Below are 72,089 nucleotides of genomic sequence, written 5' to 3' on the forward strand. Positions count from 1 at the left end.
TGTCGATCAACGGAGAGGTTGGGAACTTCTTCCGCAACAAAAGAGGTCTCAGGCAAGGGGATCCCTCCTCGCCCCTGATTTTCAACTTTGTTGTGGACGCCTTATCAGCCATGATCCATAAGGCTAAGGACGACGGTCACATACGCGGAGTGGTCTCTCACCTCATTCCGGGTGGTCTCACCCACCTCCAATATGCGGAAGACACCTTGCTGCTCTTTGAGCCTGACGATCATAGCGTAGCTTCGGTCAAACTTATTCTCCTCGCTTTCGAAATCATCTCTGGTCTTAAGATCAATTTCCTTAAGAGCGAGGTAATAGCCATTGGGATGGATCCTCAACTCGCTTCTCATGTAGCCAATTTACTTAATTGTAAGCTAGGGAGCTTTCCAATTAAGTATTTGGGCCTGCCTATCTCAGATAAACACATCTCCATTCTGGACTGGGAACCCTTGTATGGCAAGGTGGCAAATAGAGTTAGCCCCTGGCGTGGTCGTTTCCTCTCCTCGGCGCCCAGATTAATTCTAACTAACTCTAGCCTGTCTTCCCTTCCTCTATTCACGATGGGCATGTTTTTGCTGGCTGATGGGATTCATGCCAGGCTTGATACGCCCCGACCCATGTTCTTTTGGGAAGGAACGGGGATCAAAAAGAAGTACCACCTAATCAAATGGGCCGCGCTCTGTCGCCCTAAGAAATTTGGAGGTCTTGGGATTCTTAATTCGAAGCTAATGAATGTCGCTCTCTTAACCAAGTGGATTTGGAAACTCTGCCAAAACGAGCAAGGGCTCTGGGTGGATATTCTTCGCGCCAAATACTTCCCAGATGGGAATTTCCTTACCTCCAAAGCTAAGGGATCAACTTTTTGGAATGGGATCCAGAAAGTTATGCCGGCATTCACCTTAGGAGCCAAGTTTTGTGTCAACAATGGGTCCTCAACACGGTTTTGGTTGGACCACTGGTTTGGCTCGGAACCCTTGTGGAAAAGCCATTCCTTAGCATATCGGCTTGCTACTAACGTGGATATCCTAGTGGCAGATGCGCTGCGTACCAATCCGCATGCGGTCTCTTTCAAAAGACCCCTGCTTGATAACGAACGAGCCTGTTGGGACGGGCTTGTAGCTGATTTGGTGGGAGTGAACCTTTGTCCTGAGGCCGACTCGGTCTCCTGGGCTCTCTCGCGCTCGGGGAAGTTTTCTGTCCAATCCTTGTACAACAAACTGACCGAGGGACCGACCCTGGACATAGTTAGGGGGCTATGGAAAGCTGCCATTCCCTTAAAAATCAAAATCTTCGTGTGGCAGATGTTTCGCGATCGCCTCCCCTCCTCCAATATTATCGCTCGTAGGAATGGGCCCTCTGACGGCTCTTGCGTGCTATGTGGCCAACATGAAGATGCCAACCACATATTTTTTAACTGTCACCTTGCTCGCTTTGCTTGGAGTGCGGTTAGGGAGGCGTTCGGGCAGACCTGGGATCCCCGCTCTACCTCGGACCTGCATGCTTTTCTAGCTGCTTTTAGGGGTGGTTTTAGCCGGGTCTTATGGCGCTGCGTGGGAGCCTTGCTGTGGTCCATTTGGACCACCCGCAATAAGATGACTATCGAGCACAAATTTCCTTCTCACCCGGCTGACATTATTTTCAAATGCCACTTATTTCTTCAGACATGGACGCCGTTGGGGAAACGGTGTGATGCGGATCGGATGTCGGAGGCGATGGAGCGGATTCGGACGATCCAGATTGATGCCCGCCACTAGCCTGCCGTAGGCTCTGATCTTTTGGACCGGCACATTGCTCTATGTTGCTTATCTCCTCTTGCAGGCTTCGGCCGGTAGCATGTATCGTACCTTGGCTACGGCCGTTTTATCTTTGTTGTTATGTGTTGAACCTGTTGAATGTTGCCTTATGTGGGCTTTATTAATTTAAAGCCGGACGCCTCCGGCGTCTTCGTTCTAAAAAAAAAAACCTTGTCTCACACTCCGAAAAAGATCGAGGCAGCATTATTACTACGCCACTCGGCAACGCAGCTTCCTCTTAATCTTTTCTGGCATGAAAAATGGCGCCATTCCCACGACGATCATTCGCTGACATTTCTTTGCACAAAAATTAAACGTGGCACCATGAAAAAGAATCTAGCAAGGCTTATTTCATGCGTGCATGTTAATTACCCCAACCCAACAAGGTATCGATAAACTCAGCCGCATATTAGCACATGACGGCTAGAGCTAAACTCAGCCACGCGATATTAGTTAATTGATTATCAGCTATCCTGGCTTCTTGTTTACTTTCGTCACGCGTCTCTTTCACATGGTTAGTTAGCAACATTCCACCTGTGGATCTAAGGGAAGGAGAAAAATAGCATTGTGTCGTGTGGAAGGAACAGGTTTAGTGCGTCAGAGAACGAGGGTCGAAGGTTCTAGACTTCTACTGGTTCTGTGTCCCATGCAGTCATCCATGATTGGTCACCTTTGCTTCAAACAAAAGACTAGAGTAGTTATTTGTACGAACTGGCCTGCTGTTCAAATCACGCCACATCCCAAGTGCATAGGCAGGCCACAGTAGCAAAATGCTTGCCACATGGATTAATCTAGTCTCAACATATATATAGGTTATATGTGTGATCCCGCTTGATTCACAAAACTTGGAAAAGTTACATGTTTCGGATTTCGAAAAGAACTGAGAAAGAATTCATGAATATGGAGACGTGTATATAAATTCTGGTACGAGAAAATAACTATTGGTGAGCGGTGAAAAAAACTTAGGGCGCTCCAACGCCGTTTGGATCGCCGTGTCCCGATGATTTTTGCCATCCAACGCGGTGCCTAATACCCGGACGAGTCCGTGCATCCAAATTCCTGCAACCGGATGCAAAGTTGTAAGAGGTTTGTGGGAGTCCGGACATCCGCCACGTGGGACTCCGACACCCTGACCCATCCAAAACCCATCCGGAGTCCGCATCTTCTCACTCCGTCCATCCCCTTGCTTTGTATATGCTCCCTCACAGGCCGACCACACCGCTGTCCCACCCGGCTGCCCGCCCAAGCCTTGTCGGACCTCCGCCGCTCCACCCGGGCATCAATCCCGATTTTCCTACACCGTTGTTTCCCCCTCGTTCAGCCGTCACCCAGGTACCCTCCGCACCTGTAGCTGTCGTTCATGGCGGACACCATGATTAGCAAGTGTTTGTCCATATGTCATAGCCAAATTGTTGATGAATTTTTCCTTACTTTGTAGCAAACAAGATGGATTCAGACTACAAGTACTTCTACAACAACATCATGGATTTGTCCTCTTAAGATGAGGAGCATGAATATTTTGGATGAAATGACAATGGTCCAGACGTTCCTAGCAGATATGGAGAATGCGGATAAGAATATCCTGAATTTTAAGGGATCAATCAAGGGACATCGAGTGTGAAATAGAAAGAGAGTATGGATTGGGCATTTGTCGAGTGCGAATGAGCATGTCCTGAAAGGCAGTAGGACACCCGACACCTCTAGCCCCTGCTCTTCCGGGGTGGCGCTAGGTGTTCATGCCCGCATCATCGAGCATGCGGCCGCGGCTGCCTGAGTGGAGGCGCGGGCCGCTTGCCGCGCAAGGCAGAGGGCGGTGCAAGCCGCCTCTAGCTGGTTCGGTTGTGGGTCATCCAGATCCGCGCTGGAGTCGCTTCCGCTCATCATTGCCGACGAGTTCCTCCATGACGTCATCCACCGGTCCTTCACCTTAGTGGAATCAAACGATCGTCGCTGTCGTTGCAAAAATGCTACGACGCTCCAAATCGGCATCAAGGAGTCTGAGCGCCTCGCAAAGCAGAAGGCAAACACCATAAAGAAAGATGAACGGCTCGTGAGGGGACAGGCCTACGTCAGCCCATGTCTTGCCAAGATCCACTCCTCCTGCTCAGATAGCGGAACAACCACTGACGACGGCGATGACGCCCATCCGGCCGCCAACGCCTACACCAAAAACTACAATTGTCGCTTCGGAGACACCAAGGGGAAGCGGACGGCAAGGAAGTAGGAAGTCCGGCGGCCTCCTCCTCGACAATCTATCTATCTTGTTTATATATATATTAGGCTTATCATATCTTGGTGATGATGAATATTTTGTGTCCAGTCATATCTATGTGATGATGAAACTTGCTACCCCTACATATGTTTGCTATTGCTATGTTCAAACTATGTCTACGTAAATATTGACCACGTTGCACGGGCAGGACGAATTTGAGAGGGACGACCGTGGATGCGGAGAAATGAGAGGTGATCGGTCGATGTCCGCGCATCTGCGGAGACACAGGGGGCACATTTGCAAGCTGCGGTTCTAGATGCTCTTAGACGGCTCATTTCCCGCATCTCTCAATTGTTAAGCCGTACATACAACATACGCACGTACAATACGTGCGCTGGGATGAAAGCAGAATTAGCCCCAAGAGAAGACCAAGTTTGCACAATTATAATTAAGCTGCCGGAGCCGTATGCGTGACGACGATACATTCTGAAGTGTCAAATATGCTTTGCCGCGTACATCTCTTTCACAAGACTAGGTACGAAACATTCCAAAGGTCCATACGTTTACCTATGCCTACACACGTACTCGTCCTAGAGTTCCAACGGGCGTTTTTCATGCATACATTCGATCCACGATTTTTTTTTTGGTTCGAATGGAAAATCGACTGTACTTATTATTAATTAGCAAATATGTTTGTGCGTTGGAACGGAAGAAAACCTATTAAATTATGCAAGCGTGATAGATATAAAAGAAGTCTGAATCAAATGTCAGGATGGGATAAGGACTTTTAAAATTTCATTTCAGAAAGCACGTCTGAGTGATGTCATGACGAGATAAGGGACTTTTAAAAAGTCATTTCAAAAACAAAAAATTGATGGTCTCATTACGACTTGATTTCCTAAAGCATCACAACGAAAAAAATGACGCTGAGCAGACTGCATTGATGGACCCTGCCTGAGCTAGACTGATGAATGAGTGTCTCGCCTTGACCTAGCGTAGATGGGTTTATCATAATCAGTAATGTGGCACCAAAATAAATGTAGCTGTGTATAGAGGCAAAGTAGAAATTTAATTATTTTTATATAGCTTACAAAAACCCCATAAAAAGTTGCGTCAATTTTGGGGGGCTCAGCGTTGTAGACATGGAAACCTTTTTTTAACCCAAAGTGAGGGACTAAATAAAATCATAAAACAACCTCTACAGATCCCCTAATAAAACATATACGTAAGCAACGGTTCGTTGTGTTGATTCTTTACGGATCTGTTTTAATTTTTGTGAACATATTCTAAAATTTCTTGGACATTGTTTAAGATTTCCAAATATCTTTTGAATACTAAATCTTTTTTAAAAAATCATGAACATTTATTTGAAACCGTGATATTTTTTTATAATATGTGAACAATTTTTTGAAATCATGATCATTTTCTGATTTTCTGAATGTTTTTTGAATTGTCAAACAATTTATGATTTCCCAATACTTAAAAAAAGCTCACAACTTTTTAAAATTTGGTTCTTCTGAAAATCACGAATTAATTTAAATAAAAAAACTAAAATAGAAATGATAACATAAAAGGCAAAAAGGGAAATAGAAAACAGAAGCGCTGTACCATGCAAATGGGCCGGCCAATTAAGGTGTGCGGGAGGAGTAGGCGCGCTTGCGAGAGAAAAAAGAAGAGAGAAAGGATATCGTTATGCTCACTATTTATGGAACTGTTTTAATTATTGTGAACATATTCTAAACTTTCATGTAATTTTTATAATTCCTGAATATGTTTTCAATACTGGATATTTTTTTTAAAAAAATCACGAACATTTATTTGAAACCGTGTTTTTAGAATATGTGAACCTATTTTTGAAATCATGATCATTTTATGATTGTTCGGTTTTTTTAATTCAAAATCAGTATATGATTTTTCAATATTTTAAAAAATCACAACTTTTAAAATTTTATTATTTTGGAAATCACAAATTAATTTAAAGAAGAAAAAACTAAAACATAAATGAGAAAGTAAAAAGAAAAAAGAAAATTTGAAATAGAAAACAGGGCGCTACGACCTACAAATGGGCTGGGCCATTACCACGTGCGTGAGGAGCAGGTGCGCTTGCGAGATCAAAAATGGAGAGAAAAGGGCAGGGAACCGCGGATCAAACCCTAGTCTCCCACAATGAGGGCGGAGGTTATAGCCACTGCGCTTTGCTCACATCTTTAAGTGCAACAGTTATATAAGAACTATGGAGCCCGGGCATGATTTCAAGAAAAAAATGAATTTATGAGTGGCATAGTGAGTAATTTATGACAACTTTGAGGGCAATTATGGCGACGTACGACCAGAAGCGATAGCCTCTTTGTTATTAGGAAAAGATTTATTTGTTTTATCTAAGAAAGATAAAGTTATACACATGTAGGTAAACGAAGGGCTATGCGGTACAATCTTCCACGTGGTAGTGCCGATGGCCATTGAAACGTGGCAGTTAGCTAGAGAGGCATAATGTGTTTATTTGTTTGTTCGAATGCCTTAGATGTGGAAGTATAAAGTATTTGAGAATATTAAAAATCTAATGTCAGGTTTTTAAGCATGACAAATCAAATATTTTATTAGGCAAATTATGTTGTCGCAGTATGGCAGTGAGCTTGACAAATTCTAGCAGAAAACTGAACATGGCAAGGATTTATCTCCTTCCATAGCATTGCTAAACCACTCCTCTTTCCATCACAAACTTCGAGCCCCATGTTACTCATGCCCAGTATCCATTTTAATTTTTCCATCTTTCTTTCATTCATTTTTGTTTAGTTGAGGCATAGTCTTGCAGCCCTATGTACTTGTAGAGATGTCTAATTCACATTCTTGACCTGTATGGGTTAGGCGCCATAATATGCCACCCTAACATCGCTCGTCTTGTTAGCATGTGAGAAAATGCAGTTTGAATTCTCTCAAGTTGAGACGAAAATGCAATGTGGGTTAAATATTACTGACTTCTATTTGCACTGTCGTGTTTTTTACAGTATTCGTATATGTAAACAAACTATTTTTCCTGTGTTTTTAGTGGAGTAAATTCTAGTTGCCTGGTTTGTGGAGCACACCAGTACATCTGGTAATACTTCAACGCACTTCAAAACGCTTTTGTGGGTGATCCTCTCAAGTTCATCAGTTCACTTTATACACAAGGCCTGTATTTATTAAACAAACAATATGATATTTGTAAAACATATGTTTTCACTATTAGTGCACCGGTCAAGGAAGATGAGAAGATCCCAAGAACGCAAACAGCAAGTGCAACATTTTCATTTTACTCTTTCTGCAGCAAACAAGTCGGCCTACAATGGATGTTTACATTTGTTTGCAACATAATAAAATGATAAATTGAAAGCTCTCGTGTTGGAATTGCGCTATCCTCCGTATCTTCACACGTTGGCCCCCTATTGGATTTGAGGGCTTCATTCAAGCTTGTTTTGGTTGCGGCACAGTTGACAATCTAAGCCTTAAACAGATTGAAAACACCAGCATATTGTGAATATCCATCAGACAAGTGGAGACACGACCATGCAAAATAATGTTCCCGCAGTTCATAAATACTCCCTCCTTTCCCTAATATAAGACATTTTAGTTTCTTCTTGATTCATATGTTTCTAGATACATTTTGGTATGTATGTTCACTCATTTTAGTATGTAGGTAGTCAATATAGAAATAGCTAAAAGGTCTTGTATTAGTGAACGGAGGGAGTACATGATACCCTTTGGACATGGCAAAGTCTCCAACATAAAACAAGTTATGGACTAGAGTAAAGTTTCTAACATATTACTTTGACCATTATTACTTTTCAATGAATATGTTAGCAATACATTTAAAAATCATAAGATGGAAACAGTTTTCATGACAAATCATAATACATCATATGTTCGTAAAGTCAAAGCTAGAGAAGTTTGACTGCACGCTTTCTAGGACGTCATCTATTTCTAAATAATATAGGCAGTAGTAGGTAGTACACGAGTACCTGAGGGGCTTTCTTTGGACAGCACGAGTAGCGCCAACTGACGGGCCAACAAGCTCAAGTGGCTTTTTTAAAAGAAAAACAAAATCAAAATACAAATACAAATACAAACAAATAATAGTGGAAGAAGCTAAATAACAACATGCATTTAGAGATAAGAGCTAATGAATACAGACAAGGCCGCAAAGGACAAGAGGAGGCATCACATAGTTCTACCGTATTAATGATGTTGAGCAAATTATTACAACTAAATGCAGTGTAACCCAGTCCATCATATAGTGCTAGTTAGCATTTGTTTTAATATAATGAGGTGATGCAAACCAATCTGCTATTATCAGTAGCATGATGAGTTCTGTTAAGGAATAAATAGATAAATAGCACATGGAACATCCTAGGATACAGTAGCAGATTGTGCTAAAATAGACAAAACATTGGGAGTTTCCTCTATTACTTCTCTTACAGTGTTCTTTATCATACCAATTGAATCCCAATTCATATCAACTTTGAAAGATCGTGGATGTCGCCTAGAGGGGGGTGAATAGGCGTTTTAAAATAATTATGGTTTAGGCTTGAACAAATGCGGAATAAACCTAGCGGTTAATTTGCCAAGCACAAAACCTAAAACAAGTAGGCTCACCTATGTGCACCAACAACTTATGCTAAGAAAGATAAGCAACTATGTGATAGCAAGATATATGACAAGAAACAATATGGCTATCACAAAGTAAAGTGCATAAGTAAAGGACTCGGGTAAGAGATAACCGAGGCACGAGGAGACGACGATGTATCCCGAAGTTCACACCCTTGCGGATGCTAATCTCCGTTTTGAGCGGTGTGGAGGCACAATGCTCCCCAAGAAGCCACTAGGGCCACCGTAATCTCCTCACGCTCTCGCACAATGCAAGATGCCGTGATTCCACTAAGGGACCCTTGAGGGCGGTCACCGAACCCGTACAAATGGCAACCCTTGGGGGCGGTCACCGAACCCGTACACTTTGGCAACCCTTGGGGGCGGTCACCGGTACCCGTCAAATTGCTCGGGGCAATCTCCACAACCTAATTGGAGACCCCGACGCTTGCCCGGAGCTTTGCACCATAATGATTGAGATCCGAACACCAACAACCATCTAGGGCGCCAAGGCACCCAAGAGGAACAAGCTCTAGGGTGCCCAAACACCCAAGAGTAATAAGCTTCTCAAACTTCACTTCCACGTAGCACCGTGGAGAACTCAAATCGATGCACCAAATGCAATGGCAAGGGCACACGGAGTGCCCAAGTCATTCTCTCTCAAATCCCATCGAAGCAACTAATGCTAGGGAGGAAATTGAGAGGAAGAACAAGAAGGAGAACACCAAGAACTCCAAGATCTAGATCCACGGGGTTCCCCTCACATAGAGGAGAAAGTGACTGGAGGAAATATGGATCTAGATCTCCTCTCTCTTTTCCCTCAAAAACTAGCAAGAATCCATGGAGGGATTGAGAGTTAGCAAGCTCGAAGAAGGTCAACAATGGGGGAAGAACACGAGCTCGAAGGATAAGGTTCAAAGGGGAAGAAGACCCCCTTTTATAGGAGGGGGAAAATCCAACCGTTAAGTGCTCAGCCTGCACACGAGCGGTACTACCGCTCCACGAGAGGTACTACCACTCAGGTGGAAGAAACAGGGAAAAGGAGCAACAAAACATGAACCTTGGGGTGGTAGTACCGCAGGAGACAGCGGTACTACCGCTCACTTCGGCGGTACTGCCGCGCAGAACGAAGGGTAAAGGGGAAGAGGGAACCGGGCGGTACTACCGCGGAGGAAGGGCGGCACTGCCGCTAAGGAGCGGTACTGCCGCACTACTGCCGCGGCGAGGTACCGCATAATCCAACACAGAAAAAGACCCTCGAATCGACGCGGTAGGGACCTAGTAAGCCAATGGTAGTACTGCTGCGGAGTCACCGCCGATACTACCGCTGCGGAGCGGTACTGCCGCTTGTGACTCCTCAGCGGTACTACCGCTGGGTATCACGGTACTACCGCTGGGACCCTGACAAAACCACACTCAAGAAAACCAGAACTGCCATAACTTCTGCATATGAGCTCCGAATTGAGCAAACTCAAACTTGTTGGAAACAAGACGACGAGTAGCATCAAAACAGTGACTGGTTATAGTAAGAAGAGGTAGGGGAGGTATGCCTAACAAAAAGAGGAGTGAAACCTCCAACTGAGAAGAACCGGCAAAACCTCCAACATCGGAAACATCATAGAAGATGCAAGCGAACTCCGTTTTCGATGAACTCAAGCTTGTCAACAAGATGACCGTACGCTCTAAGACTCACAAAGAGAACCAAACAAGAACCAAGAAAGATGATGCAAGGATGAAATGGTTTGAGCTCTCAACGAACGATATGATCAAGCTACTCATCGAGAGCCCCCCTTGATAGTACGGCAATCGATCCTATAACCCAGTCTCCCAACTACCATCATGAGACCGGTAAAATAGAAAACCTATCAAGGGCAAACCTTTGCCTTGTACATGGTCCACTTGAGCTAGATGATGACGATCTTGACTTCCTCAAGTTGGACCACCTTTCTTGATTGTGTTGGCTCGATGAAGACTAGTTGATTGCTCCCCCATACTCCACTATGGGTGAGCCTTTCTTCCGCACATCTTCACAAGTCCATTGTCACCACAATGGACGGCAAGCTTCAAGCATTTGATCTCTTCGTGATGCTCCACTTGAACTTGCACACCGCAACCTTTCTTGATTGTGTTGAGTCGATGAAGACTAGTTGATTGCTCCCCCATACTCTACTATGGGTGAGCTACTCTTCTGCACATCTTCACAGGTCCATTGTCACCACAAAGGACAGCAAGCTTCAAGCATTTGATCTCTTCATGGTGCTCCACTTGAACTTGCACACCGCAACGTAACCCCACAAAGAACCCTCACGAAGACCATGGGTTAGTACACAAAGCGTAATTGACAATGCTTACCATACCATGGGATCACTTGATCCCTTTCGGTACATCTTCTACGCTTTGTGGGTTGATCAACTTGATTCACTCTTTAACTTAGTCTTGATCAACCTCTCACAAGACCAATCTTTAGGTAATTCCTTGAATAGCACCTTGGTCGACACAAACTCTCCTTGAAACCAACACATGTACTCCAAGAAAAGCATATGGACAAAACCTTCAAATATAACTCAAGGCAATCGTTAGTCCATAGAGATTGTCATCAATTACCAAAACCAAACATGGGGGCACCGCATGTTCTTTCAAACTTGTCAAAACACTTGAACATATGCATCTGGCTCTTGTGAACAATTTGGCAGAATGTGTAAGGATATTGTAAAGCCATCCATTACTACATAAAAAAGAACTAGATAACTGCAGCAGCAAAAGTGTGTTGTGGTTGTAAACTAGCAAGGGGTTCTTTATGAATACCAGAATATGTATTTATGCATGAAAAGGGACCATAAGTTTATCTGTTGTCCAAATTTAAGAGGAAAAATGAATAGTATCCAATGCAAGGGTACAACTCGCAAGGAAGGACCAAAAAAGAGTACCAGTACTCAAGGCCAAACAGAGTACTAAAATACCTATGAAAATTTTAGAAGAAAACATACCTCCAGCTCTTCCTCAGCCTTGCGCTTCAGATGATTATTACCATGGGAACTTAAATTGCCTGTTTGGCCCGGGGTCCTTCCAGAACATCCTTCCAAAGATGATACATGAACAGGAATCACATGCTTATTGTCGGTCTTAGCTTGATACGATACCAACTCATCAACCACAGCTGGATATAAATTCACGGGGTTATTTGCAGGAATTCCCTCTGTTGGGGATATGACTATCAGGTATGACCCGCCCAGGAGGGGACGGGTCAACCACAATGGTGGTTCATCAATGAAGCCCAAGAGTATACCAGATGGCAGTTCATAGATAGGCCGGTAAGAGGCCCAAGCCCGGAGACGGCTTAAAGCCCGTAAGTGTAAACCGCCATGTATGAGTAGACTTGTAATATAAGGCATGCAAGATACGTCACCGAGCCGGACACGTTGTATGAGCCGGTCGGGACTCTGTAGGCCGTAGGGCGTCAACCCGTGTATATAGGGGGACGACCCGACAGCATCTTAGGGCAAGAAACATCAAATCGAGGGCCAGGCAAAGCGTGTTTGCTCCCTGGTAATAGAAACCCTAGCAATCCACCTCAACTAGAGTAGGCCTTTACCTTCGCCGCAAGGGGCCGAACCAGTATAAACTCTTCGTGTCCTTTGTCCCGTTTAACCCCTTTAAGCTAACCTCGTCACAATGTCTCCACAACTAAGTCCTTCCATGAGGACGTCTGCCGTGACAGTTCCACGACAGTTGGCCCCACCGTGGGGCCAGCGCATGATACGTCTCCAACGTATCTATCTATAATTTTTTATTGTTTCATGCTATTATATTATCAACCTTGGATGTTTTATATGCATTTATATTCTATCTTATATGATTTTTGGGACTGACCTATTAACCTAGAGCCCAGTGCCAGTTTCTTTTTTTTCCTTGTTTTAGAGTATCGCAGAAAAGGAAAATCAAACGGAGTCCAATTGACCTGAAACTTCATGGAACTTATTTTTGGACCAGAAGAAGCCCACGGAGTATCGGAGATGCACCAAGAGAGTCTCGGGCTACCCACGAGCGTGGGGGGCGCTCCCACCCCCCTGGGCGCGCCCCCCTGCCTCGTGGACAGCCCGGAGATCCACCGGCGTACTTCTTCCTCCTATATATGCCCATATACCCTAAAAACTTCAGGGAGCATAATAGATCAGGAGTTCTGCCGCCAAAAGCCTCCGTAGCCACCAAAAACCAATCTAGACCCGTTCCGGCACCCTGCCGGAGGGGGGAATCCCTCTCCGGTGGCCATCTTCATCATCCCGGCGCTCTCCATGACAAGGAGGGAGTAGTTCTCCCTCGGGGCTGAGGGTATGTACCAGTAGCTATGTGTTTGATCTCTCTCTCTCATGTTCTTGAGGTGATACGATCTTGATGTATCGCGAGCTTTGCTATTATAGTTGGATCTTATGATGTTTCTCCCCCTCTACTCTCTTGTGACGAATTGAGTTTTCCCTTTGAAGTTATCTTATCGGATTGAGTCTTTAAGGATTTGAGAACACTTGATGTATGTCTTGCGTCGGATACCCATTGTGACAATGGGGTATTCTATTGATCCACTTGATGTATGTTTTGGTGATCAACTTGCGGGTTCCGCCCATCAACCTATGCATAGGGGTTGGCACACGTTTTCGTCTTGACTCTCCGTTAGAATCTTTGGGGCACTCTTTGAAGTACTTTGTGTTGGTTTGAATAGATGAATCTGAGATTGTGTGATGCATATCGTATAATCATACCCACGGATACTTGAGGTGACATTGGAGTGTCTAGGTGACATTAGGGTTTTGGTTGATTTGTGTCTTAAGGTGTTATTCTAGTACGCACTCTATGATAGATTGAACGGAAAGAATAGCTTCATGTTATTTTAGAACGGACTCTTGAATAGATCGATCAGAAAGGATAACTTTGAGGTGGTTCGTACCCTACCATAATCTCTTCGTTTGTTCTCCGCTATTAGTAACTTTGGAGTGACTCTTTGTTGCATTTTGAGGGATAGTTATATGATACAATTATGTTATTATTGTTGAGAGAACTTGCACTAGTGAAAGTATGAACCCTAGGCCTTGTTTCAACGCGTTGCAATACCATTTACGCTCACTTTTATCATTAGTTACCTTGCTGTTTTTATATTTTCAGATTACAAAAACCATTATCTACTATCCATATTGCACTTGTATCACCATCTCTTCGCCGAACTAGTGCACCTATACAATTTACTATTGTGTTGGGTGTGTTGGGGACACAAAAGACTCTTTGTTATTTGGTTGCAGGGTTGCTTGAGCGAGACCATCTTCATCCTACGCCTCCCACGAATTAATAAACCTTAGGTCATCCACTTGAGGGAAATTTGCTACTATCCTACAAACCTCTGCACTTGGAGGCCCAACAACGTCTACAAGAAGAAAGTTGTGTAGTAGACATCAAGCTCTTTTCTGGCGCCATTGCTGGGGAGGTTAGCGCTTGAAGGTATATCTTTAGATCTTGCAATCGAATCTTTTTGTTTCTTGTTTTAGCACTAGTATAGTTTATAAAAGAAAACTACAAAAAAAATATGGAATTGAGTTTGCCTCATACGCTTCATCTTTTTAATATATTTCGTGAGTATGATGGAAAGGAAAATTGTGTCAAAGTGTTAGAAGAAGAATGCATTAAAATGTTTGGCATTAAATCCTTGAATGATGAGCATGATTGCAATGTTATTAGTATGAGCTCTTTGAATATCCATAGTACTAATGATGATTGCACTAGTCATGATGAGAATGTCTCTTATAAGCATGTCGATTTCTGTGGAGTGCATAGAGTTTGCAAGTACACACAAATTAGGGAAGATAGATTTTGTAAGAGGCATAAGTACTTAGAAACTAAATGGTTGCAAGAAAGGCTAGATGTTTGTGCTGAAAATTTAAATTTTCTTAGCCATACTTGTGAACTTTGCAATGAACGTTGTCATTTAACCATCCGATGCAAATTGTTTCATGATCTAATCATTTCCAAAAATTGTGATGACTTGATTTCCCTTGCACATCATAATGAACTTAGTTTGCTTATGGGTTATGAAGAAATGAAACGTATAACTAACTGTCTTCCAGTATTTGCCCGTGATAAACTTCTTGATGTTGATCTAGGGGAATTTTATATGTATTGTGTGGTGAATTGTATTGAAAATCCTTATATTGCCAATTACATAAAGAAAACAAAACAAATAGAAGATGAAGAGAATACTAATGAAAGGGAAGAGACTTCCCAATATCCTCCTATTATTTCTTATGATGAATCAGGTAACGAGGAGGAGCCTTCTATTCAACCAATCTCATTAATAACGAGCTCCAAAAAGAGGGTTGAACCCACACATGATGTGAAGAAGAAAAAGAAAATATGGAGAAGCAAAGGTAAAAAGGTATCCCTCCCAAATGATGTTGCTCCTATTACTCATTGTGATGATGATAATTGCTATACTATCAGTGCTATCCACACTATTAATGATGAGAGTGATTATGCTTATGATATGAAAATGCCCAAGCTTGGGGATGCTATGTTTGATGAGAATGACATGTTTGAGAATATATTTGCTGCAATTAATGTTTGTCCCAAGCTTGGGGATGCTATGTTTAATGAAGATGATATTTTTAGTCTCCCAAGTTTTGATATGCAAATTTATAATGATGATAGCATGCCTCCTAGTTATGATGATTATATTGATGAAAGTGGGTTTGGAAGAGTGTCAACTTTAGGAAGTAATGATCCCACTGTTTTGGAGGATGTTGAATCTTATTATGATAATTATGAAAGTGGATTTGGAGAGGTCATGACTTTATCTAGTGATGATTCCACTATCTTGGAAGAGGTTTCAATCGATTGCGATGAGAACAAAGTTGCTACTTATGATAATTATTGTGATGATACACATGCTATAAAAAATAGTGATGATTATATTTATAAAACTTGTCATGATTATGATTGCCCTTTTTCTAACATTACTCTTTTAATGTGGAAACAATTTATAGTATTCGAGTCTCTTATGATACTCCCACTATTCCGATTGAGAAGAATTTTGCTTATGTGGAGAGTAGTAAATTTTCTATGCTTGTAGATCATGAAAATAATGTGTTATGTGATGGTTATGTTGTTGAATTCATTCATGATGCTACTGAAAATTATTATGACGGAGGACCATGTGCTTGTAGGAATTGCAATAATATCAAGTTTCCTCTCTATGTGCTTAAAGTTTTGAAGTTATGCTTGTTTTGCCTTCCTATGCTAGTTGATTATTGTTCCCATAAATTGTTTGCTCACAAAATCCATAGGAAGAGGGTTAGACTTAAATGTTCTAGTAATATTCTTCATGATGCTCTCTTTATGTTACAATTCTTATCTTTTATGTGAGCATCATTGAAATCTTCATGCCTAGCTAGGGGCGTTAAACGTTAGCGCTTGTTGGGAGGCAGCCCAATTTTATTTTTGTTATTTTATTTTTGTTCCTGTTTAGTAATAAATAAATTATCTATCCTATGTTTTGTTTGTGTTTTTTGTGTTTAATTAGTGTTTGTGCCAAGTAGAACCGTTGGGAAGACTTGGGGAAAGTCTTTTAGATCTTGCTGTAAAAAACAGAAACTATAGCGCTCACGAGAATTGCTGCCATTTTTATTTGGAAAGTGCTATTTAGTTAATTATTTTTGCAGATGATTAATAGATAAATTCCTCACGCCAGAAATTTATTTTCGAATTTTTGGGGTTCCAGAAGTTTGCGTTAGTCACAGATTACTACAGACTGTTCTGTTTTTGACAGATTCTGTTTTTCGTGTGTTGTTTGCTTATTTTGATGAATGTATGGCTAGTAAAATAGTTTATAAACCATAGATAAGTTGGAATACAGTAGGTTTAACACCAATATAAATAAATAATGAGTTAATCACAGTACCTTGAAGTGGTGTTTTGTTTCCTTTCGCTAACGGAGCTCACGAGATTTTCTATTTTGAGTTTTGTGTTGTGAAGTTTTCAAGTTTTGGATTAAGTTTTGATGGATTATGGAACAAGGAGTGGCAAGAGCCTAAGCTTGGGGATGCCCATGGCACCCCAAGGTAAAATTCAAGGACACCCAAAAGCCTAAGCTTGGGTATGCCCCGGAAGGCATCCCCTCTTTCGTCTTCGTCTATCGGTAACTTTACTTGGAGCTATATTTTTATTCACCACATGATATGTGTTTTGCTTGGAGCGTCATTTTATTTTCTTTTGTTTTGCTTGACGTTTGAATAAAATACCAAGATCTGAGATTCTTAAATGTTAGAGAGTCTTCTTATAGTTGCATAATTATTCGACTACTCATTGATCTTCACTTATATCTTTCGGAGTAGTTTGTTGTTGCTCTAGTGCTTCACTTATATCCTTTTAGAGCACGGTGGTGGTTTTATTTTATAGAAATAATTGATCTCTCATGCTTCACTTATATTATTTCGAGAGTCCTTTAGAACAGCATGGTAATTTGCTTTTGATATAATAATAAAAAAACTTTCATGTAAGTGCATTGAATACTAAGAGAAGTTTGATACTTGATGATTGTTTTGAGATATGGAGATAGTGATATCAAAGTTGTGCTAGTTGAGTAGTTCTGAATTTGAGAAATACTTGTGTTGAAGTTTGCAAGTCCCGTAGCATGCACGTATGGTAAACGTTGTGTAACAAATTTTAAACATGAGGTGTTATTTGATTGTCTTCCTTATGAGTGGCGGTCGGGGACGAGCGTGGTCTTTTCCTACCAATCTATCTCCCTAGGAGCATGCGTGTAATGCTTGGTTTTTGATGACTTGTAGATTTTTACAATAAGTATGTGAGTTCTTTATGACTAATGTTGAGTCCATGGATTATACGCACTCTCACCCTTCCATCATTGCTAGCCTCTTCGGTACCGTGCATTGACCCTTTCTCACCTTGCGAGTTGGTGCAAACTTCGCCGGTGCATCCAAACCCCGTGATATGATACGCTCTATCACACATAAACCTCCTTATATCTTCCTCAAGACAGCCACCATACCTACCTATTATGGCATTTCCATAGCCATTCTGAGATATATTGCCATGCAACTTTCCACCGTTTCGTTTATCATGACATGTTCATCATTGTCATATTGCTTTGCATAATCATGTAGTTTACATTGTATTTGTGGCAAAGCCACCGTTCATGATTTTTCACACATGTCACTCTTGATTCATTGCTATCCCGGTATACCGCCGGAGGCATTCATATAGAGTCATACTTTGTTCTAGTATCGAGTTGTAATCTTTGAGTTGTAAATAAATAGAAGTGTGATGATCATCATTAATAGAGCATTGTCCCAAAAAAAGACCAAAAAAGAGAGAGAAAGGCCAAAAAAAGAAAGAAAGACCAAATAAAACAATAAAAAAATAAAAGGGACAATGCTACTATCCTTTTTTCCACACTTGTGCTTCAAAGTAGCACCATGATCTTCATGATAGAGAGTCTCTTGTTTTGTCACTTTCATATACTAGTGGGAAATTTTCATTATAGAACTTGGCTTGTATATTCCAACAATGGGCTTCCTCAAATGCCCTAGGTCTTCGTGAGCAAGCAAGTTGGATGCACACCCACATAGTTTCTTTTGTTGAGCTTTCATACATTTATAGCTGTAGTGCATCCGTTGCATGGCAATCCCTACTCCTTACATTAACATCAATCGATGGGCATCTCCATAGCCCATTGATTAGCCGCGTTGATGTGAGACTTTCTCCTTTTTTTCTCTTCTCCACATAACCCCCATCATTATATTTTATTCCATCCATAGTGCTATATCCATGGCTCACGCTCATGTATTGCGTGAAGGTTGAAAAAGTTTGAGATTACTAAAGTATGAAACAATTGCTTGGCTTGTCATCGGGTTGTGCATGATGAGAGCATTCTTGTGTGACGAAAATGGAGCGTGACCAAACTATATGATTTTGTAGGGATGAACATTCTTTTGCCATGTTATTTTGAGAAGACATAATTGCTTAGTTAGTATGCTTGAAGTATTATTTTTATGTCAATATTAAACTTTTGTCTTGAATCTTATGGATCTGAATATTCTTGCCACAATAAATAAAATTACATTGATAAATATGTTAGGTAGCATTCCACATCAAAAAATCTGTTTTTATCATTTACCTACTCGAGGATGAGCAGGAATTAAGCTTGGGGATGCTGATACGTCTCCAACGTATCTATAATTTTTGATTGTTTCATGCTATTATATTATCAATCTTGGATGTTTTATATGCATTTATATGCTATTTTATATGATTTTTGGGACTAACCTATTAACCTAGAGCCCAATGCCAGTTTTTGTTTTTTCCTTGTTTTAGAGTATCGCACAAAAGGAAAATCAAACGGAGTCCAATTGCCCTGAAACTTCACAGAACTTATTTTTGGACCAGAAAAAGCCCACGGAGTATCGGAGATGGACCAGGAGAGTCCCGAGCTGCCCACGAGGGTGGGGGGCACGCCCACCCCCCTGGGCGCGCCCCCTGCCTTGTGGACAGCCCGGAGATCCACCGACGTACTTCTTCCTCCTATATATACCCATATACCCTAAAAACTTCGGGGAGTATAATAGATCGGGAGTTCCGCCGCCAGAAGCCTCCGTAGCCACCGAAAAGCAATCTAGACCCATTCTGGCACCCTGCTGGAGAGGGGAATCCCTCTCTGGTGGCCATCTTCATCATCCCGGCGCTCTCCATGACGAGGAGGGAGTAGTTCTCCCTCGGGGCTAAGGGTATGTACCAGTAGCAATGTGTTTGATCTCTCTCTCTCTCTCTTGTGTTCTTGAGGTGATACGATCTTGATGTATCGCGAGCTTTGCTATTATAGTTGGATCTTATGATGTTTCTCGCCCTCTACTCTCTTGTGACAAATTGAGTTTTCCCTTTGAAGTTATCTTATCGGATTGAGTGTTTAAGGATTTGAGAACACTTGATGTATGTCTTGCGTGGGATACCCATGGTGATAATGGGGTATTCTGTTGATCCACTTGATGTATGTTTTGGTGATCAACTTGCGGGTTCCACCCATCAACCTATGCATAGGGGTTGGCACACATTTTCATCTTGACTCTTGATACGTCTCCAACGTATCTATAATTTTTGATTGCTCCATGCTATATTATCTACTGTTTTGTATGTTTATGGGCATTATTATACACTTTTATATCATTTTTGGGACTAACCTATTAACCCAGATCCTAGTGCCAGTTTCTGTTTTTACCTTGTTTTAGGGTTTCGAAGAAAAGGAAAATCAAACGGAGTCCAATTGACCTGAAACTTCACGAAACTCGTTTTTGGAAGGAAAGAAGCCCAGAAGACTTGGAGTGCACGTCGGGGGATCTGCGAGGAGGTCACGAGGCAGGGGGCGCGCCCACCCCCTGGGTGCGCCCTCCACCCTCGTGCGCCCCTCGTGGCCCCCCTGACGTACTTCTTCCGCCTATATATCTCCATATACCCTAAAAACATCCGTGAGCACAATAGATCGGGAGTTCCGCCATCAGAAGCCTCCGTAGCCACCGAAAACTAATCTAGACCCGCTCCGGCACCCTGCCGGAGGGGCAATCCTTCTCCGGTGGCCATCTTCATCATCCCGGTGCTCTCCATGATGAGGAGGGAGTAGTTTTCCCTCGGGGCTGAGGGTATGTACCAGTAGCTATGTGTTTGATCTCTCTCTCTCTCTCTCTCTCTCTCTCTCTCTCGTGTTCTTGAGGTGATACGATCTTGATGTATCGCGAGTTTTGCTATTATATTTGGATCCTATGATGTTTCTTCCCCCCTCTACTATCTTGTAATGGATTGAGTTTCCCCTTTGAAGTTATATTAACGGATTGAGTCTTTAAAGATTTGAGAACACTTGATGTATGTATTGCCATGGATATCTGTGGTGACAATGGGATGTCACGTGATTCACTTGATGTATGTTTTGGTGACCAACTTGCGGGTTCCACCCATGAACCTATGCCTAGGGGTTGGCACACGTTTTCGTCGTGATCCTCCAGTAGAACTTTGGGGCACTCTTTGAGGTCCTTTGTGTTGGTTGAATAGATGAATCTGAGATTGTGTGACGCCTATCGTATAATCATACCCATGGATACTTGAGGTGACATTGGAGTATCTAGGTGACATTAGGGTTTTGGTTGATTTCTGTCTTAAGGTGTTATTCTAGTACGAACTCTAGGGCTGTTTGTGACACTTATAGGAATAGCCCAACAGATTGATTGGAAAGAATAACTTTGAGGTGGTTTCGTACCCTACCATAATCTCTTCGTTCGTTCTCCACTATTAGTGACTTTGGAGTGACTCTTTGTTGCATGTTGAGGGATAGTTATGTGATCCAATTATGATATCATTGTTGAGGGAACTTACACTAGAGAAAGTATGAACCCTAGGCCTTGTTTACTATCATTGCAATACCGTTTACGCTCACTTTTATCCTTAGTTACCTTGCTGTTTTTATATTTTCAGGTTACAAAAACTATTATCTACTCTCCATATACCACTTGTATCACCATCTCTTCGCCGAACTAGTGCACCTATACAATTTAACATTGTATTGGGTGTGTTGGGGACACAAGAGACTCTTTGTTATTTGGTTGCAGGGTTGCTTGAGAGAGACCATCTTCATCCTACACCTCCTACGGATTGATAAACCTTAGTTCATCCACTTGAGGGAAATTTGCTACTGTCCTACAAACCTCTGCACTTGGAGGCCCAACAACGTCTACAAGAAGAAGGTTGTGTAGTAGACATCAAGCTCTTTTCTGGCACCGTTGCCAGGGAGGTTAGCGCTTGAAGGTATATCTTTAGATCTTGCAATCGAGTCTTTTAGTTTCTTGTTTTATCACTAGTTTAGTTTATAAAGAAAACTATAAAAAATGGAATTGAGTTTGTCTCATACGCTTCACCTTTTTAATATCTTTCATGAGTATGATGGAAAGGATAATTGTGCTCAAGTGCTAGAAGAAGAAATCTATAAAATGATTGACACTAAATCTTTGAATGATGAGCATGATTGCAATGTTGTTAGTATGAATTCCTTGAATATCCATGATGCTAATGATATGCAAAGCCACAAGCTTGGGGAAGCTATGTTTGATGAAGATGATATTTTTTGTCCCCCAAGTTTTGATGAGCAAATTTATTATGATGAAAGCATGCCTCCTATCTATGATGATTATTGTGATGACACGTATGCTTTAAAGAATAATGATAACAATGAAACTTGTCATCTTGATTTCAATTTTCAATCCCATGATAGCTACTTTGTTGAGTTTGCTCCCACTACTATTCAAGAGAAGAATTTTGCTTATGTGGAGAGTAGTAAATTTTCTATGTTTGTAGATCATGAAAAGAATGCTTTAGGTGCTGGTTATATTGTTGAATTCATTCATGATGCTACTGAAAATTATTATGAGGGAGGAACATATGCTTGTAGGAATTGCAATAATATCAAGTTTCCTCTCTATGTGCTTAAAGTTTCAAAGTTATGCTTGTTTTGCCCTTCTACGCTAGTTGATTATTGTTCTCATAAGTTGTTTGCTCACAAAATCTCTATGCATAGGAAGTGGGTTAGACTTAAATGTGCTAGTCATATTCTTCATGATGCTCTCTTTATATTTCAATTTTTATCTTTTATGTGAGCATCATTGAAATCATCATGCCTAGCTAGAGGCGTTAAACGATAGCGCTTGTTGGGAGGCAACCCAATTTTATTTTTTTCCTTGATTTTTGCTCCTGTTTAGTAATAAATAATTCATATAGCCTCTGTTTAGATGTGGTTTTATGCTTTTAATTAGTGTTTGTGCCAAGTAGAACCTTTGGGAAGACTTGGGAGAAGTCTTGTTGATCATGCTGTAAAAAACAGAAACTTTAGCGCTCACGAGAATTTCTGCCATTTTTATTTGAAGAGTGCTATTTAGTTAATTCTTTTTGAAGATGATTAATAGATAAATTCCTCAGGCCAAGCAATTTATTTGAGAATTTTATGAGTTCCATAAGTATACGTTTGATTCAGATTACTACAGACTGTTCTGTTTTTGACAGATTCTGTTTTCATCTTGTTGTTTGCTTATTTTGATGAATCTATGAGTAGTATCGGAGGGTATGAACCATAGAGAAGTTGGAATACAGTAGATATTACACCAATATGAATTTAGAATTAGTTCATTACAGTACCTTATGATGGTGATTTGCTTTCTTATACTAACGGAGTTTACGAGTTTTCTGTTAAGTTTTGTGTTGTGAAGTTTTCAAGTTTTGGGTAAAGATTCGATGGATTATGGAATAAAGAGTGGCAAGAGCCTAAGCCTGGGGATTCCCAAGGCACCCCAAGGAAATATTCAAGGACAACCAAAAGCCTAAGCTTGGGGATGCCCCGGAAGGCATCCCCTCTTTTGTCTACTTCCATCGGTAACTTTACTTGGAGCTATATTTTTATTCACCACATGATATGTGTTTTGCTTGGAGCGTCAATTTATTTTGTTAGGATTTGCATGCTGTTATTTAGAACAATGTTTTGCATCTTTTATTTCAATAAAAGTGGCATTGATAGCCTTTACTATGCCTATGTTACAAGTATACATGTTGCTGTTTGAAAACATAAAGTTTACCGCTGTTGCAATAATTCCCTAGAAAATTAAGAATGTGATAAAATGTTGAAACCTTTTGCATATGAAGCTCTTATAAATTTACTACAGTGGGAATTTTCTTTCATAATTTTTGGAGCTAGGGAAGTATGGATGTTGCTGCATTCTTTACAGACTGTCCTGTTTAGGCAGATTGTTGTTATGTTTGCATTGTTTGCATATGTTTGCTTCTTTAATGATTCTATTTGAGGATAGGACTATTAAATATGCAGAGGCATTTAGTATGCAATGTTGAATAATAATTTTAGTGATTTTATACAGTAGATTATGATAAAGTTTTGGCAATGGTTTATACTAACTTATCTCACGAGTCCTTGTTGAGTTTTGTGTGGATGAAGCTTTTGAGATTTAGGGAGACCGTGATATGAGAGGAATTAAGGAGACACAAAAGCTCAAGCTTGGGGATTCCCAAGGCACCCCAAGATAATATTTCGAGAAGTCTCAATCATCTAAGCTTGGGGATACCCCGGTTGGCATCCCACCTTTCTTCTTCAACAATTATCGGTTAGTTTTGGTTGATCCTAAGTTTTTGCTTCTTCACATGATGTTTGTCATTCTTATAATGTCATTTTATTTTGCTTTGCTTGCTGTTTGAATAAAATACCAAGGTCTGAAATTATTAAATGTTAGAGAGTCTTCACATAGTTGCATAATTATTTGACTACTCATTTGATCTTCACTTATATCTTTCGGAGTAGTTTGTCATTTGCTCTAGTGCTTCACTTATATCTTTTAGAGCATGGTGGTAGTTTTATTTTGAATAAATAGATGAACTCTCATGCTTCACTTATATTATTTTGAGAGTCTTAAGTAGCATGGTAATTTGCTTAAATAAACCTAATATGCCAGGCATCCAAAAATAATAAAACTTTCATGTAGAGTATTGAATACTAAGAGAAGTTTGATGCTTAATGATTGTTTTGAGATATGGAGGTAATAATATCAAAGTCGTTCTAGTTGAGTAGTTGTGAATTTGAGAAATGCTTGTGTTGAAGTTTGCAAGTCCCGTAGCATGCACGTATGGTAAACATTGTGTAACAAATTTGAAACATGAGGTGTTATTTGATTGTCCTCCTTATGAGTGGCGGCCGGGGACGAGCGATGGTCTTTTCCTACCAATCTATCCCCCTAGGAGCATGCGCGTAGTACCGAGGTTTTTGATAACTTGTATATTTTTGCAATAAGTATGTGAGTTCTTTATGACTAATGTTGAGTCCATGGATTATACACACTCTCACCCTTCCATCCTTGCTAGCCTCTTCGGTACCGTGCATTGCCCTTTCTCACATTGAGAGTTGGTGCAAACTTCGCCGGTGCATCCAAACCCCGTGATATGATACGCTCTTTCACACATAAACCTCCTTATATCTTCCTCAAAACAGCCACCATACCTACCTATTATGGCATTTCCATAGCCATTCCGAGATATATTGCCATGCAACTTTCCACCATTCCGTTTATTATGACACTCATAATCATTGTCATATTGCTTTGCATGATCATGTAGTTGACATCGTATTTGTGGCAAAGCCACCATCCATAATTTTTCATACATGTCACGCTTGGTTCATTGCATATCCCGGTACACCGCCAGAGGCATTCATATAGAGTCATCTTTGTTCTAGTATCGAGTTGTAATCATTGAGTTGTAATTAAATAAAAGTGTGATGATCATCATTATTAGAGCATTGTCCCAAGTGAGGAATAAAAAAAAGAGAAAGGCCATAAAAAAGAGAAGGCCCCCAAAAAGGAGAAAGGCCATAAAAAAGAGAAAAGGCCCAAAAAAATGAGAGAAAAAGAGAGAAGGGACAATGTTACTTTCCTTTTACCACACTTGTGCTTCAAAGTAGCACCATGATCTTCATAGTAGAGAGTCTCTCATGTTATCACTTTCATACTAGTGGGAATTTTTCATTATAGAACTTGGCTTGTATATTCCAACAATGGGCCTCCTCAAGTGCCCTAGGTCTTCGTGAGCAAGCAAGTTGGATGCACACCCACTAGTTTCTTTTGTTGAGCTTTCATACATTTATAGCTCTAGTGCATCCGTTGCATGGCAATCCCTACTCCTTGCATTAACATCAATCGATGGGCATCTCCATAGCCCATTGATTAACCTCGTTAATGTGAGACTTTCTCCTTTTTGTCTTCTCCACATAACCCCCTCATTATTCTATTCCACCCATAGTGCTATATCCATGGCTCGCGCTCATGTATTGCGTGAAAGTTTATAGGTTTGAGATTACTAAAGTATGAAACAATTGCTTGGCTTGTCATCGGGGTTGTGCATGATGAGAGCATTCTTGTGTGACGAAAATGAAACATGACTAAACTATATGATTTTGTAGGGATGAACTTTCTTTGGCCATGTTATTTTGAGAAGACATAATTGCTTTGTTAGTATGCTTGAAGTATTATTATTTTTGTATCAATATGAACTTTTTTCTTGAATATTTCGAATCTGAATATTCATACCACAATTAAGAAGATTTACATTGAAATTATGCCAAGTAGCACTCCGCATCAAAAATTCTGTTTTTATCATTTACCTACTCGAGGACGAGCAGGAATTAAGCTTGGGGATGCTGATACGTCTCCAACGTATCTATAATTTTTGATTGCTCCATGCTATATTATCTACTGTTTTGAATGTTTATGGGCTTTATTATACACTTTTATATCATTTTTGGGACTAACCTATTAACCCAGAGCCCAGTGCCAGTTTTTGTTTTTACCCTGTTTTAGGGTTTCAAAGAAAAGGAAAATCAAACGGAGTCCAATTGACCTGAAACTTCACGGAACTCGTTTTTGGAAGGAAATAAGCCCAGAAGACTTGGAGTGCACGTCGGGGGATCTGCGAGGAGGTCGTGAGGCAGGGGGCGCGCCCACCCCCTGGGTGCGCCCTCCACCCTCGTGAGCCCCTCGTGGCCCCCCTGGCGTACTTCTTCCGCCTATATATCTCCATATACCCTAAGAACATCCGTGAGCACAATAGATCGGGAGTTCCGCCATCAGAAGCCTCCGTAGCCACCGAAAACTAATCTAGACCCATTCCGGCACCCTGCCGGAGGGGCAATCCTTCTCCGGTGGCCATCTTCATCATCCCGGTGCTCTCCATGACGAGGAGGGAGTAGTTTTCCCTCGGGGCTGAGGGTATGTACCAGTAGCTATGTGTTTCATCTCTCTCTCTCTCTCTTGTGTTCTTGAGGTGATACGATCTTGATGTATCGTGAGTTTTGCTATTATATTTGGATCCTATGATGTTTCTTCCCCCCTCTACTATCTTGTAATGGATTGAGTTTCCCCTTTGAAGTTATATTATCGGATTGAGTCTTTAAAGATTTGAGAACACTTGATGTATGTCTTGCCATGGATATCTATGGTGACAATGGGATATCATGTGATTCACTTGATGTATGTTTTGGTGACCAACTTGCGGGTTCCACCCATGAACCTATGCCTAGGGGTTGGCACACGTTTTCGTCGTGATTCTCCGGTAGAACTTTGGGGCACTCTTTGAGGTCCTTTGTGTTGGTTGAATAGATGAATCTGAGATTGTGTGACGCCTATCATATAATCATACCCACGGATACTTGAGGTGACATTGGAGTATCTAGGTGACATTAGGGTTTTGGTTGATTTGTGTCTTAAGGTGTTATTCTAGTACGAACTCTAGGGTTGTTTGTGACACTTATAGGAATAGCCCAACAGATTGATTGGAAAGAATAACTTTGAGGTGGTTTCGTACCCTACCATAATCTCTTCGTTCGTTCTCCGCTATTAGTGACTTTGGAGTGACTCTTTGTTGCATGTTGAGGGATAGTTATGTGATCCAATTATGATATCATTGTTGAGGGAACTTACACTAGCGAAAGTATGAACCCTAGGCCTTGTTTACTATCATTGCAATACCGTTTGCGCTCACTTTTATCATTAGTTACCTTGCTGTTTTTATATTTTCAGATTACAAAAACTACTATCTACTATCCATATACCACTTGTATCACCATCTCTCCGCCGAACTAGTGCACCTATACAATTTACCATTGTATTGGGTGTGTTGGGGACACAAGAGACTCTTTGTTATTTGGTTGCAGGGTTGCTTGAGAGAGACCATCTTCATCCTACGCCTCCTACGGATTGATAAACCTTAGGTCATCCACTTGAGGGAAATTTGCTACTGTCCTACAAACCTCTGCACTTGGAGGCCCAACAACGTCTACAAGAAGAAGGTTGTGTAGTAGACATCAACTCTCCGGTAGAATCTTTGGGGAAGTCTTTGAAGTACTTTGTGTTGGTTTGAATAGATGAATCTGAGATTGTGTGATGCATATCGTATAATCATACCCACGGATACTTGAGGTGACATTGGAGTATCTAGGTGACATTAGGGTTTTGGTTGATTTGTGTCTTAAGGTGTTATTCTTGTACGAACTCTATGATAGATTGAACGGAAAGAATAGCTTCGTGTTATTTTACTACGGACTCTTGAATAGATCGATCAGAAAGGATAACTTTGAGGTGGTTTCGTACCCTACCATAATCTCTTCGTTTGTTCTCCGCTATTAGTAACTTTGGAGTGACTCTTTGTTGCATGTTGAGGGATAGTTATATGATCCAATTATGTTATTATTGTTGAGAGAACTTGCACTAGTGAAAGTATGAACCCTAGGCCTTGTTCAACGCATTGCAATACCGTTTACGCTCACTTTTATCATTAGTTACCTTGCTGTTTTTATATTTTCAGATTACAAAAACCATTATCTACTATCCATATTGCACTTGTATCACCATCTCTTCACCGAACAAGTGCACCTATACAATTTACCATTGTATTGGGTGTGTTGGGGACACAAGAGACTCTTTGTTATTTGGTTGCAGGGTTGCTTGAGAGAGACCATCTTCATCCTATGCCTCCCACGGATTGATAAACCTTAGGTTATCCACTTGAGGGAAATTTGCTACTGTCCTACAAACCTCTGCACTTGGAGGCCCAACAACATCTACAAGAAGAAGGTTGTGTAGTAGACATCAAGCTCTTTTTTGGCACCTATACAATTTACCATTGTATTGGGTGTGTTGGGGACACAAGATACTCTTTGTTATTTGGTTGCAGGGTTGCTTGAGAGAGACCATCTTCATCCTATGCCTCCCACGGATTGATAAACCTTAGGTCATCCACTTGAGGAAAATTTGCTACTGTCCTACAAACCTCTGCACTTGGAGGCCCAACAACATCTACAAGAAGAAGGTTGTGTAGTAGATATCAGCACACGGTGGTTTCGAGTTCTTGAAGGACAGCTTCGAAGGGCTCAAGGGATACGCTGTGGGCCGGATGACCAAGATTTGTCGCGGCAAGCTCTACATCGACGATGCAGGCTGGGGGCCCTGAGGCCGTCTCAATTGAGTACGGGTACCGGGTCCCCTTCGACGGAATCCACGTCTTCATCGGCAAGATCGGCGAGCCAGGCCCTGAGCTGGACATCTGCACCGACATCATCGAGATGGCTCAGCGTGCACGACTCGCCCCGGCTCAGCCGGCCATAAGGCATGTCTTCGTTGGGTTCACCCATGGGCTGAGTTGGAAGGCTCTGTCTCTGGAGGTGAGACGGAGATCTGCTCTGATGGTGAGTCCACGGGCGAGACCAATTTAATGTATCAGCTACATGATGGAAGGCTTGGGGGCTGTTCCGATGGCGACAGTATTCCGGACCCTAGTGAGCCACCAAACAGGGTGGCGATCTTCATGGCTGGCACACAGCCGGTTCTTGGCTCGACAGCCGCCGCGGCTATAACTTCTGGTGCAGCTGCGGTCACGGTAGCTGGGGCTGGCGGTTCAGCTCGCCCGCCGGCTCAAGTCTTAACAGATCTACTGGATGCTCTGGCGACTCTGATGGAGGTTGAGGTAACCCCAGAAAACCAGGATCAACAGAAGGTATAAGTGGCTAAATTACGTGATGGAATAGCGCAAGCTAAGGCAGACTTAGCGGCAGAGAATGCTAGGATGGCCGAAGAACAGGCAGTTTTGGACGCCCAAGCACGGCGGATTCAAGCAGATTCGTATCGGCTTAGGGTAGATCAGAACGCCTCACACGAAGTCTTGAGGAAGAAGCAACAGAGTCGTTTGCCCTTGGTTTATGAGTCAAGGGACCTCTTCAACACCCCCGGAGCTGGGGCCAGTAACCCGCCGGTGATGAACCGAATAGTTGAACCGCCCGGCCAGCCACGTATGAACAGCACTCCGCCTCATCATGTGATGACACTGCCGTGTCATTACTCCACCCCTCTAGACAACATGATTGCTGCAGCTACACGATTGGCGGCTCTACCCGACGAGGGTGAAACTCCAGCATCAACACGACCCCTAATAGATCTACGGGTTACACACCCTTTTTCATGATTTATGGGGCAAAGGCGGTTCTCCCTAGTGACATCCGTCACGATTCACCCCAGGTGGCGGCTTATGTTGAGGCTAACAATGAAAAGGCGTGTCAAGATGCACTTGACTTATTGGATGAGGAGCGTGATCTCGTGGCGGCTCGTTCAGCGATTTACCAGCAAGACCTAGGGTGTTATCACAGCCGCCGGGTCAAAACCAAAACCTTTCAAGAGGGCGATTTAGTTCTCCGGCTCATTCAAGATCAGACAGATATGCACAAATTATCACCACCTTGGGAAGGACCCTTTGTGGTCAGCAAGAACTTACATAATGGGCCATACTACCTTATCGACGTTCGAGACAACAAGGACTCACGCACATCGGAGGAGGAGACCCGTCGGCCGTGGAACATTTCTCATCTTCGACCCTACTATACTTGAGCCTCCGGCTCTCATGATGTACATAATTATCTGATGTGTATATTATAAGCAGTATAATAAAGCCGGCATCCCTGACAATTCAGGGCCTCTAACGTTTCACTTTTTCAAAGCTGAGTCTTTATCATCATTTAAGAGGCTTGACGCCCACAATTTCAAGGACCAAAGAGAGTTGGATGCACAGCACAGCTCAAACATAGGTCCCTGATGATCACTCGGGGGCTTCCTGCTCATCGAGCATAGCTGTCGGTACCCTCTTGATCGGCGCAATGCCAAAGTTCATATGATCACTTGGGGGCTTCCTGCTCATCGAGCATAGCTGTCGGTACCCTCTTGATCGGCGCAAGGCCAAAAGTTTATATGGTCACTTGGGAGCTTCCTGTTCAAACATATGTGTGTTCACCAAAGAGAACATAGTTGTCGACACCCTTTTGATCGGCTCAATGCCACGCTTGTAAGTATGTCACTTGGGGGCTTCCTGTTCAAACATAGGCGTATTCGACTAAAGAAAACATAGCGTTACTACCCTCTTGACCAGGTTTGTTCAAACATAGGCGTATTCGACCGAAGAGAACAAACTCTGACCGGGTCGTCCTACCTGTAACACTAGCTGCTTCAACTCCATCAGATCATCCTGATTGACCCGATGAACTCTTAACGATCAGTCTTTACGACGTATTCGACCAAGATCTGAGCTTGATTAAGGTACAAACGGCGGCTTGTCATGCGAGAGTACGGTTTACAGAGTCAGATGGATCCAGGCTTCATAAGCCGCCTTCCTTGAAACTTGGATAAATCGGCCCATGATATTGTTACTCTGGCCCCACGTACTCCTCATAAGTCTTTGAGCAAGACCAGACTTATCTAGGGTTCAAATGTCGATTGGGCACACTGTGAGTCAGGATCACGGCAACAGGAACAATCCAGTGGCTCCGGCTAGTTTCATTGAAGATGACACTTTACTTTGATAGTCTACAAAAGCCTTGACTTTCTTTTGATTTCTTATTCGTATTTGAGTTTTTCGCTGCTTTCTGGTTTTTTATAAGTCAGGGCCAGCTGCCCTGTTTACGGCTTGTATTGGAAGCACACTTAGGGTTTATACAACCCGTCAGGAGGGCAGACTCTCAATTTCCAAAGTATGATGAATCCTATGGTTGAAGGTATAACTCTAACACCTCTCAATTGCATGAAGCTGATAAATCGGCAGTTTAAGTATATACTACAGGTATGTTGTTTTACTTACCAGTTGTCAGACCGGCTCTGGTTATGGACTATTTGTCCCCAGCGGCTTTAATTGGGTACCATGACCCGCCCGACAGTGAGCCGCCAGGGCCCTTGTGTTTTCTTTACGTGCAGGATAATAATAATTCAAATCTGCATAAATCAAAGGCTATCATACACAGAATAATTTTTTAAGCCGGTGGATCAGCAGTATTACAGACAACAGAAACATGCACGATGGCACAACACAGACAAGTTTTAAACGACCCGGTTACATGGCTCCATGAACCAAAATGAGATCAAGTGTTTTTCCAAAAATTAAAGTTTATACATCGCCCAACGGTTCAATTCTCTTGACCTTGCTGATGGGAGGCCTCCGATTCATCCCTTGTCGGTTCTTCTTCCTCCTCCGCTGTCTAGAAGTTTGGTTTGGACCAGTCAAAGACACGCAAGGCGAAGAATTCAACTTCATCGTCAATCAGATTGGATGGGTCAATTTTAGGAACAAAAGTGTGCTTACGAATCGGCGGAATTAAATCCATCACTTTGTACCCAGGAGTATGCATCTTTTGATTCTCTGCGTCGTAAGCCGGCTGATATTTAGAGAGGTTGGTTTCTTCGGCAACGACTATGGCATGAGGACGGATGGCTTTAACACAAGCCGCGAAATCCCGTTGATCAAAAGAAGTACCTGAAGGAAATATGCCCTAGAGGCAATAATAAAGTTATTATTTATTTCCTTATAATCATGATAAATGTTTATTATTCATGCTAGAATTGTATTTACCGGAAACATAATACATGTGTGAATATATAGACAAACAAAGTGTCACTAGTATGCCTCTACTTGACTAGCTCGTTAATCAAAGATGGTTATGTTTCCTAACCATGAACAATGAGTTGTTATTTGATTAACGAGGTCACATCATTAGTAGAATGATCTGATTGACATGACCCATTCCATTAGCTTAGCACCCGATCGTTTAGTATGTTGCTATTGCTTTCTTCATGACTTATACATGTTCCTATGACTATGAGATTATGCAACTCCCGTTTACCGGAGGAACACTTTGGGTACTACCAAACGTCACAATGTAACTGGGTGATTATAAAGGAGTACTACAGGTGTCTCCAATGGTCGATGTTGGGTTGGCGTATTTCGAGATTAGGATTTGTCACTCCGATTGTCGGAGAGGTATCTCTGGGCCCTCTCGGTAATACACATCACATAAGCCTTGCAAGCATTACAACTAATATGTTAGTTGTGAGATGATGTATTACGGAACGAGTAAAGAGACTTGCCGGTAACGAGATTGAACTAGGTATTGGATACCGACGATCGAATCTCGGGCAAGTAACATACCGATGACAAAGGGAACAACGTATGTTGTACCGCCTGTCTGACCGATAAAGATCTTCGTAGAATATGTAGGAGCCAATATGGGCATCCAGGTCCCGCTATTGGTTATTGACCAGAGACGTGTCTCGGTCATGTCTACATTGTTCTCGAACCCGTAGGGTCCGCACACTTAAGGTTACGATGACAGTTATATTATGAGTTTACATGTTTTGATGTACCGAAGGAGTTCGGAGTCCCGGATGAGATCGGGGACATGACGAGGAGTCTCGAAATGGTCGAGACGTAAAGATTCATATATTGGATGATATGGTTAGGCCAAGGGGTCAAGCCCATGAGGCTTTAGGTCGGTGCAAAAGGAGTTTTGCGGAGGCCAGGGGGCCAAACGCCGGAGACCCTGGCGTCTGGCCCTGGGCCAGACGCCGAGGCCCATGGCGTCTGGGCCAGACGCCAAGGATTGTGGCCTTTGGTCCTGGAGTCCGAGTGGGACTCTTGCCTTTCGGGCAAAACCGACTTTGAGGAGGCTTTTGCTCCAAGTTTCGACCCCGGGGCTCAACATATAAATAGAGGGGCAGGGCTAGCACCAAAGGGACACAAGTTGATCCACGTGATCTATTCCTTAGCCGTGTGCGGCGCCCCCAGCCACCATATTCCTCGATAATACTGTAGCGGAGTTTAGGCGAAGCCCTGCTGCTATAGTTCATCAAGATTGTCACCACGCCGTCGTGCTGACGGAACTCTTCCCCGACACTTTGCTGGATCGGAGTCCGGGGATCGTCATCGAGCTGAACGTGTGCTCGAACTCGGAGGTGCCGTAGTTTCGGTGCTTGATCGGTTGGATCGAGAAGACGTACGACTACTTCCTCTACGTCGTGTCATTGCTTCCGCAGTCGGTCTGCGTTGGGTACGTAGACAATACTCTCCCCTCGTTGCTATGCATCACATGATCTTGCGTGTGCGTAGGAAATTTTTTGAAATTACTACGAAACCCAACAGTGGCATCCGAGCCAGGTTATTTATGTTGATGTTATATGCACGAGTAGAACACAAGTGAGTTGTGGACGATACAAGTCATACTGCCTACCAGCATGTCATACTTTGGTTCGGCGGTATTGTTGGACGAGACGACCCGGACCAACCTTACGCGTACGCTTACGCGAGACCGGTTCCCTCGACGTGCTTTGCACAGAGATGGCTTGCGGGCGACTGCCTCTCCAACTTTAGTTGAACCAAGTATGGCTACGCCTGGTCCTTGCGAAGGTTAAAACGGAGTCTATTTGACAAACTATCGTTGTGGTTTTGATGCGTAGGTGAGATTGGTTCTTACTTAAGCCCGTAGCAGCCACGTAAAACATGCAACAACAAAGTAGAGGACGTCTAACTTGTTTTTGCAGGGCATGTTGTGATGTGATATGGTCAAGGCATGATGCTGAATTTTATTGTATGAGATGATCATGTTTTGTAACCAAGTTATCGGCAACTGGCAGGAGCCATATGGTTGTCGCTTTATTGTATGCAATGCAATCGCGATGTAATGCTTTACTTTATTACTAAACGGTAGTGATAGTCGTGGAAGCATAAGATTGGCGAGACGACAACGATGCTACGATGGAGATCAAGGTGTCGCGCCGGTGACGATGGTGATCATGACGGTGCTTCGGAGATGGAGATCACAAGCACAAGATGATGATGGCCATATCATATCACTTATATTGATTGCATATGATGTTTATCTTTTTATGCATCTTATCTTGCTTTGATTGACGGTAGCATTATAAGATGATCTCTCACTAAATTATCAAGAAGTGTTCTCCCTGAGTATGCACCGTTGCGAAAGTTCTTCGTGCTGAGACACCACGTGATGATCGGGTGTGATAGGCTCTACGTTCAAATACAACGGGTGCAAAACAGTTGCGCACGCAGAATACCCAGGTTATACTTGACGAGCCTAGCATATACAGATATTGCCTCGAAACACGGAGACCGAAAGGTCGAGCGTGAATCATATAGTAGATATGATCAACATAGTGATGTTCACCATTGAAACTACTCCATCTCACGTGATGATCGGACATGGTTTAGTTGATTTGGATCACGTGATCACTTAGAGGATTAGAGGGATGTCTGTCTAAGTGGGAGTTCTTAAGTAATATGATTAATTGAACTTAAATTTATCATGAACTTAGTCCTGGTAGTATTTTGCAAATTATAGATCAATAGCTCGCGTTGTTGCTTCCCTGTGTTTATTTTGATATGTTCCTAGAGAAAATTGTGTTGAAAGATGTTAGTAGCAATGATGCGGATTGGATCCGTGATCTGAGGATTATCCTCATTGCTGCACAGAAGAATTATGTCCTTGATGCACCGCTAGGTGACAGACCTATTGCAGGAGCAGATGCAAACGTTATGAACAGCTCAATATGATGACTACTTGATAGTTTAAGTGCACCATGATTAACGGCTTAGAATCGGGACTTCAAAGACGTTTTGAACGTCATGGACCATATGAGATGTTCCAGGAGTTGAAGTTAATATTTCAAGCAAATACCCGAGTTGTGAGATATGAAGTCTCCAACAAGTTCTATAGCTAAAAGATGGAGGAGAATCGCTCAACTAGTGAGCATGTGCTCAGATTGTCTGGGTGCTACAATCGCTTGAATCAAGTGGGAGTTAATCTTCCAGATAAGATAGTGATTGACAGAATTCTCTAGTCACCATCACCAAGTTAGTAGAACTTCGTGATGAACTATAATATGCAAGGGATAACGGAAACAACTCCCAAGCTCTTCGTGATGATGAAATCAATGAAGGTAGAAATCAAGAAAAACATCAAGTGTTGATGGTTGATAAGACCACTAGTTTCAAGAAAAGGGCAAAGGGAAGAAGGGGAACTTCAAGAAGAACGGAAAGCAAGTTGCTGCTCAAGTGAAGAAGCCCAAGTCTGGTCCTAAGCCTGAGACTAAGTGCTTCTACTGCAAAGGGACTGGTCACCGGAAACGGAATCACCCCAAGTGATTGGCGGATAAGAAGGATGGCAAAGTGAACATAAGTATATTTGATATACATGTTATTGATGTGTACTTTACTAGTGTTTATAGCAAACCCTAAGTATTTGATACTAGTTCAGTTGCTAAGATTAGTAACTCGAAACGGGAGTTGCAGAATAAACAGAGACTAGTTAAGGGTGAAGTGACGATGTGTGTTGGAAGTGGTTCCAAGATTGATATGATCATCATCGCACACTCCCTATAATTTCGGGATTAGTGTTGAAACTAAATAAGTGTTATTTGGTGTTTGCGTTGAGCATGAATATGATTTGATCATGTTTATTGTAATACGGTTATTCATTTAAGTAAAAGAATAAATTGTTGTTCTGTTTACATGAATAAAACTTTATATGGTTACACACCCAATGAAAATAGTTCATTGGACCTCGATCTTAGTGATACACATATTCATAATATTGAAACCAAAAGATGTAAAGTTAATAATGATAGTGCAACTTATTTATGGCACTGCCGTTTAGGTCATATTGGTGTAAAGCGCATGAAGAAACTCCATGCTGATGGGATTTTGGAATCACTTGATGCTTGCAAACCATGCCTTATGGGCAAGATGACTAAAACGCCGTTCTCCGGAACAATGAAGCAAGCAACAGATTTGTTGGAAATCATACATACCGATGTATGTGGTCCGATGAAAGGCTTACAGCAGGTATCATTATTTTCTGACCTTCACAAGATGATTTGAGCAGATATGGGGTATCTACTTGATGAAACATAAGTCTGAAATAATTGAAAGGTTCAAAGAATTTCAGAGTGAAGTGGAAAAATCATCGTAACAAGAAAAATAAAGTTTCTGCGATCTGATCACGGAGACGAATATTTGAGTTACGAGTTTGGTCTTCAATTAAAACAATGTGGAATAGTTTCATAGCTCACGCCATCTGGAACACCACAATGTTATGGTGTGTCCGAACGTCGTAACCGCGCTTTATTGGATATGGTGCGATCTATGATGTCTCTTATTGATTTACCATTGTCGTTTTGGGGTTATGCATTAGAGACAGCTGCATTCATGTTAAAAGGGCACCATCTAAATCCGTTGAGACGACACTATATGAACTGTGATTTAGCAAGAAACCCAAGTTGTCGTTTCTTAAAGTTTGGGGCTGCGATGCTTATGTGGAAAAGTTTCATCCTGATAAGCTCGAACCCAAATCGAAGAAGTGCATCTTCATAGAATACCCAAAGGAAATTGTTGGGTACACCTTCTATCACAGATCCGGAGGCAAGATATTCGTTGCTAAAAATGGATCCTTTCTGGAGAAGGAGTTTCTCTCGAAAGAAGTGAGTGGGAGGAAAGTAGAACTTGATGAGGTAACTGTACCTGCTCCCTTATTGGAAAGTAGTTCATCACAGAAATCAGTTCCTGTGACAAATACACCAATTAGTGAGGAAGCTAATGATATTGATCATAAAACTTCAGATCAAGTTACTACAGAACCTCGTAGGTCTTCCAGAGTAAGATCTGCACCAGAGTGGTGTAGTAATCATGTTCTGGAAGTCATGTTACTAGACCATGATGAACCTACGAACTATGAGGAAGCGATGATGAGCCCAGATTCTGCGAGATGGCTTGAGGCCATAAAATCTGAGATATGATCCATGTATGACAACAAAGTATGGACTTTGATTGACTTGCTCGATGATCAGCAAAGCCATGTTAAATAAATGGATCTTCAAGAGGAAGACGGACACTGATAGTAGTGTTACTATCTACCAAGCTCGACTTGTTGCAAAAGTTTTTCAACAAGTTCAAGGTGTTGAATACGATGAAGTTTTCTCACTCGTATCGATGCTTAAGTCTATCTGAATCATGTTAGCAATTGCCACATTTTATGAAATCTGGCAAATGGATGTCAAAACTGCATTCCTTAATGGATTTATTAAAGAAGAGTTGTATATGATGCAACCAGAAGGTTTTGTCAATCCTAAAGGTGCTAACAAAATGTGCAAGCTCCAGCGATCCATCTATGGACTGGTGCAAGCATCTCGGAGTTGGAATATACGCTTTGATAAGTTGATCAAAGCATATAGTTTTATATGGACTTACGATGAAGCCTGTATTTACAATAAAGTGAGTGGGAGCACTACAGCCTTTCTGATTAGTATATGTGAGTGACATATTGTTGATCAGAAATGATGTAGAATTTTTCTGCAAAGCATAAATGAGTGTTTTAAAGGAGTTCTTTAAAAAGAAAAGACCTCAGTAAAAGGCTACTTATATATTGAGCATCAAGATCTATTGAGATAGATCAAGACGCTTGATAAGATTTTCAATGAGTACATACCTTGGCAAGATTTTTGAAATAGTTCAAAATGGAACAGTTAAAGAAAGAGTTCTTGCCTGTGTTGCAAAGGTATGAAATTGAGTAAGACTCAAATCCCGACCACAGCAGAAAATAGAAAGAGAATGAAAAGTCATTCCCTATGCCTCAGTCATAGGTTCTATAAAGTATGCTATGCTTTGTACCAGACCTATTGTATACCTTGCTCTGTATTTGGCAAGGGAGTACAATAGTGATCTAGGAGTAGATCACTGGACATTGGTCAAGAATATCCTTAGTAAGGACTAAGGAGATGTCTCTCGATTATGGAGGTGATAAAAGAGTTTGTTGTAAAAGTTACATCAGTGCAAACTTTTACACTGATCCAGATGACTCTAAGTCTCAATCTGGATACATATTGAAAGTGGGAGCGATTAGCTAGAGTAGCTCCGTACAGAGCATTGTAGACATAGAATATTTGCAAAATACATACGGCTCTGAATGTGACAGACCCGTTGACTAAGCTTCTCTCACGAGCAAAACATGATCACACCTTAGTACTCTTTGGATGTTAATCACATAGCGATGTGAACTAGATTATTGACTCTAGTAAACCCTTTGGGTGTTGGTCACATGATGATGTGAACTATGGGTGTTAATCATATACAGATATGAATATTGGTGTTAAATCACATGACGATGTGAACTAGATTATTGACTCTAGTGCAAGTGGGAGACTGAAGGAAATATGCCCTAGAGGCAATAATAAAGTTATTATTTGTTTCCTTATAATCATGATAAATGTTTATTATTCATGCTAGAATTGTATTTACCGGAAACATAATACATGTGTGAATACATAGACAAACAAAGTGTCACTAGTATACCTCTACTTGACTAGCTCGTTAATCAAAGATGGTTATGTTTCCTAACCATGAACAATGAGTTGTTATTTGATTAACGAGGTCACATCATTAGTAGAATGATCTGATTGACATGACCCATTCCATTAGCTTAGCACCCGATCGTTTAGTATGTTGCTATTGCTTTCTTCATGACTTATACATGTTCCTATGACTATGAGATTATGCAACTCCCGTTTACCGGAGGAACACTTTGGGTACTACCAAACGTCACAACGTAACTGGGTGATTATAAAGGAGTACTACAGGTGTCTCCAATGGTCGATGTTGGGTTGGCGTATTTCGAGATTAGGATTTGTCACTCCGATTGTCGGAGAGGTATCTCTGGGCCCTCTCGGTAATACACATCACATAAGCCTTGCAAGCATTACAACTAATATGTTAGTTGTGAAATGATGTATTACGAAACGAGTAAAGAGACTTGCCGGTAACGAGATTGAACTAGGTATTGGATACCGACGATCGAATCTCGGGCAAGTAACATACCGATGACAAAGGGAACAACGTATGTTGTTATGCGGTCTGACCGATAAAGATCTTCGTAGAATATGTAGGAGCCAATATGGGCATCCAGGTCCCGCTATTGGTTATTGACCAGAGACGTGTCTCGGTCATGTCTACATTGTTCTCGAACCCGTAGGGTCCGCACGCTTAAGGTTACGATGACAGTTATATTATGAGTTTACATGTTTTGATGTACCGAAGGAGTTCGGAGTCCCGGATGAGATCGGGGACATGACGAGGAGTCTCGAAATGGTCGAGACGTAAAGATTCATATATTGGATGATATGGTTAGGCCAAGGGGTCAAGCCCATGAGGCTTTAGGTTGGTGCAAAAGGAGTTTTGCGGAGGCCAGGGGGCCAAACGCCAGAGACCCTGGCGTCTGGCCCTGGGCCAGACGCCGAGGCCCATGGCGTCTGGGCCAGACGCCAAGGATTGTGGCGTTTGGTCCTGGAGTCCGAGTGGGACTCTTGCCTTTCGGGCAAAACCGACTTTGAGGAGGCTTTTGCTCCAAGTTTCGACCCCGGGGCTCAACATATAAATAGAGGGGCAGGGCTAGCACCAAAGGGACACAAGTTGATCCACGTGATCTATTCCTTAGCCGTGTGTGGCGCCCCCAGCCACCATATTCCTCGATAATACTGTAGCGGAGTTTAGGCGAAGCCCTGCTGCTGTAGTTCATCAAGATTGTCACCACGCCGTCGTGCTGACGGAACTCTTCCCCGACACTTTGCTGGATCGGAGTCCGGGGATCGTCATCGAGCTGAACGTGTGCTCGAACTCGGAGGTGCCGTAGTTTCGGTGCTTGATCGGTTGGATCGAGAAGACGTACGACTACTTCCTCTACGTCGTGTCATTGCTTCCGCAGTCGGTCTGCGTTGGGTACGTAGACAATACTCTCCCCTCGTTGCTATGCATCACATGATCTTGCGTGTGCGTAGGAAATTTTTTGAAATTACTACGAAACCCAACAGTGGCATCCGAGCCAGGTTATTTATGTTGATGTTATATGCACGAGTAGAACACAAGTGAGTTGTGGACGATACAAGTCATACTGCCTACCAGCATGTCATACTTTGGTTCGGCGGTATTGTTGGACGAGACGACCCGGACCAACCTTACGCGTACGCTTACGCGAGACCGGTTCCCTCGACGTGCTTTGCACAGAGATGGCTTGCGGGCGACTGCCTCTCCAACTTTAGTTGAACCAAGTATGGCTACGCCCGGTCCTTGCGAAGGTTAAAACGAAGTCTATTTGACAAACTATCGTTGTGGTTTTGATGCGTAGGTGAGATTGGTTCTTACTTAAGCCCGTAGCAGCCACGTAAAACATGCAACAACAAAGTAGAGGACGTCTAACTTGTTTTTGCAGGGCATGTTGTGATGTGATATGGTCAAGGCATGATGCTGAATTTTATTGTATGAGATGATCATGTTTTGTAACCAAGTTATCGGCAACTGGCAGGAGCCATATGGTTGTCGCTTTATTGTATGCAATGCAATCGCGATGTAATGCTTTACTACTAAACGGTAGTGATAGTCGTGGAAGCATAAGATTGGCGAGACGACAACGATGCTACGATGGAGATCAAGGTGTCGCGCCGGTGACGATGGTGATCATGACGGTGCTTCGGAGATGGAGATCACAAGCACAAGATGATGATGGCCATATCATATCACTTATATTGATTGCATGTGATGTTTATCTTTTTATGCATCTTATCTTGCTTTGATTGACGGTAGCATTATAAGATGATCTCTCACTAAATTATCAAGAAGTGTTCTCCCTGAGTATGCACCGTTGCGAAAGTTCTTCGTGCTGAGACACCACGTGATGATCGGGTGTGATAGGCTCTACGTTCAAATACAACGGGTGCAAAACAGTTGCGCACGCAGAATACTCAGGTTATACTTGACGAGCCTAGCATATACAGATATGGCCTCGAAACACGGAGACCGAAAGGTCGAGCGTGAATCATATAGTAGATATGATCAACATAGTGATGTTCACCATTGAAACTACTCCATCTCACGTGATGATCGGACATGGTTTAGTTGATCCACGTGATTGGGCCTGGGCCAGACGCCGAGGCCCATGGCGTCTGGGCCAGACGCCAAGGATTGTGGCGTTTGGTCCTGGAGTCCGAGTGGGACTCTTGCCTTTCGGGCAAAACCGACTTTGAGGAGGCTTTTGCTCCAAGTTTCGACCCCGGGGCTCAACATATAAATAGAGGGGCAGGGCTAGCACCAAAGGGACACAAGTTGATCCACGTGATCTATTCCTTAGCCGTGTGCGGCGCCCCCAGCCACCATATTCCTCGATAATACTGTAGCGGAGTTTAGGCGAAGCCCTGCTGCTGTAGTTCATCAAGATTGTCACCACGCTGTCGTGCTGACGGAACTCTTCCCCGACACTTTGCTGGATCGGAGTCCGGGGATCGTCATCGAGCTGAACGTGTGCTCGAACTCGGAGGTGCCGTAGTTTCGGTGCTTGATCGGTTGGATCGAGAAGACGTACGACTACTTCCTCTACGTCGTGTCATTGCTTCCGCAGTCGGTCTGCGTTGGGTATGTAGACAATACTCTCCCCTCGTTGCTATGTATCACATGATCTTGCGTGTGCGTAGGAAATTTTTTGAAATTACTACGAAACCCAACAGTACCGTCCTCCTTCAGACATGGATATCCACTAGCTACATCCGCCGGGTCTAACTTCAGTACCCAAGCTTTAGAACGGCTCAAGGCCGTCACAACACTAACTCTCGCACACGACCGTTTTATCTCTTGAATCCTGGTGGGCAAGATTGATAATTTCTTCAGCACATCGCTTAATAGATTGGGTCCTTGATTAGCCGGAGAGATGGTAGCCAATGTACGTTGAGCTCCAGTATACAATTGCTCGACGAGAGTATAAACCGCCTTGAGCTTCACAAGAGTGTCTTGACTAAGGTTGCTGCTCCTAGGACCTGAGTAAGTCATAGATTGATTAGAATGACGGCTTACGTTATGGCGACAAGTACTTACTTTGGATGAATAACAAGGCAACTCACCGAAGAAAGCAGAAACCATCTGAGACACACGGTGTTTTAAACTGGTGAGTTCAGTGGTAGCCTCCTGAAGAGCCGCCTCTGCCTTTTCAGCATGCTGTATCAAGGCAGTCTTTTCTTTAGACCAAGCCTTTTTATCCGCAGTAAAACTGGTCTTCAATTTTTCGGACTCAAACACACTAAACTAGAATTTTGATTCAGCTTTCCGGGTCTCAGTTTCTTGAGCCGCCAGCCGAGTCTTGGCATCGTTCAGTTGAGATTCCAATTCAGCGGTAGCAGCCTACATACAACACGTATTTATCAAACATACTTCATGGCGGATTACAACAATATAAGTCCCAAGCACTTTGCAAGCAACAACACTTGGCACTTGGGGGCTAATGTCTATCAAAGCAATTTTTCAACGGAAGCGACCTTTATAACTAAAATTCCCAAGCACTTTGCAAAGCAAGACTACTTGGCACTTGGGGGCTAATGCATATTGCTTGTATCTTCCTAAAGATGAGCTGGGTGTGCAAAGTGGTCAATAGGACCGACTCATTCATACTGATTAAACCGGCCCTTGGGGACTATGAATGCAAAATTATGTTATTTTCAGCATCCGATTTAGTTTTAAACCGGACTTGGAGGGAGTCTAGGACAGAAGCTTATGATTCTTCTAAGTCTACAGATTATTCATTCTTATCATAATCAGAAGACTTGGCGGCTAGCAGGATATACATAACCTATGTAAGCCGGATGACATACCTCATACTTCTAGGGCATCTGTTTCACCATCTCAATTTCTAAGTCACGACTGGAGTGTACTTGATTGAGATAACCAGACAATACTTCACTACTGCTCAATTGAGCATAGTGGGAGACATCAAATCTGACTTTCCGTCTCTTCATGACTTCTTGCTTGGCAGAATGTTTGGCTAACACAGTTGGGTTCCCCGGTTCAGTAAAACCAGTGCCAGTGATCAGAATGTCATCAACATAAGTTTTTGGCGAGTTAAGTGAGCTGGGCGGTTCAGTAGTGGAAGGGTCAATGTTGGTTTGATCAACAGACAACTCAGGTATTTCAGATTGAGTGTTGGAAGCAGGATCATCTGGTTGTTGTTCAGAGGCGTCTGGTGCAGAAGCTTGCTGGTCCGGTTTAGGTACTTTAGGGTCTTCGGCCGGTTTTGTCACCTTTGCCTTCTTGTTGGGCTTTGCTTGACCACTAAAAGAATTTGCACAAGTCAGCATAACGACGAGGATATCAAAGTATAGGAGAAAAGGTAATTGTTCTTACCCAGGGGCAGTCTTGAAAGCCGGCAGCTGGGTCTGAGATGAATCGCTAGAGGAAGAACGAGAAATTTCCTACAAGATTGAATCAAAGGAATTGAGTGACTGGCGAAAGAGACCCGCCAGTAAATAAGAGAGTTAAGGTTAAAAAGAACCTCATTCTGGCGTTTTCGAGGAGTATTTGGTAAACCGAAGGATAATTCTTCACCTCCATTGGTCCAAGTCTGGCGGTGATTCTCGTGTTGCTGTCGTTTCAAAAGAAAATGAGGATCTAAATAAGCCAAGGGGTGCGAAAACCTTACTTTCCGGGTTACTCGCCGAAGTTTCTGTCTTGGCAAAGGGTCTGAGTCATTGGAAATAATAGTTACCTCTTCTTCAACTGCTTGGCTGGCTTCCGTGTCATCCTGGTAATAGTCAGTGTCAATAAGATGGTTGAAAAACAAGCCAAGAGAGTCAAGGGCTATCTCTGACTCAGAAGTGTCATCCAGCTTAAACATGTCAGAGGCGCTTGACTTCTTAGGTTTCTTGCTGGTCTTTCTGGCGGCTTTTGCGGCAGCCCTAGCCTTTTTGGCGGCTTCATGATCATATTTTGCCTTCCAAAAGTCAGACTTAGCCCGTGGAAGAGTAACATACTTGATCTCACATAATATTTGGACGAAGCGATAAAGTAAGTGAAATCAAGAGACTTACATCTGGCGGCGGGTTAAGCTTGCAGAAAGGGTTCAGACCCACTTTCTTGCAGTCTTTGAATTTACTATTTACAAGGGTTGTTGCCATTTCAACAATGTCATCTTCAGTCAGATGCAGAGAGCTATGGCGTAATGGATCATCTGTTCCTTCGGTATAAGTACAGATCAAGCCAGACCGGCGGCTTAAGGGTATGATCCGCCATGCGACCCAACATCGGATCAAATCAACTCCGGTTAGCAGGGCTTGGACTTTTCTGATAGTAGGGGCGAGTTTCTTATGTTCAGTGGCGGTAAGTTTCTCAGGGAGTTGATAATTTCGGTTAAGACGTTCAGCACGATAACCCAGCAATGGATTCACATCAGACGACGAGATAGGACCATGTTTGATTCCAGTCCTTGGGTGACTCGGTAGAGCTGCTTGAGGAAAGATGGCGTCTCTTCCGCGTTGAATTGAAATTCCATCAAGTTCCAAGCTGGGCCCGTTTGTGAACTCATTTTGCCGGTTCGGATAGAAGTATTCTCTGAAAAGCTCGACACTAGGCTCTTCTTGAAGGTATACTTCACATAAAACTTGAAAGTTACAGATGTTTGACACAGAGTTGGGTCCAATGTTTGAAGAAGTGCAGAACATCTCGAAAGTACTTAGAGCCGGGCGGTGAGAAGCCCCGGTTCATACGATCAGTGAAAACAATGACTTTACCGTCTTTTGGCAGAGGTCTCTTTTCGCCCGGGTCAGGAGCGCGGTAATGCATGACACTCTTCTCTGGTAGATATCCAACCTTGACAAAATCTTTCAAGGTACCTTCAGTAATGATGGAAGGAACCCAGTTACATGTGGTAACTGTCTTTGGTGGCATTGTGAAAGAAGGACAACCTAAATAAGGGAATAATTTGCCGGTTCAAGTCAGCTGGTGAAATCACAAGTTAGCAGTTGCAGTGTACATTCAGAATGGCGGCTTAAGCGAGGGCTAATGATATATAAAGTAATGATAAGCCGGTAAAGTAAGCCGCCATGACTAAGATATTCAAGATCTAACAAGAGCAAAATTTGCTAAGTGTTGGGACAAACAGGTTCCGCAGGCTAAAGTTATAAATTCGGATCTACAGCTGTTCAAAAAAGGAGATAAAATCTAAACCTGCAGAGGCGGCAGCGAAAAAGTGGAGGTGCTCCAGAGGAGATCTGTCATGATGAGGATACGTTTTAATATCAAAAGCGGGTGCTAGAACTGCTGTCGCATAGGACCTACATTATTTTCAGATCAAAACTACACGATCTAGCAAGGAGAAGGAGGAGCAACGATGAACACCGATGAACACCGAAACCCTAAAGAACAGATCCATGAAAAGGAAAAGGGAAGACTTACTGATGCTAGCTGATAGTGGAGGAGCGCCGCGGCGTTTCTGGACCGTTCAGGGTGATGCAGCGGCCGGAGTTGACGAAGAGGACGAAGGTCGACGATGGCGGAGCTCATGCAGGGTGGTGCGTCGCGAGGAAGAAGAAGACAGGAAGGAGAGGAGAATGAGAAAAGGGGTGGTTTAACCCTATTTATAAGGAAAAGAGTAACCGGCAGGCGTGAAAAACGAGGAGGCCAAATGATGATTATCCAACTAATTGAACGCCTCGATTTTCGGAAGGTCATTAAAGAGAAAAGATCCGTTAAAGATGATGTTGTGGCGGGTTTTCTGAAATTTCTGGAGATGACATCATGGCGGGTTACAATGTTTCACAGCAGAGGAAGAAGGATTTTTCTAAGTGTTGAAAATTGACATGAACAAGTTCAAATCAACCTGGGGCCTAATGTTGGGGATATGACTATCAGGTATGACCCGCCCAGGAGGGGCTGGGTCAACCACAATGGCGGTTCATCCATGAAGCCCAAGAGTATACTAGATGGCAGTTCATAAATAGGCCGGTAAGAGGCCCAAGCCCGGAGATGGCTTAAAGCCCATAAGCGTAAACCGCCATGTATGAGTAGACTTGTAATATGAGGCATATAAGATACGTCACCGAGCCAGACACATTGTATGAGCCGGTCGGGACTCTGTAGGCCGCAGGGCGTCAACCCGTGTATATAAGTGGATGACCCGGCATCGGCTTAGGGCAAGAAACATCAAATCGAGGGCCAGCCAAAGCGTGTTTGCTCCTTGGTAATCGAAATCCTAGCAATACCACCTCAACTGGAGTAGGCCTTTACCTTCACCGCAAGGGGCCGAACCAATATAAACTCTCTGTGTCCTTTGTCCCGTTTAACCCCTTTAAGCTAACCTCGTCGCAATGGCTCCACAACTAAGTCCTTCCATTAGGACATCTGCCGTGACATTTCCACGACACCCTCTGATTCCTTATGTGAACTATTGAAACAAATGCCCAACCCATTTGTTGGACCAACATTAATTGAAGTAGATGGCATACTGATTGGTTGTGTAACTACATCAGACACGGCAATGTTCCCAGGAGCGGATGTACTTCCAAGAAAGCGCCCTGGATGTTCATGCTCAACATATTCTGTGTGAAGATTTGAATGTCTATTCAAAATATTTTGGGTTTCTTTACTTGATACACTAGAGGCCAATAAAGAAGTGCTTTGATAGCCACCAGAACGATCTACAGCAGATTGAGGATCACTCCAACTTTCAGCGGCTAACGGATTTCCAACTTGACCATCAGCTGTAACATCATTCCTAGAAATAACACACAATGGATTTCCAACTTGAACATTAGCTGTAACAACATTCCTAGAAACAACGCGACTGTTCCTAGCTGTTGTCCTGGAAGAACGAGGAGGGCATACTCCACCAGGAAAAACGAACAAAGGGATATCTTTTCTTTTTACGTGGGACACATCAATATGCTGGAATTTTGTCTATATTGGGGGCAGCCCAATAACTATTTCAGAAATTCCTAATAAATCCTAGAGGCCCACTTATCCCATTTGTGCAAAGTAAGGGATACTACTAAAGTTTACTCCCACATTGCTAGTTTAGTGGGAGTTGAACCTCCTTATAAGGGAGATTCTTTCCCCACTTATATGAGCATGAGAACAAGAGGAACATCCACGCGCGCTCCTCCTCCGCCGTCCGCCTTGCCACGCCACGCCACGCCACGCCACGCCACGACGCGACGCGGGTTGCGGGAATGAGCCGATGTCTAAATTTTTGCCACGCACTACGGGTATACGAAAGGTCATTCGGGAGCTGGAAAGTTTTTGCTGTAGTGGATATTGAATACGAACGCTGCACCCTTCGACTGCTGCCTGTTCGTTTCATCTCCCGCGTTCCCTTCAGCTCCCAGCGCAGCCTCTCGCCTCTTTCTCTTGCGCCTATAAAAGGGAGGTCGCTCCTCTCAGAGAGACGCACCAGAACTTCTCCTTCCTCTCGCCACCGGTTCTAATCTCTGAGCTGCTACTCTCTTCCTCATCCCGGCTTGCGGCGTGCATCGCAGGTCGGGACAGTAGGCCTTCGAAACCGCACCTCTTTGAGTCTTGTACGGGAGAAGGGTGATAAGGTTTTTGGGGAGCGCTCTGTGTGACTACTGACTGACTCCTTCGTCACGGACGCCCCGGACTCCGACGACTACTTCCCCAACGACGACTTCTTCCCTGACGTCGACAACCTCCTCGACGACATGGCTGGCGAGGACACCGACCCCAAGTCCAGTGCTACTGCTGCTGCTGTCCCGTATGTGTTCTTCTTTCTGTTAGATATCCTACCACAGTTTCTCGTACTAGTACTTGCCCTAAATATGTTAGGTTCTACCTCATATATGCAACTAGTTCTACTGTCTGCTATAGATATGATAGGCTACGGTTCATATATGCAGAAGCTATTTACATTCTCTCTGTCAGAACGCATGACTTGTTTTATCTCTACTATATTAGTCATACTTTATCTAGTATTTCTGTTAATAAAATCATTTGGTAAATTGCTCATATTTCAAACACAATATCCATTCCTTCTCTCCGATGTACATAAGCAAGAACTGCGACCTTAAACTCATTTACGATTCATCTGATGTCAAATTGCTCAGGTTCTTGAGGTTGGGCAGTTTCTTTTCTCCAAAGACCCATGAAGTAAAAGCTATGCAACGACCTGGATCCATCTGAGAAATCTCGGGGATGAGGATGTGCAAGGAGCATCTCATGCGTATATCGCTCAAACTACATCAGCAGCCAAAATCACATATTAAAAGACAGCGCAGCACACATGTTACTTAAGAAAAATGGAAGCTTTTTTCAGTTACTCACCTTCAATACAAGTGTTCGAAGGCGAGACTCTACCCAACCTTTCCAATTCCTGAGGTCATCTTCATTTCTCGCTGTGATACCGACCTCTAAATAATTTCTATATAATTCAAAAAATGGATATGGCTCGAATAAATCATCCCAGGTTGCTCTATTTTCATCTATTGCCTACAGCTAATAATCGAGGGCAAATCAAGTTTGATGCAAGACATAAATAGGTTCCATACCTGTGAACTTAAAATAGAAGTGCTAAAGATAAATGCAAAAAAAAAATGCTACAGAGTAGCCACATAATCTCAAGAATCTGTTCAAATATAGTATAAGTTGACAGCCAAAACACATGCATTGCATACATTAATTAAAGTTCGATAACTCTACAATGAAATGAATTTGCATAACTATAAATCTCTGTATAACAAATACAGATCCTACATTCATAATTACTATTTAGACAGTTGCAGATTGAGTTACAAAAATGGGGTGCTTCGGTTAGCATTACAACCCAACTAGTTACAAATTCTACATTCAGATCAATGTTTTCTGAGGATACAGTTCACACATTTAAGATCAATATATAATACTAGACAGTAGACATCAGTAACATCTCGCCATTGAATAATTATAAACAAATTATTCTGAAATAATAAATACCTGGCAGATCTCGTATCCTCGTGTGAATTCTTGGACCATCAGATACCTAGTATTAGTAGATACGTTATAACTAGAATTCATACAAGGATAGGCAGGTGTAATTATAGGCATCTGATGGCCCCTGTCTCTAAAGTTTCTTCTTGGATCCCACACAGGGAGGCCAAGAGGACCCTCCTCAATATGGCAAAGTGTAACAGGGTTGGGCCACTTCCACTGGCTGTAGACTCTGAAAAACCGAGATATCAACATGCTGGGCGATGCATTTGGGTACAATTGACATATACGAGCAACAAGAATAGCCCAATTTATGCCACCCAAAAATCCTATAACCTGGAAATGCAAGGAATATCTGAGTATCAATTCCACATGCTTATCATAATACTGATATAATGATATGCAAATGTACATAATGTAAACATGCAATCATGCACTGGACATGGCTAGCAGGGTGCTAGGGGGCTCCCCGTGCTGCAAGTTGTTTTTATTTACCCAACCATATTTTATGTGCGGCGGTATTTTAGAAACATCATTGAACAGCTTAAGAAAATGCTTTTTTGTAATATTGTTTTCTTTACTTGTATTTGTGCCCCATACTACCACAGTACTACTTTAACAGTTGACCCCAAAACAATAAAAACTAGTTTGGTAGATCCACTATAGGCAGATAAATGCAGAAAATCAGACAGCATATTGTTACATTTGGTGTCAGCTCTTGCTTGAAACCAAATGGAACATAATGTATTCTCTTGTTCTGTTGGCCTCCTCGTATAAAGTTTCCTCTTCTTCCCTAATAGAGTTATTTACCCAAAACCACTACACTTGGGGCTAGGGTAACCACTTAGTACCATATTGAAAGCAGGGCACAAAAAACCACCGGAAATGTGCCTAATGCGTAACGCGGAGCACTGATAGTCAGATAACCTCGCGAAAACAGTCAAACTGACTGGTTGGGCCCACCTGTAAGGCTACATGGAATGCCTATGTGGAAATTTTGCTGAGTTGGACCTAGGTCCCACCTGTCAATGACTAAAGTGTTTATTTTTTTCACCTATTCTTTTTTATTTCTCTCTCTTTTCGTCTGTGGGCATTTGACCGAACAGGTTGTGGGCGAGCACTGGACACGGACATCGCCGGCAGCGCCGCCACAGAGGACATTGCAGCGGTAATGCCTGGCCAACACCACTCCTTGCTGCTGCCGGCGAGCTCCTCCGGGAGACCAGCTCGCGTCCACGGGCCACGTCGTAGAAGTGGGCGCTCTTCCTCCGGTGGACGCGGACATGGTCGGGGCGGGATCTCGCCCGAGCTCAGCGTACGGCCCCGCTCGGCATGGACAGCAAGATGGAGGCGCCGAAATTTCTTATTTAGCCGTCAATGGCTGCGCGGCAAGGAACGAAGGAAGGAGGCAGGGACGCATAGAGCGGGAGCAGCGCTGGCAGCAGGCCGTGCGACTCCGCGCCCGCATCGTGCACTCCCCTGTCGCGCGACCCCGCCTCCTTGCTCCCACTCAGGAGCGCCACCGCCGTATTCTGCCGCCATCGCGGAGCTCCACGCCGCCAACTCCGACCGCCGCCGCTGTTCAGCAACCCGGCCGCCGTAGCCACGCACCTGCCCTCCCTTTTTTCTCTTCCGGCCGAGTAGGGCGTGCGACGCGGAGGAGCACCTCTCCACCACCGGAGCGTGGTGGCCTCCTTTTTCTCTTACGGGAGCATGGTGGCCTGCACCGCTCCTGGCCGCCGCCGGCAAGCTCGTCTGCAACTTCCCTGCCCCGCTCCTGTGTGCGTGACCTGTCGAAGAGATGAGGAAGAAGGCAGTGGGTGGATGACAGGTGGGACCTAGGTCCATCTAAGCAGAACTTCCACATAGGCATGCCACGTCAGCCTTACATGTGGGCCCAACCAGTCAGTTTGGCTGTTTTCGTGAGGTTATTCGACTATCAATGCTCCGTGTTATTAGTTAGGCACAAAAACGGTGGTTTTTTGTGCCCTGCCTTCAATGTGGTACTAAGTGGTTACCCTAACCCCAAGTGTGATGGTTTTGGGTAAATAACTCTCCCTAATAATGCACGTACGTTCATACTTTAAAGCATACTCTTGCAGCAAGAAGAACCATACGTTTGAGTACACCCCACGACGCTTCCCCCAGTATCTCATGAACCTTAAGATTGTGCGGAAACTCTGGATTTGAGAAGAAAAATAAGGGTTTTAGTCCATAGAATAATAATAACATGTTTACATGAGAAACAGGTGACACATACCGGAATGTTTGGGACCAATCGTAAGATTTGATCCGTAACTCGACATCCATTTAAACTACTGACAGCCTGTTCATCAACATTGTGCAGTATGGAGTCCTGAGAAAGATCAAGATCCTGAAATGGAATCATCTAACATGATTAGGAATTGCTATCGAACATCACAAGAACATGTTATGAAATGATACGCAAGCCAAACAAAACTAGGGAATAAAATGCTAAACTCCATTTCCAGTCTTCCATTTTTTGAGATGCAAATGCTTCCATTCTATACTCATTTACTACAATGAGTGCAAGATAAAGATAACATACAGTAGCGATATATTATTTAAATAACAAAGTTGTAAAATAAAACTTACGTCAGGAATCACCACATGTGCGAGGTTTGCATATAAAAGGTCAATAGACACCCCACAAAGTTTGAACACCAGAACAGGCACATGAGCATCTGGTACTGGGTGTAATTCGGAAACTTCTGGCATCTCAGCTAGCATATCGTGAAGCTACTGGAAGAAGTAGTCCTACGGAAAATGAAATGACCATTGGACACCGTAGGACAGTGATACCTTAGGATTTTTTACTTTTATTAGTAACAGATCCTCTTACATTTCGAGTTGCATGTCTTGGACCCACACATAGCGTATCAATATCTGCGCCAGGACCGTGCACTTGGGCAATAAATAACAGAATAGATAGGACCACAACAGTTAATTTAGGTGACAAAGATAGAGTGATGTCAAAAAAAAGTGACAGATAGAAAACCTCGAAAAGCGGCAAAACTATATATCTTTATCATTAAACATAACTAAAACCACCAGACTCTACATGGATATATGCATAGTGACTAATTCACTTGCATCGTTGATAGAAAAAACATACTACCTCCGTCCGGAATTAGTTGTCATTGAAATAGATGTATCTAGACATATTTCAGTGCTAGATGCGTCCATTTGAGCGACAATCAATTCCGGACCGAGGGAATACAAAATAGGCAAAAAGCATAAAAACACTATAACAACTAACGAGTCTTTCTTTAGAAATAAGAACTACTCAAGAAACGGCGTAACAGACTACCCCAAAGCGGTATGAACCAAATGTGAAGTTCTTAGCATTTGCTTCTTGCACAAACTGCTCGCGATAACCGCTCACTCTGGTGGCCTTCTTAATCCATGTTTTCACAGTCTGCCAGGACAAACAGCAAGTCATCTTGAAGCCGGCCTACCCAAAATATAAGCACATCGGCAAAGTAGGCTCAAACCTGGTCAAGTTTGCCTACGACCTCTTCTCGAGAGAGCCTCCTCTTGACTCTCGTACAAGCCCGCGTCAGCAAGAAACTGGTTAACACCAATATAACAATATATCAGCAAAACATATTACATAAGAGAGCAGCAAAAAATTTGCAAATTCTTGGTCCATCTGACACCCCTGCCACACAGGCTCGCACCTTTTCGACCTCAGCTGTCTGAATGACATCCTTCTCGGTCGGCCCGCTTAACGAGATTGGCTCGGAGACGCCAAGATAACCAGGATTGCTCTTCGACATCGAGGCTCCCAAATTTTTATTTTTATTTTTCGATGAAATGTCGATAGTACAAGTTGCATATAAAGCAAAGCAGGGTGCTGAGCTAAGCTGCACCGATACGGATACATAAATTCGACATTTGTGGAAAAGCGCCAATACGCCAATACAGGGATACGTTTAACTACTTTTTAATTCACAAAAAAAAATATGTATAGAATCTAGGAACAACAGATAGCTTTCTTATTGGCTCTACTGTGTATGCCGAAGCAGCTCCAAGCCCCTCCAACTGACAATGTTGATGCCCTGTTCCAACTCCAAGTTCCAAAGAGGTAGAATTAGACTTTTAGTAAGTGTAAAATGAATACGGAGCACCAAATCAAATCATTAGTTAGTTGTATATCTCTCATGGCATAACATGTAAGGTGGAACCTGAAAATCAAATAGCTAACATGCAAAAGGAGAAACAATCACTTTAAACGGGAATATTTTAGGTCTGACTGTTAAAATCAACAACACAGCGTAACAATACCACTATATTACCGATCATAAACAAGACCTGGGATGTCTATCAGGTCAACAATACCACTAGTAATAATGTGTTAACCAATTTCGGCTAGTATAACCCAAGACAAAGCTCCTGCTCTCTCAAATTGCATGTTACTGCTAAGCTTTGATTTCAGGTCAAGATGGTGCAGATAAAACAACTTCATTTTTTTTCTTTTCATATACCGTCAATCATTGCATGTTTCATGTCAAAAAAATAAAATTCATTGCATATTTCACTGCTGACATGTTTAAACCAAAACATTTGCTCATCTGAATAAAAAAAATTAAACTAGAATTTGTAAGCATTTAGCCCTACAAGCATTATCATAGACACCTATTCACATGCAAACTTGAATATGCACTTAAAGTATCATGCGACAAGTACTCATCAAGAAATAATCATCATTATATTCTCACAATATCAAATCTACAGCAAGTACCAACCCAATAAAAAAATCAGGAAAGACATTTGAACAAACAGAGGATGCAAGAGAAGGAGGGAGGGGGATGAGGAAAGAGGAAGGAACGAGGGAGAAAGGACGACGAAGGAGTGATGGCTACCTGCCTATGGACTGGTCGCCGGCGTAGCTCTGGGTGGCGGCGTTGCTGGGCGGGAGCGGCTGCTCCAGGGAGGGCGGCGCTGCTGGTGGGAGCGGCTGCTCGATGGAGGGAGGCGCTGCTGGGCTCCTGTACCGGCGGCGGGGCGGCGGCGGCTTAGGCCAACTCCACAGCGCGACCCTATCCTGTCCGTCCCCGTCTGTTTAGGGTAAAAGGGACAAAAAAGGCGGCCCAGCACGGGAGCAAACAGACTTTTGTCCGCTTTGTGTCCGCTTTCGACCCATCCGCGGCCCAAGTTTGCGCCGCTTTTGGGGTGAAACGGACACCACGCGGACGCGCGGGTCGTCTGCGCGTGTCCTCCCTTGGCCCGCCCGTCGGTGGTACAAGACGGGTCTTTTTCTATCCGCCCCTCCCTTCCTCCGGCCGCACCCCCTCCACTCTTCCCCACTCTTCCCCACTCTTCCCCTCGCTGCCGCCGCCGCCGCTGCCATTGCAGCCATGCAGTTCGGACGCGAGCTCGCCCAACCCCTTCCCCTCGGCGCCGCCGAGCTACCCAACCACGACCACCTGGTTTGCGCACCCGCCGGCCGGTTTTGGGGCAGATCCGGTCGGTCTTGAGCTCGGCCGGTTGTGGGAGGCCTGGCCGCGCCATGGACTGGCCGGGCACCTCGCCGGAAGGCCCTGGCAGGGCCGCAAGGCCACATGCAGGCAGTGGCTCCTCCTCTAGCTGCTCGGATCTGCATCGTCGGTGGGCCGCCGGCAGATACACGAATGGTGGCCGGCCGGGCTCGGTGCTTGCCCAAAAGCTCACCGGCGCACCGTTGCCACTCATTAAGTGCGACCACTGCCCAAGGATGGTCGTGCGCCACATCTCTACAACGCCGGAACATCCGGGATGGGTGTTCATCAAGTGCTTAAACGATGGGGTATGCGCTTTTTTAGCTTCGGTTTGTGCTCTAGATTTGACTAGTTGTGCTAACTTCAAATTTTGTTGTGTAGAATGGATGCAAGTTTTGGTATTGAGAAGAAGAGTACATCGATATATCGATAGAGCAAAATTTAGTACATGTTCGTGCACTTTTAGCTAGCATAGAGGCTGTAAATGAGACAAGTGCACTTGTTGCTAGATTAGAGGCTAGACACAAGACTAGATCTGAGGAAGCAACATCTACTTGTGGCTTGAAGAAGAAAGGAGGATGCCAGATCGAGCCTCCTCCACAGATCAGCAATGAGTGCATCGAGAAGGCCCTAACCCAACTCAAGGGGGCAGTTATGAAAGTTGGCTATCTTCTAAAATGTATTCTTGTTGTTCTTATTTTCTTTGGTCTTGCTTTACTAGTCAAAATGTGATGATGCATTTTCCATGTACCAAAAATGAATGATGAAATAAAGTTAAGGACTTGCAAAGAAATAATACGCGGACATGATGCGGCCGGGATGCGGCCGCGCGGTGGGCGCACGGCCACCGCATCCCAGGACACGCCCGGACACGACCCCAAATCCCTACCCAAACGGACAGAATCCGGACAAAACGGACGTCCGTTTGGGGTCGCGCGGTGGAGTTGGCCTTAGGAGGGGAGGAGGAGCCAGTAAAGGACGGGGGTCGGTGGTGGCCGGTGGACGTTAGTCGGTACGGGCTGTCAAAAAAAAGTTCGAGCTAGGCAAGCTATGAATTCGGTTCGATTTTATGGTCAGTTTGCTTGAGCTCTACAAAATGAATCATTTTTTTCCTTTTGAGGGGACAATGAATCAAACTTTTTCTTTTTGAAGTTGGACAATGAATCAAATTTGATAGGACATCTTGTGATAATTTCATTCGTCAGATTATGTTTGCAACTCCGGTTTATATGTGAATCTATGCCATATTCACATTTCGCAAAAAAAAACTCAACTTGTTTTCTTATATATCCTATGAATGAGATTGCAAATATAAAATCGTTAAGCTTATTGTGCCTATGCCATTTCATTAAAATCAACTTGATATGTGAATATAACATAGATAAAAAAATCTTGGTTAGTGCTATTTGCATATCTTGTAATGTTATTGTTATGCAACCTTTACCTTTACATAATTTGCATGATTCTTCACATATCCCATGCCATGATCGCCTTGCTTTGGACATGCATTGTTTTAGATGTTGTTCAATTTCTCCTTTCATTACTTGCAACATGCTTATACTATTGCTCGTGAGGAAGCCTCTATAGTTTCCTTATACATGTTAGAAGATTGTGATTCATCATATGCATTGCATGCTCCCAATAGTTGTATGCACAATATGCTTGATATACCAAAAATCCATCTTTGCACCCGAGCTCATCTATCATATGCATTACATGCTTCCCATAGTTGTGTGCACAATATGCTTGATATACCGAAAATCCATCTCTGCACCCGAGCTCATCTGCACCCACGCTGACGAAAAAAATAAAAAAAACTAGAAAAAATCAAAAAATTCCAAAAAAATTGTGAGGTAGAAAATTTGATGCGTGAGGTTCGCTCCGATTTTCATATCATTTCGACATCTGAGGAGCCCTCAGCAAAAAAGACAAATTGAGGGTCTGTAAAAATGTTTATTGTTCATGTACTGTTTTGGTCCAATTTGTCTTTTTTGCTGAGAGCTGCTCACATGTTCAAATGATTTAAAATTTGGAGCGGGCCTCATGCAACAAATTGTCTACCGTACAAAAAAATTGGAATTTTTTGAATTTTTTATGAATTCTTTTCTAACCAGGTGCAAATAAGCCTGGGCACCAAAACGTCCTACTCCTTGATGTACATGCTATTGATGTGACTATATTTCATGTCCCAATCGTGCTAAGAGCATCTCCAGCCGTTCGCCCCCCAGGGGCTAGAAAAAGCGTAGCTTGGGGGCGAACCGACGATATTTTCATCATGGGGGCGATCGGGTTTCTAGCCGCCGCCCTCAGACGCCCTTTTTGTAAAAAAATTAAAAAGACATTTGGCCAAAATTCAGCAAACACGACATATATTTGATGATATTTAGGCGTTTCACAGTTTTTTACATATAGAAAAAATAAAATCTACTAAAAAGGAAAACAAAGGGCTGCTGCCACGCCTACAGGCCGAAGAACTTGCTGAACGCGGTGTAGTCGCCGTCGCCGTCGCCGTACTCCTCCTTCTCCTTCTTCACATGGCCGTCCCTGCCAGAGCCTTGCCCGGGGTTGCCCTGGCGGACTGGTTTGGCCGGTGGCGGTGCGTCATCGTCGTTGTCCTTGAGCACGATGACGCCTCCCTCATCGTGGCCACGGCGGCGTGCGGGGATCTCCTCCAGGGCACGACGCTGGTGCTCCATCTCGAGCCGGGCCCAATCCTTCCGCGACCACTTCATGGTGGCCTCGTCGTCGAGCGCGTCATCATGCTCGCTCTTCACGGCGGCGAGGCCCGGCTCCATCTTCGGCTTGACGAGTGATACGTCTCCAACGTATCTATAATTTTTGATTGTTACATGCTATTATATTACCTGTTTTGGATGTTTAATGGACTTTAATATGCTCTTTTATATTATTTTTGGGACTAACCTATTAACCGGAGGCCTAGTGCCAGTTTCTGTTTTTTTGCCTATTTCAGTGTTTCGTAGAAAAAGAATATCAAGCAGAATCCAAATAGAATGAAACCTTCACAAGGATCTTTCTTGGAACAAACGCAATGTAGGAGACTTGGAGTGGAAGTCAGAGACGCAACAAGGCGGCCACGAGGCAGGAGGGCGCGCCCAGGGGGTAGGCACGCCCCCACCCTCGTGGGCCCCTCGTAGCTCCACCGACGTACTTCTTTTGTCTATATATACTCTTATACCCTAAAAACATCCAGGGGAGCCACGAAACCACTTTTCCACCGCCGCAACCTTCTGTACCCGTGAGATCCCATCTCGGGCCTTTTCCGGCGATCTGTCGGAGGGGGAATCAATCACAGAGGGCTTCTACATCAACACCATAGCCTCTTTGATGATGTGTGAGTAGTTTACCACAGACCTTCGGGTCCATAGTTATTAGCTAGATGGCTTCTTCTCTCTCTTTGGTTCTCAATACAAAGTTCTCCTCGATGTTCTTGGAGATCTATTCGATGTAATCACTACAAAAAAAGACACATATGTGACATTTTGGGCCGAACGAAATTTTTTTCTGTCATACATATGACACTTCTATGACAATAATTATGACAAAACCCGGTATCATCATAGATATGGTGGGATCATACTTCTATGACAAAAAATCATGATAGAAAATGGGCTTTTCGTCCTGGGCGGGCCGGAGACGTGGCTGCATGACATTCTTTGGGTCGTCCATGACGGAAAAAACCGTGGTAGAAGCGAGGGCGAGGAAAATTTTGGGGAGTTCCCGGTTACGGTGGAAGGTCGGGGGCCGAGCGATGCTCGTTTCTCTCGTACACGTACGTGCGTGTGTGCGAGGCGTTGGCTCTAACTGAACCCGAGCGAGGCGTTGGGCTCTAACTGAACCCGAGCGATTGCACTGCAGGCTACGCATTACTGAACCCGAGCGATCGATCGATGACTGTTAACTGAACCCGATCGAGCGATTCCTTCGCTACTGCTGCTAACTGAAGCCGATCGATTGGATGAACAGTGAGCGTTGCAGGGGGAGGGGGGTTGGATGAACAGTGAGTGGTGGCGTTGCCTCTGGATGAACAGGACCCCGTGGTGTGGAGGGCTGGATGAACAGTAGACGGTGGAGGGGTGCCCGTGGAGGGGTGGTTGAACAAGACCCCGTGGTGTGGAGGGCTGGATGAACAGTAGACGGTGGAGGGGTGCCCATGGAGAGGTGGTTGAATAGTAGCCGATGGAATAGCGCGCGGTGGAGGCTGGGTGAACAGGAGCCCGTGGAGGCTGGAGGAGGTCGACGGTAGCCCGTGGAGGCTGGAGGAGGTCGACGGTGGAGATGAACAGTATCCCGTGGAGTCCCGTTTTGCGGTACGCCACACCCCTCCCGATGAACAGGACCCCTGTTTCGACTGTAGGAGGTCCGTTTCGTCCGTTTTGCGGTACGCCACACCCCTCCCGATCAACATGACCCCCGTTTCGACCGTAGGAGGTCCGTTTCCTCCGTTTTGCGGTACGCCACACCCCTCCCGATCAACAGGACCCCCGTTTCGACCATAGGAGGTCCGTTTCCTCCGTTCTGCGGTACGCCAGGCCTCGTTTCCATCGCTTGTTCCGTCCAAACCCTTTCGATGAACACGACCACGCATTCCGTTTCGACCCAGCCGGTTGGCTCCCACATGTTCCGTTGCCTCCCGATGAACATGACGCATTTCGTTGCCTCCCCATAAACACGACGCATTCCGTCGCCTCCCGATGAACACGACGCATCCCGTTGCCTTCCCGTGAACACGACGACGACGCTGTTTCTCCGTTCCGACCCAGCCATGTACAGGAGCCTTGGCCGTACGTATGCACGAGTAGGCGTTCGAGACCCCACCCGTATGTACACATACGTGGCCGTATATTCTTTCTTGCACCCTGGCCGTTGTACGTACGTGTACATGCTACGTGCGCGCCTCCACTACAACACGTGCGCGCCTCTACTACGACACGTGCGCGCCTCTACATCAACCAGTATGTACGTGCACGTTCGCGACCAGAATGACAACGCTACGTATGCTTCGACCAGGTGGGTCCCGACTGTCAGGAACTTCCTTGCATGCGAAGATGTAGCTGGTGGGGTCCCAGCAGTCAGGGGGGCGAATCGTTTTGTTTTTTTCCCGGACGCACTTCCTTGCGTGCGAAGGTGTAGCTAGTGGGTCCCAGCAGTCAGGGGGAAACGTTTTTTTTGCGAAATACGGTGGCCTGTCTGGTTGGTCCCCGCTGTCAGGTGGAGGAATAATTATTTTGCACGTAATAAGGAGGCACTTCCTTGCTGCGGCCGTGGACCCAGCTGTCAGCCTCTCCACGTACAGTCCACGTCCGATGGAAGCCGTTCCTTAACCACGTTGACCATGCCGCGCCGAGAGCACCAGGGCGGTGGACGATGGCGAGGCCTAGGAAGGGGGTGACGCGGAGCCGGGGAAGACGCGGCAGTGGATGCCCACGCGTAGAGGAGTACGAGGGTTCACTGGTTCGCTGTGGTGTGAGGCTGCCGTCGCCGCAGAATAACAGGGGGTATGGGTGAGTAGAGGGATGGCCTGGCCAGCGGTGGGAGTAGTAGGGGGTCGGTGAGGCCTCCGCCGCATCACAGCCGGCCACGGGAGGCAGGAGCACGAGGCACGACCGACACTGGTTTGGGCGGTTGGAGCAAGAAGACCAGAGGTTGAAGAAGCACTACGTCCGTTGGATGGACATCGTACGGTCACTGGAGCTAGAATCATGCATATTGACTAAGTTGACAAAGTCCTCCATCCCCGTCAACTTAGTAGGCCCACAAGTCAGCTTGCCACTATACTGGGTCCTAGCTAACAGGGGGAGTATTCATTTTTTTGTGCGTAATAAGGAGGCACTTCCTTGCGTGCGAAGATATAGCTGGTGGGTCCGAGCTGTCAGCGACGGTAACATTTTTTCACGAAATACAGAGGCCCTTTCGGTGGGTCCCTGATGTCAGGTGGAGGAATCATTATTTTGCGCGTAATAAGGAGGCATTTCCTTGCGTGCGGCCATGGACCCAGTTGTCGGCCTCTCCACGTACATTCCACTTCAGATGCATGTCGGTCGTTGACCATGTTGACCATGCCACGCCGAGAGCACTAGATGTTCCCCTTCAAAATGGCCAATTGTTGACGCCCTTCCCGCTCATTTTTTGGAAAGAGGACCAGGGCCTCTATAAATAGGACTAGCACCCGAAAGAAGAAAGAGAGAGGAGAAAGAAGAAGAGAGAGGTCCAGAGAGAAAGAAAGAGAGAAAGGTCCGGACCAAGTAGAACACACTGCACCAGCTTAAGAACACCTCTCGCAAAGCCGTTCTTCCCCTGTATTGTTCATCATCAGCCCCTGAGGCAATCCACTACACCACACACTGGAGTAGGGTATTACACCATATCGGTGGCCCGAACCAGTATAAACCTCATGTCCCTTGTGTGTTCTTCTCTCTAGCCTAGATTTCTTGCGAGCCATAGAAGCGCGAGTCGGTAGGGGAAAGATCTCCATGCGCACACCAGAGTTCGAACCTTAAGGGTCTGCGGAACCCGAAATCCGACATTTGGCGCGCCAGGTAGGGGTGCGCTGCAATCCTTCTTCCTCCGCATCGCGTTCCGTCGCCTCGCCGTTCAGATGTCGAGTGACCCGGCTGCCAACACCAACCACTGGGCGGCGTGGCCCGCCTACGCCGTGTCGCCGGCTCGGGGCGACCTCAACCTTGCGCCTCAGGCAGCCCGTGCTCCGTAGGGCCCTGCGGGGCGCGGGCGACGCGGCCAGACACCGCCTGCCCTCACACCACGGCAGGTGCGGGCCACAGCAAGGGCCTCAAACCATGCCACGGCCACAGCGCCGCACACCCGACGGGAACAGGCGAACTCCAGGGCCGCGCTCACGGTGGCCCGAGAGCTGCTACGGTGCCGGCGGCCGCGACGTGTTGTTGGAGCGAGTAGCCGAGCTCCTGGACGCTGCCGCCTCAGGATCACCTCCCTTCCGCGTCCAGCTGCCGCCCCAGGTCTAGGGCGGGCCGTATGGCGGCATTATACGTGCTCACGCAACTTCAAGCGGACTCCAGGGCCTGTTCAGCGCCAACGCCTCCGTCGGTACCAGGCGACAAGTCGCGCCGGCCCCACCTCCGGCCAGCGAAGGGGTGCACGCCATGGCCTCTGGCTTCTGCGGACTGCCGCGCCATCACCCCCAAGATGATGCTCCAAGCCAGACTGCATGGCATGCGGGGCGCTACGGCGAGGCCCACGAGGCGGTGGACCCAGAAGCTTATGTGCCCCGCATGGTGGATCAGGGGTGCGCGCTGGAAGAAGATCATGGCTCATTCCTCGGGCCAGGCTGGGGCGAGGAGGCGCCAGAAGTTGAGCTCTTTCAGGAACCCCGAGAGAGCCTCGACAACCGCACTGGCGGCAACAACTATCGGGTACCACTCATTCCTCGGGAGCAAGCTTATGCTAACAATGGGTCGCATGAGATACAGGTCGCCGCAGCAGATGGCTGCCCCAATGCTGCAGCCTCCTCTCCCTCATGAGGAGGGCGCAGGGGGCTGCATGAGAGGGGCCGAGATCCGGGTTCGCCCCCGCGGCAGTCGGAGCAAGGCGCTCTCATGAGGTAGGCCCTCTGCCGAGGAGGTGCCCCAGGGCCTTCCCCCGGCAGAGGACCCGTGGTCGTCGGGGGAACCGCTAGCGACCGCTCTACCCCATTGGTGCCGTCCTTGGTCTCCGGCCACCGTCAATGGCGGTAGAGTGTGGCGCAAGGCGGGGCCCTTGTCAGGCGATATGAAGCAAGGCTGGTACCTGTGAAGAAGACCCAGTGCCTGTGAAGCTCGCCGCCCGTGACACTCACATAATAATGAGTGGGGATGTACACGCCCCGGAGTCTCCGGAGAGCTGCCCTCGGGCCTCGGGGGCTCCCGCCCACGCCCAGTGGCAGCACTTAGCTCCGTGTTAGTGATAAGACGTCAAAGACTAGACTAGGTGCCGGACGCGGCCTTTTGCTTTTCGCTTCTTCCTTGTTGACAAGTTTCTTCGGTTTGGATTTACGTTGGATTTGAGCTCGAGACTTGCGTGTGTTTGGGGAAGGGGTGTTTAGTCTCGTTCGAGCAATCTCTCGTGTTCTGATTTCGGCTTTGCGTCCAAAGTTAGCGTTGGCTGCCCCCCTCGCGAGCCCCTCGTCACCGCACCCTCTCCGGAGGTTCTCATCGCAGGATCAACATGATAATCAGAAGACACCCGAGGCGCGGCGGCCCCCGCAGGCCCGCTCGGAACTCGTCGGAGTCGAAAGGAAAACAAGTCGGCTGACCCATCACCGGGCTAGCAGCTAAGCTCACACGCAACGTTATGTTTACCAAGATACTGATCGCAAACCTTTACATGAGGGGTCTCCCCTCCCAAAATGCTCTTACATTCTTCAGGGCCGAGCCCGAACCTTCTTCGTGCAGGGTAAACAGTAGCGACATACGGTCAGTCGGACATATCACTCACCGTGTCTTCTAGGGCACCCCCGGAGGCATCACTGGCGTCGTTGACATCGTCGCCTCCACCGCCAACACCTCCGACAGCGCCAGGCTCGTCCACAACGCCGCCTTCATTGGCGGCCACGATCACGCCGTCATCATCAGATGCAAAGGCCCTGACGAGGGCATCCACATTGTCGTCCACCCATTGCGCCAGGTCGCCTCGGACGGCTATGGGCACGGGTGCAATGGCAGCGTCGAAGTCGAAGTGGGGGTCCCTGTCTTGCAGATAGCTGAAGACGCGGGAGAAGGCACGCCCGAGCAAGGCTCGGATCCTCTCTTCGACAAGCCAACGGGACCTCTCGGAGCGGTTCTCCAGAAGCGTCACCACATCGGTGAAAAACTGGAGGTTGCCGGCGTAGGTGGCCTCATGCGGCTCCTTAGCGGCAGCCTCGCAAATGTTGCCCAAAGCTGTGTTGGCCCTCTCCCTGAGCGTTCGAAGCATGGGGGCATGCACGTGTTCTAGAACCCGCCGCCGACGGATCTCGTCCTCATTCCACTGCGCGACAGCCTCGGCGTCATCAACCCTCTGTTGGAGAAGAACCAGCTTAGCCCGGGAAGAGGCCAGCTCCGCCTGCGCTGTGCCAAGGGCAGCTGTGGATGAGTCCGCACGCCGCGTCACTTCATCCAGTTTGGCCCTGAGGGCCACAGTCCTACCCTCAGCCTCGGCCCTGATCAGCCCCAACCTCGCTTCGTATTCGCGCTCGAAAGCCGAGCGAGCTTCCGCCACGCGGCGGTCGACCTCTTCCTGGGCCCGGACTTCGCGCGCAGCAACGTCATCCTCCGCCTGGGCCACCAGGCGCTCCCTTGTCTCCAACCTCTCAAGGTCAAGGTTGCGCTCGGCGGCCTCCAGCGTCAGTGCCTCCTCGCGCTTCAGCAGCTCCGCCTGGTCGACGGAGGCCCCCTTCAGCGACTCAAGGGCCGCCTGGCGCAGTTCCACTTGCTGCTCCAGGGAGTTGCTCCAGGCTTGGAGCTCCCATGCGCGCTCCTCCGCATCTCTGCGCCGACGGTCTCCTTCCCGAGCCTCCTCGACGACCTGGGAGCAGGCCTCCCGCGAAGCCACCAGCGACGCTTCAGCCTTCGCCTTGTCAAGATCACGTTGGTGACGCGCGAGGGCGACGTCTACCTTCAGTTTGCGCCTCTCCTCAGCAAGGCGCAAACCTTCGGCCTCGAGGCACGCATCCTCGCCAGCAAGCTATGCCCTGATCCGGCTCACCGCGTCCGCCGCCCCCTGGAGGAACTCTTGGCGAAAGGTGCGACGCTCCCGAGTGCTCCTGAGCACCTCTTCCGCATCACCCTCTTCCACCGGAGTATGCGGAGGGCCCCGAGGCGGCATGCCCCCTCCCAGCGCAGGGCTGGGGGCTGGCGCCCTAGCCATCACCGAATGGACCCCTCTGGGAATCCAGCCGGTCGTCGGTCCACCCACGGAGGAGGAGCTAAAGTCAGACTTCAACCATTCACCCTCTATGATCAGAGGAGGAATGCGGGGCAAGCCGGATGTGCCCCAGGGGGACTCATGAAGAAAGGACAGCGGGCGCTGATGTCTACTACACAACCTTCTTCTTGTAGATGTTGTTGGGCCTCCAAGTGCAGAGGTTTGTAGGACAGTAGCAAATTTCCCTCAAGTGGATGACCTAAGGTTTATCAATCCGTAGGAGGTGTAGGATGAAGATGGTCTCTCCCAAGCAACCCTGCAACCAAATAACAAAGAGTCTCTTGTGTCCCCAACACACCCAATACAATGGTAAATTGTATAGGTGCACTAGTTCGGCGAAGATATGGTGATACAAGTGCAATATGGATAGTAGATAATAGTATTTGTAATCTGAAATTATAAAAACAGCAAGGTAATTAATGATAAAAGTGAGCGTAAACGGTATTGCAATATGTGGAAATAAGGCATAGGGTTCATACTTTCACTAGTGTAAGTCCTCTCAACAATAATAACATAATTGGATCATAAAACTATCCCTCAACATGCAACAAAGAGTCACTCCAAAGTCACTAATTGCGGAGAACGAACGAAGAGATTATGGTAGGGTACGATACCACCTCAAAGTTATTCTTTCCAATCAATCCGTTGGGCTATTCCTATAAGTGTCACAAACAACCCTAGAGTTCGTACTAGAATAACACCTTAAGACACAAATCAACCAAAACCCTAATGTCACCAAGATACTCCAATGTCACCTCAAGTATCCGTGGGTATAATTATACGATATGCATCACACAATCTCAGATTCATCTATTCAACCAACACATAGAACCTCAAAGAGTGCCCCAAAGTTCCTACCAGAGAATCACGACGAAACCGTGTGCCAACCCCTATGCATAGGTTCATGGGCGGAACCCACAAGTTGATCACCAAAACATACATCAAGTGAATCACGTGATATCCCATTGTCACCACAGATATGCACGGCAAGACATACATCAAGTGTTCTCAAATCTTTAAAGACTCAATCCGATAAGATTACTTCAAAGGGGAAACTCGATTCATTACAAGAGAGAAGAGGGGGAGGAGAAACATAAGATCCAACTATAATAGCAAAGCTCGTGATACATCAAGATCGTGCCAAATCAAGAACACGAGAGAGAGGGAGAGAGAGAGAGAGAGATCAAACACATAGCTACTGGTACATACCCTCAGCCCCGAGGGTGAACTACTCCCTCCTCATCACGGAGAGCGTTGGGATGATGAAGATGGCCACCGGTGAGGGTTCCCCCCTCCGGCAGGGTGCCGGAACAGGGTCCCGATTGACTTTTGGTGGCTACAGAGGCTTGCGGTGGCGGAACTCCAGATCTAATCTCCGTTTTGACCCCGTTTGATATTCCTTTTCCTCGAAACACTGAAATAGGCATAAAACAGCAAATCTGGGCTGGGCCTCCAGTCAATAGGTTAGTCCCAAAAATAATATAGAAGTGGAAAATAAAGCCCAATATTGCCCAAAATAGGAGATAATATAGCATGGAGCAATCAAAAATTATAGATACGTTGGAGACGTATCAGCATCCCCAAGCTTAATTCCTGCTCGTCCTCGAGTAGGTAAATGATAAAAACAGAATTTTTGATGCGGAGTGCTACTTTATAATTTCAATGTAATTCTTCTTACTTGTGATATGAATATTCAGATCCGAAAGATTCAAGACAAAAGTTCATATTGACATAAAAATAATAATACTTCAAGCATACTAACTAAGCAATTATGTCTTCTCAAAATAACATGGCCAAAGAAAGTTCATCCCTACAAAATCATATAGTTTAGTCATGTTTCATTTTTGTCACACAAGAATGCTCTCATCATGCACAACCCCGATGACAAGCCAAGCAATTGTTTCATACTTTAGTAATCTCAAACCTATAAACTTTCACGCAATACATGAGCGCGAGCCATGGATATAGCACTATGGGCGGAATATAATATAATGAGGGGGGTTATGTGTAGAAGACAAAAAGGAGAAAGTCTCACATCAACGAGGCTAATCAATGGGCTATGGAGATGCCCATCGATTGATGTTAATGCAAGGAGTAGGGATTGCCATGCAACGGATGCACTAGAGCTATAAATGTATGAAAGCTCAACAAAAGAAACTAAGTGGGTGTGCATCCAACTTGCTTGCTCATGAAGACCTAGGGCACTTGAGGAGGCCCATTGTTGGAATATACAAGCCAAGTTCTATAATGAAAAATTCCCACTAGTATATGAAAGTGATAACATGAGAGACTCTCTACTATGAAGATCATGGTGCTACTTTGAAGCACAAGTGTGGTAAAAGGATAGTAACATTGTCCCTTCTCTCTTTTTCTCTCATTTTTTGGGGCCTTTTCTTTTTTTATGGCCTTTCTCTTTTTTTTGCCTTCACTTTTTTATGGCCTTTCTCTTTTTTTTATTCCTCACTTGGGACAATGCTCAAATAATGATGATCATCACACTTCTATTTATTTACAACTCAATGATTACAACTCGATACTAGAACAAAATATGACTCTATATGAATGCCTCCGGCAGTGTACCGGGATGGTCAATGAATCAAGAGTGACATTTATGAAAGAATTATGAACGGTGGCTTTGCCACAAATACGATGTCAACTACATGATCATGCAAAGCAATATGACAATGATGAATGTGTCATGATAAACGGAATGGTGGAAAGTTGCATGGCAATATATCTCGGAATGGCTATGGAAATGCCATAATAGGTAGGTATGGTGGCTGTTTTGAGGAAGATATAAGGAGGTTTATGTGTGATAGAGTGTATCATATCACGGGGTTTGGATGCACCGGCGAAGTTTGCACCAACTCTCTATGTGAGAAAGGGCAATGCACGATACCGAAGAGGCTAGCAAGGATGGAAGGGTGAGAGTGCGTATAATCCATGGACTCAACATTAGTCATAAAGAACTCACATACTTATTCCAAAAATCTACAAGTCATCGAAAACCTCGGTACTACACGCATGCTCCTAGGGGGATATATTGGTAGGAAAAGACCATCGCTCGTCCCCGACTGCCACTCATAAGGAAGACAATCAAATAACACCTCATGTTTGAAATTTGTTACACAACGTTTACCATACGTGCATGCTACGGGACTTGCAAACTTCAACACAAGCACTTATCAAATTCACAACTACTCAACTAGCATGACTTTGATATTATTACCTCCATATCTCAAAACAATCATCAAGCATCAAACTTCTCTTAGTATTCAGAACACTCATAAGAAAGTTTTTACTAATCTTGAATACCTAGCATATTGGGATTATTTAAGAAAATTACCATGATATTTAAGACTCTCAAAATAATATAAGTGAAGCATCAGAGTTCATCTATTTCTTCAAAATAAAACTACCACCATGCTCTAAAAGATATAAGTGAAGCACTAGAGCAAACGACAAACTACTCCGAAAGATATAAGTGAAGATCAATGAGTAGTCGAATGATTATGCAACTATGTGAAGACTCCCTAACATTTAATAATTTCAGATCTTGGTATTCTATTCAAACAGCAAGCAAATCAAAATAAAATGACATCTAAGAATAGCAAACATCATGTGAAAAAGCAAAAACTTAGGATCAACCGAAACTAACCGATAGTTGTTGAAGAAGAAAGGTGGGATGCCAACCGAGGCATCCCCAAGCTTAGATGCTTGAGACTTCTCGAAATATTATCTTGGGGTGACTTGGGCATCCCCAAGCTTGAGCTTTCGTGTCTCCTTAATTCCTCTCATATCACGGTCTCCCTAAATCTCAAAAGCTTCATCCACACAAAACTCAACAAGGACTCGTGAGATAAGTTAGTATAAACCATTGCAAAAACCTTATCATACTCTACTGTAGAAAATCACTAAAATTATTATTCAACAATGCATACTAAATGGCTCTGCATAGTTAATAGTTCTATCCTCAAATAGAATCATTAAAGAAGCAAACATATGCAAACAATGCAAACATAACAGCAATCTGCCTAAACAGGATAGTCTGTAAAGAATGCTGCAACATCCATACTTCCCTAGCTCCAAAAATTATGAAATAAAATTACCACTGTAGTAAATTTATCAGAGCTTAATATGCAAAAAAATTCAACATTTTATCACATTCTGACTTTTCTAGGGGATTATTGAAACAGCGGTAAACTTTCTGTTTTCAAACAGCAACATGTATACTTGTAACATAGGCATAGTAAAGGCTATCAATGCCACTTTTATTGAAATAAAAGATGCAAAACATTGTTCTAAATAACAGAAAGCAAATCCTAACAAAATAAATTGACGCTCCAAGCAAAACACATATCATGTGGTAAATAAAAATATAGCTACAAGTAAAGTTACCGATGAACGAAGACGAAAGAGGGGATGCCTTCCGGGGCATCCCCAAGCTTAGGCTCTTGGCTATCCTTGAATATTACCTTGGGGTGACTTGGGCATCCCCAATCTTAGGCTCTTGACACTCCTTATTCCATAGTCCATCGAATGCTTACCCAAAACTTGAAAACTTCACAACACAAAACTTAACAGAAAACTCGTAAGCTCCGTTAGTATAATAAAATAAATCACCACTTCAAGGTACTGTCATGAACTCATTCTTTATTTATATTGGTGTTAGACCTACTGTATTCCAACTTATATATGGTTTATGAACTCTTTTACTAGCCATAGATTCATTAAAATAAGCAAACAACACATAGAAAACAGAATCTGTCAAAAACAGAACAGTCTGTAGTAATCTGGATCAAACATATACTTATGGAACTCATACAGTTCTCAAATAAATTGTTGGACCTGAGGAATTTATCTATTAATCATCTGCAAAAATAATTAACTAAATAGCACTCTCCAAATAAAAATGGCAGCAGTTCTCGTGAGCGCTAAAGTTTCTGTTTTTTACAGCATGATCAACAAGACTTTCCCCAAGTCTTCCCAAAGGTTCTACTTGGCACAAACACTAATTAAAAGCATAAAACCACATCTAAACAGAGGATATATGAATTATTTATTACTCCCTCCGTAAACTAATATAAGAGCATTTATAATACTAAAATAATGATCTAAACGCTCTTACATTAGTTTACAGAGGGAGTACTTAACAGGAGCAAAAAGCAAAGAACAAGAATATAATTGGGTTGCCTCCCAACAAGCGCTATCGTTTAACGCCCCTAGCTAGGCATGATGATTTCAATGATGCTCACATAAAGGATAATAATTGAAACATAAAGAGAGCATCATGAAGAATATGACTAACACATTTAAGTCTAACCCACTTCCTATGCATAGGTATTTTGTGAACAAACAACTTATGGGAGCAATAATCAACTAGCATAGGAAGGTAAAACAAGCATAACTTCAAAACTTTAAGCACATAGAGAGGAAACTTGATATTATTGCAATTCCTACAAGCATATATTCCTCCCTCATAATGATTTTCAGTAGCATCATGAATGAATTCAACAATATAACCAGCACCTAAATCATTCTTTCCATGATCTACAAGCATAGAAAATTTACTACTCTCCACATAAGCAAAATTCTTCTCATGAATAATAGTGGGAGCAAACTCAACAAAATAACTATCATGTGATTGAAAATTAAGATCAAGATGACAAGTTTCATGGTTATCATTATTCTTTAAAGCATACGTGTCATCACAATAATCATCATAGATAGGAGGTATGCTTCCATCATAATAAATTTGCTCATCAAAACTTGGGGGACAAAAAATATCATCTTCATCAAACATAGCTTCCCAAGCTTGTGGCTTTGCATATCATTAGCATCATGGATATTCAAGGAATTCATACTAACAACATTGCAATCATGCTCATAATTCAAATATTTAGTGCCAAACATTTTATAGATTTCTTCTTCTAGCACTTGAGCTCAATTATCCTTTCCATCATACTCACGAAAGATATTAAAAAGGTGAAGCGTATGAGACAAACTCAATTCCATTTTTTTAGTTTTCTTTTATAAACTAAACTAGTGATAAAACAAGAAACTAAAAGACTTGATTGCAAGATATACCTTCAAGCACTGACCTCCCCGGCAACAATGCGAGAAAAGAGCTTGATGTCTACTACACAACCTTCTTCTTGTAGACGTTGTTGGGCCTCCAAGTGCAGAGGTTTGTAGGACAGTAGCAAATTTCCCTCAAGTGGATGACCTAAGATTTATCAATCCGTAGGAGGCGTAGGATGAAGATGGTCTCTCTCAAGCAACCCTACAACCAAATAACAAAGAGTCTCTTGTGTCCCCAACACACCCAATAGAATGGTAAATTGTATAGGTGCACTAGTTCGGCGAAGAGATGGTGATACAAGTGCAATATGGATAGTAAATAATAGTATTTGTAATCTGAAATTATAAAAACAGCAAGGTAACTAATGATAAAAGTGAGCGTAAACGGTATTGCAATGTGTGGAAATAAGGCCTAGGGTTCATACTTTCACTAGTGTAAGTCCTCTCAACAATAATAACATAATTGGATCATAAAACTATCCCTCAACATGCAACAAAGAGTCACTCCAAAGTCACTAATAGCGGAGAACGAACGAAGAGATTATGGTAGGGTACGAAACCACCTCAAAGTTATTCTTTCCAATCAATCCGTTGGGCTATTCCTATAAGTGTCACAAATTGCCCTAGAGTTCGTACTAGAATAACACCTTAAGACACAAATCAACCAAAACCCTAATGTCACCTAGATACTCCAATGTCACCTCAAGTATCCGTGGGTATGATTATACGATATGCATCACACAATCTCAGATTCATCTATTCAACCAACACATAGAACCTCAAAGAGTGCCCCAAAGTTCCTACCGGAGAATCACAACGAAAACGTGTGCCAACCCCTATGTATAGGTTCATGGGCGGAACCCGCAAGTTGATCACCAAAACATACATCAAGTGAATCACGTGATATCCCATTGTCACCACAGATATCCACGGCAAGACATACATCAAGTGTTCTCAAATCTTTAAAGACTCAATCCGATAAGATTACTTCAAAGAGGAAACTCGATTAATTACAAGAGAGAAGAGGGGGACGAGAAACCTAAGATCCAACTATAATAGCAAAGCTCGCGCTACATCAAGATCGTGCCAAATCAAGAACACGAGAGAGAGAGAGAGAGAGAGAGAGAGAGAGAGAGAGAGATCAAACACATAGCTACTGGTACATACCCTCAGCCCCGAGGGTGAACTACTCCCTCCTTGTCATGGAGAGCGCTG

The 72,089-nt window shown here is 44.2% G+C and overlaps 1 pseudogene; it reads right to left on the bottom strand.

Moving 5' to 3' along the window:
• Positions 1-7,446: 7,446 nt before the first annotated feature.
• Positions 7,447-53,156, bottom strand: LOC119297085 (annotated as a pseudogene).
• Between the last annotated feature and the right edge of the window lie 18,933 nt (positions 53,157-72,089).

Source organism: Triticum dicoccoides, chromosome 5A (assembly GCF_002162155.2).
Source record: "Triticum dicoccoides isolate Atlit2015 ecotype Zavitan chromosome 5A, WEW_v2.0, whole genome shotgun sequence".
NCBI classification, from domain to species: Eukaryota; Viridiplantae; Streptophyta; class Magnoliopsida; order Poales; family Poaceae; genus Triticum; species Triticum dicoccoides.